Genomic DNA, 72089 nt, shown 5'->3' with positions numbered 1-72089 from the left:
ATTAGCTTTCTCTGATTTTAGGGGAGCATAGTATTGAATTGGTTAATTCAGAAATCATACATTTATCAAAATAAAATGCAACATATTTTGTTTGTAACACAGTAGCAAATCTGTCTACAGAAAAATGTGCCTTTCCTAGGAGGATGCCGGCATGTTTTTGGGCCTCAGCACCTAGAAAATGTCTTGAAAAAAGAAGTAGAATGTACCCTGACTGATCAGGACAAAGGGCTGGAAGAAAAGTGATTTTTGTAACGAACAGATACTGCACTATCCAGAGTATATAAGCAATCACATTGTATCAAGGGACATAGGCATGAAAATAGAGGTCATTACGATAGCCATCTTCTGGGGGCTGTCTGCTTTTGGTTAACTTTCTCAGACTGAGAGAGACGGCTACACAACTTGTGCAATGTCAAGGGAATTATCCTCTGCAAAGGAATTTAACCAAAGGAATTATCAGTGCACTAGCAAGCAAGACATCTTGGCTCCACCTTTTCTCAGTTCCAAATTTCTTACTGTACATTACTGCCTGCTATCACCTCCAGCTGGGTTCCATGTTTCTTCAGTCCTCTTCCCAGCTTACATGCTTACATCACCCTTCACGAGAAAGATGACTGGAGGGACTGCCGTTCCCTTTCTGTAGTGAATAATGATCCGAAACAATATTATTCTGGGAAGAGGTGACTGTGATAGTTCCAGGGATTGCTTGAGCATCTGTTCGACAGTTTTCAGAACCTGAAGCAGATTCTTGCCAAACAATGGCTAATTTCAGGGCTGTAGGGGATACACATTTTTGCCTTGCAGCAGTAAGACACCTAGGTGTATCTCTGCCTCTGTCTTTAGATGCACAGGATCCATCATATAGTACACTGTTTCGAGACAGGGCTTCCCTGTTGTCCTCTTCAGGAATTACATCGTACCTAGCCTTGTAATCAAGTCCTTTAGGATGTGCTTTATAGACTTTTCATCTTCAAAAATATGACTTAACCGAGTGCTTCATTTTTCAAGATTTCATTTATTAAATCAGAGGCAACAATACTGAGGTGGGTAAATGCAGAATACACAAAAATAAGAGGAACCTCTCCTGGTATACGTGTTTAGTTTTTGTAGCAGTTGCCTATAAATAGTATTTCAGTATCTTGCTCAATTTAATTCATGTAGTTTACAGGGAAAAGTTGATGGGGTAGTATAAGACTATGTGGAGATTTATTTTAGTAAATATTGATTCATCTAAAAGTAGAATTGCAACATAACCTGATTTATAAGTGGAAATAACCTTAAATATAAAAGAAAAGTATATTCATAGACTTGACTTCAATATGACAGCTATATTTGTACTGTGACCTCCCTTTTCCCTATCTGCTTTGGAGCTCCTTTTTCAGCTCCTTTGAAGTTTATGGAAATATTCCCACTGGGGTAAAACAATTTTTACTATTTAAAGAATGCTCTGTACCAAATTTAACATTTACTTGACTAGATCTCTGCTTAAAATTGCAGAGGAGTCACTTCTGTGAAATGAATACATGTGAAATGCCATGAGATCATCGATCTAGAGAGCTCTGTAGAGTTCCCTTGTTTTCCTTCAGGGAAAAAGTGATAAAACTACAAATTCTATGTAAATATGTCCATTTCAGAATTTCACTAAACTCCACAACCTGCTTGCAGAAAGTGCAATGGGACTGTAGCTGTTGTTTTGATGCTTGTGTATACTACTGCCACCAATACTGCTTTGAGTTACTTCCTCTCTGAGATATTAAATTCTTGCCTTGCACGTGCACTGTGATATAGGACTATGTTGCCTTTCTTCCACTGTTGCACAGACAGAGAAGGAATCTGCTAATGTCTTGTATCTAACAGTGTATTTTCCTGATCTAGTGTGTTGGCTTCAATCTGCTGGTTGGTAAGCTGGTGGACCAGCTGCATCATTCTTACCTGTCTGTGTAGGAAGGAAAATTTAAAACAGCCTCCATCTCCTGTCTGTGTTTGGACTGCACATTAATACAGTTCTAATCTACACTTACTAGTTTTACAAAGCCTGGCCGAAGATTCTGAAATTAATCAAAGGACTCCTATTAACTGCTATAGGCTTTCACTGAGAACTATTGCAGTGAGAGGGATTTTATTAAAAACAAAAGTCAACGAATTAAAGTGCAAGCAGAATTATCTGTTTTCAATATGATGCACAGGAATGTCATTAGTGCCATACAGTATTTTTATTCTACAGCAATGTTGTTGAAGCTGATTTCACCTAGTAGCATAGCAGTAATAGTAATCCTACGCTATGGCTGTAGTTTCTTTCCCTTGCTTGTCAGTGAGCACCCTCACCACTCATCTTGGTATATGCAGATATATTTATATGTAAATATATTTTTAAACTTCTTCACCCACCTCATCTGCTAAAATACTCCAAGGCTGTGGGTAGGCATTATTTGCAGCAGTCTGCCCAGAACTCCTTTTACTAACAAAAGTGGAGCAAATCTCATTAATGGCCTTTTCATCATATTCATTCTACAAATAGTAGAGCCCCTTATAGGATTGGAACAAAATGCACAACAGGATCCAAAATCTCAGCTATCATCACTGGACATTAAGAATTAGCATTAGATGCTGTGATTTTGACAGTCCAATTTTAACAATTAATAAATACAGCTACTATTGACGTTGGAGTGAGAGTGGGGTGGGGGTGGTTTTCTTTTTAACATGACATACTGAAATGAAGATATTCCTTAGTTCTAGCTTCTCCATGTAAATTAAAGGAAATATTGAAATATTTCAGGACAGTGGACAGTTTTCATTCTACTACCATTAGTATTATTTATATTACTTCTGAACATAGAAGCGAAATCAGGATGGAGTACTCTGTTATCTTACACCTGGACTAAAGCCATAACCACAGGACAGGCACACAGAAATTGCACTTGAATGTAAATCAGTATTATTTTCTTTCCCAGCAAAGTTATACAGTTTACAGTAAGACGATTATTGTCAGTATAGTAAACGCTAGCCATAGCTTATTATTTGCATGATCATGCTCAGAAGAAACTGTGAAATGTTGTTTATTTTTCCCCTTTTGGTTCTCCATGTTTGCCGGCATGGATCTAGGAAGAGGAGTGAGTGCTGATAAAACCTCTCAATTTCTACACTATGACATCACAACCAACATACATTTTGCTTTGGGAGCGGTCATGTGTTGCCAGTTATAGAGACATTTGCAATAGGAAATTCTGCTGCTGAATCTGAAAAACAGAAACACCTGGAGCATAATCAAACCCAGCCTTCAGCATTCATATGTAAATCATCATTTTCGTTTTTGTATTGGTTTAAAGCACACATAAGCTAGCTTTCTTGTTACACTGTCTTACCTCTTCTTGCCTACAGTGTCTTAACATTCTTTTCTTCATTTAGACATAGTTTGACAATCACTAATCTTTTTAATTAGCTTTTTCCTGCATCCCAGTAGATGCATAAGGTTAGAGCTTACATAGAAGCCTATTGTGTGGAACTTACGGTCATGCTGCGATTTCATATAAATTACTTCATGTTGTTTACTGTACCCTCTCTAGCATTATACCAAACATAATCCTCTGTAAAAAACAATAGCACGAAGTGCTTCAAATGCCTCTTTCTCCATACATTCATGTCTCACTTGGAAATATCTGTGTTGTGCAGATACCATGCATATAAAACCTGATCTTGCACTCACTGAATTCAAGGGGAATCTTATAACGTTCTCATTCCAAACAGCATTCTCCAGTAGGATATGGTGTAGACAAAAGTCCCTGCTTTTATTGCTGGTATCATATCTAAATCAATTTAGACTAAATTATTTAAATATGAAATAGTATGGGAACTGTGAATTCTGAATACATTTTCATTAGTCATATCACTCTACATGTTGAAGGTCCTACAGAAATTAATGGACATACCTAGCATAGGGGTGCAGTACATGATACAGAGATCCCTGAATCTGTGTGCTTATAACCCCCAAAATACAGAAGTATTTGTATTACAAACAAAAATATATTTGTACAAGTATAGTTGAATTAGCCTAGTGAGACACCTTGGCTAGTTAAGACTCTGGTAATGCATTTGTATGGCTAATTTGCTTCCAGTTCAATGGAATTATATAGACAGGCCTGCTGAATTTCTCAGTGGAAACAAGAAATCTAGACTGATCTTGCATCCTAGCTATGGCATTTGAAAGCTTCACCACTGTTAATTATCTATTATCCCTTTATTCTAAGAGATAAGGAAGTGCTATTTCCATTTCAGACATGTGATTAAGTAAGATATACAAAATAACATAATTCTTGTATTATCATGTCATTGATCAGTGACAGGACAGAAAATTGAAAATGGGTTTCAAATTTATTATCAAACCATCTGTTCTTTCTAAAAATATTTTCACTGTAACAGCTAATCTGAAAAGACTCTGCCCTGAAATGTAGCTTGCTTTTGAATTTACAGACAGATCTAATTTGAACTTTTATTAATTACAACAATACGGCTGGAAGGCAGAGAAACACAAATCTTAAATGTAATGTGCTGGTTAAAAAGGATATACAAAGAGCCATCAAATTCAGATGATTACAAAGATGTGGAAAGAACTGACTCTGAGAGAAACATACACAACATCAGATCCTATTAAATCATAGGTCAATGAAAAGCTGACTTCATCGTAAAGTCAGTGCTGACTTAAGTTTTTTTTGGTGTTCAGAAAGAACTGTTGTCTATGTATTTACCAGAAGCATGAAAACAAACATGTCTCTTTCAGAATAGGAAGTAGGGAGGGCGGGCTGTATGATCCCATTCCCTCTGTTACACCAACTAACAAATTAATAGCCTTAGCCAGACTCAGGGAGCAGGAAAATAATATAAACGATAGTCTTAAAAACCATACTTCTCCCTGACTGACACACTAGATATGCACATGTATGGATATACTTTAGTCTTCATCTACAGATTCACGTTAATGTTGCCCTGAAGATACACTGTCCTGTAGTAATCAGAATTCCTGGGAAAATACAGTAATGCCTATATGAAAATCACATCATTTTAATGCCTATCTAGAAGTCTTTCTCATTTTGTTCTTTTTAAGATAAGAATATCAGCATTGTACTTAAATAACATATATTCCTTTGAACAATATTCTTGTGTTGAAAGTCCCATATAAATCATTGCTCTAGAATTCATGGCTTCTTAATGAGAATAGTTTGCAGGCAGAAAGTGGAGCTTGTACAAATTAGCATTTGGGAGAAAGACCCTAATTTGGGGTAAAATTCCCTTCTAGTTGTTCTCAAGTTTTCACTGGAGTCCAACGACAAATAGGAGTTGTTCAGTGTTAGGAAAAACATGAAGCGTTGGACAGTAACATCAGTATTCTTATCTCTGTAAAGAATTAATATCTTTTTATTTGGTCTGCATGAAGAAATGTCTGCTAGTTTATGTATTTTAATTAAAGACAAAAGATGCCATTTATAATTACTATTGTACATAATTTTCAGTTAAATTTCTCTTTTATTTTCATAGGCTTGTATTGTGACTGATTTAATATCAATTTAATATTAAGATTGTACTATACCTAGTTCAGATGAATCTATACACAAACATGTTATTTTTCTGAATTTGATAATGGAAGAGCTTATTATAAGTGAAATTCTGGCCTTAGTTTTAGTTAGTGGGACACTTGTTACTACTTTCAGGAGGTCTAGAAAGTTACTATCTATGTTTAAGGTTAAAATTACTATATGTTCTTCCACTATGGAAGTTTATATTTACAAGGTTTTTACAGCACAGTTAGTGCCTCTTCTACCATTTTATAGATTAGGAAACAGAAAGAAACATTTCAAGGTCCAGCCAGTAGAGACAAAAATTAGTACTAAGTTCCATATCATCAAATCATCACTGGCTAGGTTAGTGTGCTAAACGGTGCCGCACCTTGTTTCACAAAACCAGGAAAAATATTTCGCAAAAATAAACATTTAAGTCTTTCTCAGCTTGAGTTATTGTGAAACACTCTTCCAGACATTTAGAAAACAGTAGGTATTTTCTAAGTACTTAAACATCTACAGTTACCAACTAAATAAGTGATTTATGGCACTAGTGTGTTTAAGTACATTTTAATTAAAGTATCACAGTTAATAGGTTTTTAAGATGTAGTCATAATGCTTTAATGGGGATGCAAGTAATGATTTCACATTGTTATTCACTGAAGATTTAGTAGGATTATTTTTTCTTGATAACTATAAGGTAAGTTTTCATTTTAAACCGTGAACATAATTTCTCTTAACAGAAGTTATTTTGTCAGAAGCAGAGATATTCTCCATTCTTGTTAAAAGCAAACGAGAAAAAATTAAATACAAAAGTGTATTTACAGGTGAAACTGGTTTTAGCCCTTAAATCAATAAGTCAGGGTGCTGAGGTTACTAATTGGCCTTAATTGCCTTGAAGAACCTCACCAGGACCCTGTCCTCTACCAGGAGCTCCACTGAAGTTTGTGCTTGGGTACTTGAGTCTCCTCTGGAGCTACAGTGTAGGTAGGTTTGATTTCATCCTTGTTTCTAGCTACTGTGTTCTGGGGGGAATTCAGACTCGTGTCATAATCTCAACTTCTGTTGCTTGAACTGGTCTGTGTCCTTGTTGTGCTCAGGGCTGTTGGCCAACAGTTTGTGGCTCCTTGCAATGCTCGTCCTGCTCAGGCCCCTTGGGTTGTCTGCAGATCTTGGCTCTGTTCCCTGTTATGGAGCAGCTCTGCCCTTTCTGCTTCCCAATGTGGTCATTCTTTTCACGTGCGTTTAAAATACATGAAAGAAAATATTTGGTCATGTTATTAAATTTTCATCTAGCATTTTGTTTGTGTTAGGGCAGCCAGAAGTAACCAGTAAATCAAAAGAATTAAGAATATTGTTACTTTGGCAGAGAGACTATCACCTGGAAGATGCAAAGCTTGTGAGTGTTTCCAAATGGCTGTGGTTAAAAAGTGGCTTCTGAATTGGTGATTTATGTGATATAGCCATCTGTGTCCAAACCAGCATTTTTTAGTTCTGGATGTCTGCATTTAAAGAAAGGGAAATAATAGATTTGGAGTGTAACCAAGTAGAAGTTGCTGAGCATTTACATGTATTGTATTAAAAAAAAAAATATCTGTTAAGGAGGTGTTACAAAGGAGCCATGTTTTTCAGTATTCTGCTGAATACTAAGGACCAGGGATTATGCAATCTGAGATTCTGAGCCTGGCATAAAATACAGCACAGTTGTGTTCTAGGAAGAGACTGAGAAGATCCAGGGCAGGATTCTGGTAGCTGGAAAAAAATCCCCAACACGGTAACAGCAACAAAAGCCCCCTAAACTAGATACTTTTATTATTTTTTTTTTTTTCTTAAAAGGAATGCAGGCTTTAGTCGGTTTTGGTGTTTTGTGTTTCTTCCCCTCCTCCTTTTAAAGACTTAAGAAATACAGGTTTTAGTATCTCGCAGGTACAGGATAAATATGACTACAGGAAAGGAATGCAAGAGAAACTCTGAAAATGAAAGCTCAGCTGTATATGTTTTTATTGGTTTTCCATATCTTTTCTGTATCATTACTATTAAGATCAAAAATAGTTTAATGGTTGTTATTTCCTTGGTTCTACACAAGCTAAAATATTTTTATTTGTATTTTACTTGCCAAGTAAAATGCTTGTTATGAACTTGCACGATGCATTTCTGAACAGCGTTATCTTCTGTCTCTCACTTGAATGACTAAAATCAAGAAAGTACTTGGCTTGTTTTCTTTTTAAGTCACAGATGGGTCTACGTACTCTCTTGCTGAAAAAAGTTAATGTTCTCAAATGTTGTGATTTTTCTTACCAGCGAGCTGCAGATATTGTAAAAGTGGTTTGTTTTTTTTAAAAATTACAGTTGTAACAGATACGTTAATTTCTTCCTACTTGGCCATTAATAGTATTTTTATTTCATGTGTATACAGCATCAATATAAAAATGTGTAAATATAGATGTCTTGCAGTATGGCTTTGTCAGCTTTTTATAAAGCCTGAAAACCTTTAACAGAAAGTACCAGCACGGGTAACTATGTAAACCACTTGACATCTGTCCATATTTATAAACACCGTTTTCATTTGCTCCAGTATATTTACTCTTGGCACATACAAATGAAGTCTGACAGACACCCTGTGGCTTCTATTGATGAGAAGATTAATAAAGCTTGTACTTTCATTATGACATCCTAAGCCATCAAGCATGAAGACTTCAACAGTCATTATTGAACATTGACACATATTGCATCGGTAATCAGAAATGACAGAAAACAAGAAGCTGGCACAAATATGACTTTCAGCTGTCTCTCAAGAATAATCTGTGATTTAATATGTCCTTAACAATATACAGCTGTGGAATTTGTACAAAATTTCAGACTCACTTTTAGCTATATTAGGTGTCCTTTAAAGGTATGTCAAAATCTTCTCTGTATACCTGTTTGACTGAGATGAAAGTAATACCTAGCACCAACATGTTGTTATTTGGTAATGCATGTCATTGTGTTGGATGCTAGAGCATCTTTTCTGGCTTTATTTCAATATGTAGTCTTCATCAAATACCCCTTGGTAGGCCTATGTTTTTTCCCACATATTAGCAAGGAACAATATGGGAACTTCAGGCAAATCCCTGAGTAACTCCTGGAATGACGCAACAGTCACTTTAGAAAAGAGTTCCCTATTTGCAGCCATGTAGGAGAGTGATTTAATGCTGACATATCTCATCTGTGGACTCTTGAATCATATGAATGATTCATATGACCTGTGTAGGTTGTGTGGAGACAAGCAGCATACCAAAGCTAAGTGTTTCGGCATCTAGGCTAGGTACTCTGATTCTTTTTTCTGCTACAGGCATCAAAGGTTTGGGTAGTGCATACAGGGCTAAAATCTAGTTCCTTCTCCAGAGTGCTAATCCTGCTAGTGTCAATAGGCCTTCACTGTGGTTTTGGTGATAGATATTAAATCTCTTTGCAAGGAAAATGTTAAACATGTTTTAAATGTGGAAACAGGAATAGTACTGAAAACTTCTATGTCTGCTTTGTATTTCTAATGTGCTGCTGGGTTGCTAGGTAGTCTTGACCAAACTAGCCCCCCTCTCCGAGTAGTTAATGCATTCAGTTTTGTACGGCCCTCTAAACTTTAGAAGCAAGTAGGTGAACAAACTAAAGAAACCAAATTTTCAAAGGTCAGCTTCATTTTTTTTTTATTAAAAAAAAAAAAAAAAAAAAAAGAGCACCCTGTCTCAATTTAACTCTGTGGAACTTTTGCTGCTTTATTTTAAGCTTTATCTAAAAAGTCTTTGACAAATGCAGTTTGTTGTAAGACTGTACAAATCTCTTCTTTCACTTCTTTCTGGGAGTGTTATACCAAGGCTTCCTGGTGTTTGTACAGGGTAATATTTTTTTTTTCATATAACTTTTAAGGAAGCAGCAGAAAAGATGAATACTTAAACTTTTAATTAATTTCTTCCTCTACACAAATTGACACAGCTGTTCTGAGATACTGCCTTTTCATCTAGCGGCTATTTTTCAGTTTGAATTGGTCTGTTCTTGAGCAGCTTCTATTGCCAACCAGTTTTCCTTCTAAAACTTACATTCCTCTTTCTTTTTTACGTGTCATCTTGCTGTAAAGAAACAGCCACTGGGACAAACAGGTTCTGACTGTCTTTGGTTTGGCGCTTCTGTTCTTGTGCTTTTCCTTTGGTAAAGATATTTTCCCTGTAATATTAAGTTCTGCATCTGAGAACAATTTCCATTCAGTTTGTCCTTTCTTGTTGACATGGCAAGTTTTTCCATAGAAGCAGGTAATAAAGCGGCCAAAGTAATCTGTCTTTGGTAGACACAGTTTAGAAGAGGAAGTGTTGGAAAGACATTGCCTACCAATGCCGGTTGCAATTTAACCTGGATGGAGAGCAGGAAAGAGGATGGGAACCGGAGAAAGTTTACAGTTCTTTTCTGCCCTGTAAAGCTGAAAACAGATTATAAAACCCCAGACAGAGGTATACACCTTCAAGAGATGGCTGAAATCAATGGCAATTAAGTGTTTTGCTGAAGGGTTGAGGATGCTGGCTTGGAAGTGTTTGCTGAGAGATGAGCTGCCAAATTATAGCTGGGTGAAATAGCCTAAGTCCTTTGCTTAGTAGTGCTGTAATTGCACATTAAATGTTTTTCTCTTTCCCAAATATAATGACTCTTTGTTTATAAAATAGGTTCCGTCTCTAAGGTTCTGAAACAAATCCTCAAGCGCTTATCTTAAATTAAGAATAAATGTATTTGTGTTGTGTAGAGGGAATTAAGATCCCCTTCCCCGGGAAGGTATGGAAAAAATAAGATCAGAAAGCTTGTGGGTCAGAATAAAGACAGGGAGACGGTTACTGATTGCTGTTGTGGGCAAAAAAAGCATCAAGTGGAAAGACATTTATGTATTCCCAATTAAAACAGATTCAGGTAGTGAGAAACAAAGACAACAATTAAAATACCTTTCCTCCCTTATTTCCCAGGCCTAACTTTACTCTTTCACTCCAGGCTCCTCTACCCCACTGAGCCACATGGTGAGTGGTGGAATTAGTGGGTATGGTCTCTACATAGGGAAAGAGGAGCAGAGAGAAACTGCTATCTTGTTCTTCTGTTCCAGCATGGGCTCTTCCCATGTGCTGCTGTCCTACAGGAGAAGAAAAATCTGCTCTGATGTGGGCTCGCCACGGGGTGCAGTCCACATCATGAAAATCTGCTCCAGCATGGGGTTTTCAATGGGCTGCAGTCCTGTCAGGAGAACTCTGCTCTACTGTGGGCTCTCCTCAGGCTGCTGTTCCTTCCATCTGCTCTGATGTGGGGTCCTTTATGGGTTGCATTGAATATTTTTCCATGGGTTCTTCCGTAGGTTGCAGGACATACCAGCTCTGGCACCATGGAGCTGCTCCTCGTCTTTCTAACCTTGGTGAGCCTTCTCCTGATTCTTGCTCTTATTGTTCTCTTCTCCTCCCTCTGTGTGGTGATATTTTTTTCTAAGTTTTATTTTATTTCCTCTCATGTTTTCCGGGGCACCTGTGTTTTGGTGATTGACTGGATACCAAGCAAAAATGAATTCCAAATCAAATATAAGAATGAATGCAGTTTCTTATATTACAATATTAAAATAACACACAACACGATAAAAAGAAACAGTAGTAGTTATTGTACATGATATGATAAAAGAGTAATAGGAGCGAAGCATCAAATTGTTACTGCAAAGCATTAATGAGAGTAAGGAAAGGAGACATCACCAATTTCCACCCCAACATCACGCAGGCTCACCCTTCGGCCTGGAGCTCTGTGGGAGCCAGCACCAGGAGTCTCTTGGGAACTGGGAAATTCCTATGTGGTGTGCCCACCCATAGGTGGGGCTTGCTGAAAAAAAAAAAAAATGCTGTTTAAGCAATTTCTTGCCTGCAAGCAATGAAGTAGAGAAAAAACCAAAAGTCATGTCTGGGACACAAACAAAGTCAATTCAGCTAAAAGTAATTTGAATGGTGTTACTGAAAGGGTGCACCAGAAAAATGGGTAGTTACCCCTTCAAAAAGGAAATGAGACTCAAGTGGTGATGGGAGAAGTTAAATATGAGGTCTGTATGTCTGAAGTAAAAAAATTGGCCTCGCAGTAAATACTCCTCAACACTTTTATAGGATCAAAGTCCTTGCTCAACATTCTTCCATGAAATTTCAGCATTTAAGGTTTGTAAATATAATATTTTTCTTCAGTACTGTATTGTGGAAAGGTTGGTTTTGATTAAACTTCTATTTCAGCAGAAACTACTTCCTAGCATGATCTTGAAAGACAGCTTCATTCTAAACAACTGGAAAGCTGACCTTGTTTCCCAGTATCCTTTTTTAAAGTTTTATTATCTATAAGTAGATAGAATCTTGAAAACTGAAGCTACCCAGAAGGGTCTCTTAAATGGAAAAAAAAAATTGACTTTTTCTTCATAAAGTTAGGGAAGCATATATTATTTCTTCCTATTTCTTTTTACACTGGTACTAAAGCTTTCAGCTACTAGTAGAAAAATATCAAGTAATTATCAACCATACTGTTATTTTCGGAAAAAAAGAGATTCTACTGAAACTAAAATTGGCACATCTACATGTAATAAGAGCCTCTCCAGAGTTTTATAGGTGTGGCAGAATTCCAGGTTTAGCACCATCAGTCATTATTAATTGGTCCCATTCTCTCAGAAACCATGAATGAGTGTGCAGAGCCTTCCAGGCAACTCAGCGGTAGTCTCCAAACCTGAACAGTTAATCAAAAAATCTGCTAAGATTTTTTAGACAGTATTACAACAGAGAAGCTTTTGCTCTAGAGCTAGTACTGGACTTTGTATTGGACAGATGTCATCTACTAATTTATTGCAAATGTAAAAATGAACAGACAATGAAAATAAAAGATCAAAATGTTGTTATATAGCCCTGTTACTGAGTCTATAAAATACATCCCGTTGAAGATTTAAACTGTACAAAAAAAAAAAAAAAGATGGGTGAGAGACTCTTGGGCACTGCTGGATAGTAAAAATGAAGTAATTCTATCTTCATTAGTGTTAACTACAAATAATAACAGTACTATTGGTAACAAATTGGATACTAGTCGAGGTACTGACCCTTGTAACATTCAGCAAAATTTTGCTGATATCCAGACTGTGAATAACAGATACATAGTCATGGCAACAAAATAATCATTCTCACTTTTCTGTTCTTTATATTTAATCAAGTATAAAACATTCCTATATAAGAAAGTTGGTTGTGTCATCTTTCAGTTACACAAATAGGAATGGGCTTTGGTTTCTCTAGCTTCTGACAGTAAGTCACTCAGGAACTAACCTCCTTTATCAGGCATATTATCTTCATCCCTGCTTAATAGCTATAGGTGTAATTTTTTTTTCTTTTTATATGTACTCACATGAATATCCAGTCAAAATGAGTTAGAGATAAATTGTGCGTGAAGTAATTTTTCCCCTTATTTTAAATTTGCTGCAAAAAAAGGTGGTCTCTTTTTCCGAGTGAGACAGAGAGAGTTTAGACCACTGTAGAGACTCTTTTGTGCCTTCAGTTTAAATTTATGCTTTTTCTGGGTTTGACTTTGTGGCTGTGGGAGACAGACTGCACAATATATTCAAGGTACAAACTTGCAGAACAGCATAAGAATATGGCATGTTCATAAAACTCTACCTGTTTGCTTATTCTCATGATTATTTATTCAATATGTTCTGCTGGGTTCTGTCTGACAAGCACTGAACTTGAAAGATGGACAGGACTTTCATGGAGATCAGAGAGGTTATGCCAGCATTCAAAACTGAATTATTAAGAGCAAAATTCATATGAAAGGATAGTACAGGGTGCCATCACATGCACTTCCCTTTATCTCATTCTTCTTAATTAAGGCTGAATCAACTGAAAACAGGCAGATCTGTTTGCTCTTACCCTGGCTAAATTCTTACTGAAGTTAGTGGAATAAATGCTTAGTTGATATAAATCACTGCCATTCTTGTTGAGTTCATTGAAATCATCTGGGACTCATGTTGGTAATTTTGCCTTGTCTGCCTGAGCTGGGACTGCAAAAATCCAGCAATAGATAAAGTGACATTATAGCTTGCACATTTTTGTTCTCTTTTGAATGTTGATTGGGCAATAATGTTTCTATTACCAAGCTTTTCCTCATTTGGGGAGGCCTGTCATTCATTTATGTGGTTTTCTTTAAATATCACATCCTGCTGTAGTTTTTTCTTTCTTGACTTTTGTCGATCATGCATATCAATTAATTCTGCTGTTTCAGGTAAGCTAATAACTTGCTTGGTTAATGGGCTTTGTATGTGTATGTATACATCTGTATGTCTATATAGTATGTAAGAAAAACTGTACCATCTTTACCTCATAGATCCTTGCCTGTCTCCCTTGCTGTTCAGATCCCACTAGTGCATTGTTCCTACTGTATGTTCTTTGCAGATGTATATTTGTCACTCCTCAAATACAAATAACTTTTTACTGAGCATTGAATTATTAAATAGAGTATTTATAATAATTTGAGCACAACTTTTCACTGGAGATTTTCAAACATTTCTAAGCATTAAGTAATAAATTCTTCCAGCTTTATATGTAAAAAGATAATTTTTTTAATTTTTCTAGTAAGTTTTCATTTTTTTCTCATCCAGGGTGTGTACAAATTCATAGGCAAAATCAAACACCTTCAGTTCTGTCTTGTAAGTAGTGAGAAATCAGACATAATCCTTACATACTTGCTTTAGAAAACAGAAATGTTGGCTCTGGACATAAACCTAGAAGTTAGTCCATGTATCTTTTCTTTGAATATAGATGAAAGCTTAGAGAAATTACATAGTCTAAAGAAAGATTCTTATACTGAAAATGCACGTTAAACTACAATCATGTCAACCATTCAAAAAGACTGCTTACAAGGCTATTCAAAACTGTTTGCAAGATTTATTGAGTTGGAGGTACATTGCTGAATATAATTAATCATATTTTATATGTCTGCAATTATTGATGGTTGACTGTTGAACCTTTACAATGGACTAAATAAGAAAGGCATTTTGGTTAGGCACTTCCTTCCTGATAAAGGCCTAATGAAAGGTTTCAATGAAGCATAGATATTTTCAAAAAGCCCACAAAACCCCATCTGTGTATTTCAAAGGATAACCATATTACCGTGATAATGTTCTTCCTTGCCAAGATTCCAGGCATTAATGTGTGTGGGTTTAATTTGCCTCATAAAGTGAGGAACTAGGGAGAGCTTGGGGAGAGGGCAGTAAGTGAGTTCTAAGCTTTCAACAGTGCGGTTCAGATGGCACAACTAAATGTTAACTACTATTTGTGATAGTTGCATCTGGTCCCACCCAAGTCAGAACACCTTTGAAACAGTGAAAATGATGCAGCTTAAACAGCAAACTTCTTGCCATCTGAATCTGTATATTGAGGAGCCTTGTGTGAAATTTCTTTTAAGTCTTCAAAGGTGGCCTTTGATCACAATGATGAAAGAAATTGTGTCTGAATGCAAATTGTTCTCAAACAAAGATTCTCCTAAGCAACCTGACAATGCTCATTCTTTAGTTATGGAGAATATTTTTCCCTAGATATGATAGAAATCACTTTACAGAACAAATGCAAGCATTCTCCAGTAATTAAATTCATTGATATATTGGGATCTGTCTTCACTACCACCGTGCACAAGTACTATCTGCTAGAGCACGGAGACAAGACCTGAATAGTGTAAAATAAGCTGAAAACCAAAGAAAGTCAAATGTGATACAAGGATTATGCCAGAAGCAACAATGTAAACCAGGTAAAATGCACCTGGTAGATGGGATGAATAATGTCTGGGAACAAATGAAATGGAAGGCAACCGACAGAAGGCATAGATAGTTGCTCAGCCGACCATTATAATGTTGAACAGGATTTTTCTGGCATATCAGGTGTTACATTTGCAAATAGATTGACATAAAAGTCATCAGTTTCATCCTCTACGTGTGCATTTACAGTAGTCCTTCTTGCATATTTTGCTTTCAAGGGATAGATTTTATATACAAAAACCAGTGCACAACAAGAAGAATCAAACTAGTTTTCATCAGTCTTCGTTTTACAAAGTCCTTAAAAACTGTGTATTCGGTGTATTTGTTCAGTTCTAGTATAGAGTGCCAAAACACATTTTAACACCTATGTTTTATGTTTCTACTGAAGCCAGTCAGCAAAATGTGTAAATGTTTAAAATTTGGTATCCAGAATCTCTGCTTTAGCTTATGGGTTCAATATAAAAAAGTTATTATTTATGCAGTGCTGGGTTAAAGAGTATGAAAGAGAAGGGTTCTGGTTTATCTGGCTCACGTAGTCGATAGGGAATGCTACTGGCCTGTTTCCCTAGAGTTTATAAGGAGTGTGGATGGAGGCAAGGGGTGTGCATTGGGACACAGCCAGGGCATAGGAGATGGAGCTTAACTTCTCTGCCTCTCTCTCTTTTCCTTTTGTGTGGTCTCCAAGTCACTTTGGTTTTGGGGCTGGGTTTCACAAAATACCTGCTTTGTCTCAGAGGTTGCGGGAAGAGTTTACCTAGTCTTTTTACTACAGAAGTTAACATCTTGCTAGGACTTGAAGAAGTGACTAGATAGCATATATAGTCATATAGACGAAGGTGTAATTGTCCAGAGTATGGTAGGTGGAACCGTTTTGCAGAAAATAGTATTTTCTATGTCACAAAGGATTAAAGGGCTGGATTCAAAGCAGGCAGGTGAAATGATGTGTGTGTCTGAGCAGCAGCAGTCATACCAAAGCCACAGATCAGTGAGGATGAATATTCTCAAAAGAATTGTAGTGGAGCACAATTTGCTGTGGGACAAGGAGAACAAAACTGTCTCTGTGAATCAGGGCTTCTCCTCCATCACAGTCCAACAAAACATTGGAGAGACAGGCTTTGTCTTTTCCAGGGTCGTGCACAGCACATGTCAGATGGACACAGGAATTACGTGTAGAAGTACAGAAAGTAAAATAATTATGATGGTCTGAGGCTTTGTTGTTATTGTCCCACTTCAGTTCCTCTATCATTATTTGCTAGTTCATTGGTGGCTACTTTTAACTTCCTTGTAGTGTGGAATGGGATTCAAATTTGAATGCTGTCTTATTTTATTTATCTTTGTCTTCAAAAAAGGGAGGCAGACATTGTCTCTAATAGAAACTGGCCATGGTGATAGTGTCTAAAGAAAGTGGAATATGGTGGTTTAAGCAGGAAAAAAAGATGATGCAGAGGATGACTACATGTACAGGAAGATGCAGGAAACAAGTGTGGTGGTGTTCACCTTGACTGTGCCTTCTCCAGTGTAATAGCTACTGAGCATTCCGACATTGCTCTTGCTCAGCTCAATACAGTTAAAACTGTATTGCAGGGATGTGCGTACATTTACTGCAAGATATATGATAACAAGCGTCCTTTCGCCTGTTGTGTCATGCAAGAAGCTCTGGCCCTGGTGAAGATGTTTTACTTCTACTCCCTAGATGTGGCATATTCAGGAACATTATTTTGAATACAATTAAAGCAACCTGCTGTATGTGACAAGACTGCAAACTCTAGTGACTGACCCCAGCCCCTCTGGGGGGGGGTTGTCATTCATTCAGAAGTCTCCTTAGGAGCCCGCTATTATCCTTTAGAAGTAGTAAGAACAGTCAGCTTGAAATCAGCCATTTGTGTCACCAAGTCTCCAGAAACAAAATTCAAAACGTTCTGGGAAGGGAAACGGCACAGGAGATATTACAGAATACTGTTCCGGAAGTCATCATAGCAATTTGCATAGGGCCTCGCAAGTGTACTTTAAATCCTTGTTTTGTCTAGATCTTACCTTTCTGGTACTTACGCATAGCCTGAGTGTTCATAGAGAGGAAAACATCAAATCAAAACAGATGATATATATTTGTGGCTGCTTGCCTTGCACACTGATGCAAGGGAGAGAGAGAAAAATGTGTTTTCTATTGGTGCATGCTGTTATTGTAGAGAAAATATTACACGGAAAGATTTTAACATGGGATAAGCAAAGGCATTTCTCATATAAGAGAATCTGGTTTTAAAGATCTTGCCTGTTCCTATCTGCATCTCATATTAGTTGTAAATTCCAGAAGTAGATGCAGACTGGGATTTTCTTATTTGTGATGCTTTTTACAAAAAATATAATAGTTTGGAAGTGAAACAAGGGAAATACAATGAAAATTGGAAGCTAATATGTGTGTTATAGCATATAGAAGCCAGGTGTCTTTGAACAGAGCAAATCTATTTACCATCATGGGTATTTTATTCACAAAAATGGTTCTGTAGACTTGAAAAAGTGGTAAGTGATGTTGTTTGCTGGACAAAGCATCACTGACAATGATTGGGGCAAGGAGTGGGATTAATTACCAGTATCCAGAGGCTGTTTATTAAAAAAGTTTTAAGAGGTAAACTTAGGCTTCTGGATTCAATCAAAGCTTAGTTGGCAATCCTGGTTTTACTGTATATGAAGGACAGATGTGTCCAATCACTTAATCTTTTAGTAATTGCAGTTTTTAAGAGAGTAATTTAGCCCATCTGTGATGGAGCTTGTGTAGGAGAGTTGTGTGTGAAATAAGCCGTTATGACTTGCGGTAATGTACTTTACTTCCATACCTTGACTAGTCCTGCCAGGTACAAGAGCTTTCTGTTTGAAAGAATTATCTCTTTCAGACAGAATCGACAAACCCAGGTAAGTTTTTTTTTGCCAGAGACTGGTAATGCATTGTAGGGAGATAAAGAGAGAAGTTGCAGGGGGGTGGGGGTGGGGGAGTGGGGAGCAGGGGGTGGCAGGCAGGCAGGGGAATCCAAGTGCTGTTATACTGTGGTGTCACTAATTGTAATTCCTGAAGGGATCAAAGAAGTTCTCAGCCGGCCCTTGACATCATTTGTGGTTTTTGTCTTCTGTGTTGATTTTGTGATATATTTATCAAATGATTTGGGTGGATATAGACCTTAGCTCAGAGCACCGCTAGAGCTTTCAGGCTGCTTGTTTCATAAGCCCTCATGACACCGCTGAACTAACCTCCTTTTGTTCCAAAATATAGTTAGAAATAGAAAGAATCAACAGTAAATCATATGTAACAACAGTAACTTTTCTTTATAGCGCAGGTAGCTAAAGCTTTATTTTATGCTCCGGAGAAAAAGTTTGGGAGGTGGCAATTGCCATAGTTAACCTTGCAGGGTATACTTTTATCTTACTTGAAATCAAGCGCATGAAGAAAAATCTGAGTTGCTGGTTGTACATTATACTTTAGAGCCACTAAATATTTATTATTATTTCATGCCAAAAAGAACACTTTATAACCTGTGACATCTGTGGCTCACTTCTACTTTTCTAAGACCTTCTTTAATCTGTTGCTCTTGGTGCTTGTGTATCCTTCAGCCTTCACTTTTTTGCCAAGTTACAGATTTGTGAAGCACAGATGTGACATCTGAGTTAAATCTGTTGTCCCCTAACGTAGTTCTGTTTTGAACATAAGCTCAGTATACAGTGATGATAACAACAGTTAACAAGATTTGATAAATGTTTTCATTTTTATAAACACTCATTAAATGATCCTAAGAATAACCTTCAGGCTTGGATGACTGAACTTGACTTTATGCTACTGCAATACCATCCTACTAGGATGTTCTTAGGCATTTAGTGGTGGACTTGGCTGTTCCAGGTTAACCATCGGAATGGATGATCTTAAAGGTGTTTTCCAACCTAAATGATTCCATGATTATCCTGTGTTCTCTGACACTAGTTTGTTTGGGTTTGATCATTTAGATAATTTTGATCGTAGTCTTTGGTTTTGTATGTTAACAGTGCTCAGACTTTCAGTTGAATATTTGAGTATGTAGCAGGAGCTGAAATCATAAGTCTGCAGAACAAACACCCTGTTAACCAATGTCTAATTTGAGAAGTACTTTTTCAGTTAATGGCAAGTGAAATAAATTTGAATGGTGCTGTTTCATTTCACCAGAAGTCCGAGTTGTCCCTTTTCTCTGTAGCTTTACATTAAGCGACAGAAGTACCATTGTCAGCCCTGAATTAATAATGCAGTGTTGCAGCAGCTCTTTGCAAGCCTTAATAAAGATTAGGCAAGTTCACAACAGTCCAGCCAAGGTCCCAAGACTGCATTTACAGTACATACACAATACAGATTGTTAGAGGAAGATTTTGCTTCGGTTTGTTTCCAATCCTTTTGTTGCAAGGGGACTGCATTGCAGTAGGGCCTTCTTGCTGGCAGTGGAGGAAATTCACTATTTCAAATATGCTCTGTGGGTGTTTTATACAATCCATAGGGTGTTTAAAAACAAACTTTACCATAATGAGGTGATAAAATATGACAGTTCTATAGCTGATATAGTGCTATTGCTGAATGTTAGCTCAGACCTGTAGCATTTATGTCACCAGAGAATACATCACTAATATGCTAAGACCCTGAGTTGCAGTGAACGTTAAACGTGTGATAATTCAACACTCTATGTTCTCTACAGTTAGACAGTAGGAAACAGAATTTGGGCCACCTTTTCCTGTCAATTACACCAGTGTTTCTGGGCTGACTTTATTGTCTTACCTGTGCCTTAAGCCAGGGTACCTGTTACCATGGCCAGGTCTGAGTTCTAAGCGGTTACAATATTCATGTGCCTAATCTGCTCCTTTGTTGGGGTTACTGCTGTGATAACAGGGCCAGCTGAAAGCATGTCTCTATCTCAGCTTCTCTGATTCCATGTAGCGTATTAACTCACACTGTCATTGAAAGCGCCTACCTCTGTAGAAGATGAAAAAGCGTGTTCTAATTTGCTGCATTGCGTAATGCAACAATAAAGAGCTAGGATCAGTAATACCTTACATAACTACAGATATTAACTCTGTGAATGTGAGTCAGCTTTGAGAACAGAACTTGTCCTCTATTGTACAAGCTGCACAAATTTTGTTGCTATACAAAGCAATTTTGCAGAAAAATGGGATTTGATAGACATCTAAACAACATTGCAAAAAAGACATGAAAAGATGAATACTGGAGAACAGTACAAACAGGTGAAAAAGATTGAGATTGGGAGCAAAAAGGTACATTAGATGACTGAGGAAAATAGCATTTGGAATAATATTGCAAATGAAAGGGGAAGAGGGTTGATGAACACTTACATGTGAATACTGTTGAGCTGGGCAGTTATAATTTCTCAGCACACAGATACAAAATGATACAGGAGTACAGATTTTGTATTTTCTGTTTACAAAGCACTAAACATTGAAATGATATACATACCTTCTAGGCAAATGTTCCAAAATGGCAGTAGTGCGATCGAATAGCATCATGATGTGCTCTAGTAAGGATCACAGAGATATTAAACCCATGTATGAATTGCAATAAGGAAATAATTTGCCTGAACTAGAGATTGTCAATTAAAAGAACAAAATATATTGCAGAACTTGCTGTATAAATTGTTCCGGGTTTCCACTGAAAAGAAGCAAATTTCTCCTCCCTACTCTTAATTGCTAAATAATGCTTAGTTTTCTCTTAAGTAACAGAATAGAGGAAAAGTACTCCTATTTTGTAATGGGTTTCAGTTACAAGGATTTCCATATTATAAACTTTAAGTATTTCTTTCTTATCCTTGTGTTACCTAAATTTATGATTAAATGGGTGTAGATACTGGTTATTACTATTTTTCTACTTTCTAGATACAGCTGAGTTTAGTTTTCACATTTTGGTGAATATTGCTGTGCAATTCTGGTTAGTGACACGTGAGGGACTTAGGCTCCCCCTAACCTCGATTGAATGTTGAATGGTTTATGCATGCAAATAGTGGTTTTCTTGCTTTTATAGTCTTTGTTTGACTTGAAGTTTCCCCCAAAGCTTACTCACATCCCCCTCCCCCCCCCCCCCCCTTTTTTTTGTGTGGTTGGTTTTAATAGGATTTGTTTGTGAGCTTATTCTGCAAGAGCTTCACTGTATTTTGTGTCCTTAGCTTACCTAATGTTATGTATAGTGAATTCATACCATTTTGTCTCCCATTTCTGACTTAATGATTTTTTTTTCCTTTTCTGCTAATGAAAAAGGGGGCTTTGACTTGATTCCTGCCCTCCCCCACCCCACAGTCTTAAAGAGCAAGACTGGTATTTCAAGCCGTCTCCTTTCTTTAGCACTTAGCACTGCCTGTGTTGGTTGCCTTCAAGCCTGCAGCAACACCAGGGTTTCTGCATGAGGTTAAGTTGTGCTGTCTTGAGACTTGCTTCTCTTTTGCTGTAGTCCCATAAAGGTTTGTGTGTTGAAATTGAATTTTCCTTGTACAGTCTGACCTATGTTGCAGAATGAATATACATATTACCATGCACAGTGTGTTTCTGTACACTTGCTGGAGTTGCAGTTTTAATACTATTTTGCAAACTTTGTAGGCAGGAGATCAATCCTTTATAAAAGTCTTACTATAAAATGGTGATACATTATGAATTTACTTTGAGAAAGTGGATTTAGGAGTACCTATGTAGTGGGCAAGTTACTCTTCAGAAATTTGTTTTATCTATGCAAAGTTTGAAAAACTGTGAGTGGGGATTGGTATCTGCCTTAAGCCAAGATAGAGTAGATGCCATTAAAGCTATCTAATAGTTTCGGATTCTCTTTTGTTGATAATTTCCTCATTAAGTTGAATTGGTTTTAATATAATACAGATTCAAAAGATAAACACACTAGCCAAAAAAAAAAAAAAAAAGTAACTTAAAATACTCAAAGTTGGGGACGAAAGGATGTACTCTTGACTCAGCTCCACCTGGGCTGCTTGATTTCCTGAAATCTAGGATTAATAGCAGTGTTGACAGATTTTATTTTTATAGTGGGCTTGATGCAATCAAGATAAATTCTTTTGTGTCTTTTGTTTTTACATCCATAAAATGTGGCCGCCTTGAACATAACCTCACGATTTATATAGTGATTAATCTGGGCTAATGTAGCTTCATGACATAGATGGTTGAAAATACCAGTTTCTACAGTTGTGAAAATAGATATATGGAAGCTTTAAAATCATGTGGCTCCTTCGTCTTAAGGCTGTATCTGTTGTAAATCAGGCTTTGTCTATAGCGGTTTTGGTTATTGAAGACCTCATTCCTTGAAATGTTATAGCAGCATACAAAGCAACCACCTGTTGGACATTCTCATTCAATTAATATATCGGCCATCATTAGTGTTTCCTCTATCTTGTGTTCAGAAGCAGAACCCAGTCAGAATATGCCACACACCCTTTTTTAAAAGTAACCGTGCATAACTCATTCTTCATAAATATAGTTTGCATTAGACCACAAACGAACTTCAAAAGCTTGCAAGGAGTAAACATCTCAAAGGAGCAAATTTCGCATAACTTTAACTTTTTATGTTCATCATCAAAACAGATTCCTAAAGATTTTGTAATATTTTATAATGCACAGTAGAAAACCAGCATCTTGATTATCAAAGCAATGATTATTTGCCCCTTTTCTTCCAGACCTGACCTCAAAATTCAAGTTGTTATCTATTCTAGAATGCAACCCCAAAAAAAGTCTGAAGGTTGGGAGGTGATACCATTTTGGGGAGGGCTTCTAAGGAATGAAAACACGTAAGTTGTGAACCCCTGATGGCTTAGCAAAATGCCCTACAGCATTTTTTTGTTCAGCCAGTAGTGTGCTTAATAAAGAATTTAATTATATCTTTGGCAGTCACAGTCACTTCATTTGAAATACCAACCTCCCCAAAGGCTTTGAGGAATGGTATTTCTTTGGGCTTGCATTTTTGTTGTTGTTGTTCACTCAGGGTAGAGGCGGTACTGTATACATGACTTCCTTTTTGCCTGGTTAATGTTTTCATTCAGTATAAATGTATGTTAACTTGAACTGTTTAAACAAAAAAGTAATACAAATATAAATAATAGCATTTGTCTTTTGAAAGGTATAATTTCAGCATCTGTAGGACTGACAGAATTGTGCTTACGTTGTGCTGACAATGAGGTGCATAAATGAAAACTGAATGAATGAGAAGACAGATAAATGGAGGACTAAGAGGAAAACCTGATGTGCAGTATTAGAAATTACCAGTCAAAAAAGACAGTTAAAAAAATCTGTACTGTTTAGTGTATGTTTTACAAATACATAGTACAGGGAACATTATGGTGATACAGGAAAGAAATGAACACATCTGTTCATTTATATGCCGAAAATGCATAAAAAGAAAAAGGCAGTTGTAATTTTACAGGATTTCTTTCAAACTCTGCTATAAAAGTCTATAATCTGAACTACTTTGATTGCTTTTTGGAGTGGTAAAACTTGTAAAAACTTTATGAAAAAGCAGAACATGTTGTGGTTTTCCACTTAACTGACTTTTTCCCCCTAACTTACCTGCCTTTTTATGTCGACATAATGCAGAATACTGTATTTTTGTCTCTTAATTTATTCTAACCTTCCCATCATCTAGGCTGTCCTTGCAACACTTCTGCAAAATTACTAAAACCTGTGAAGCACAGGCTAGACTCCCAGATCAGGTTATTTTTATGTCAACTATCCTTATTAGACAATCCCATTAGAACCTTGCCAGTCGCAAAGGAGGGAACTATAATGCCATCAACACCCTTATAATGCTATGCTCGCCAAAAGTTACTGGCATCAGTAAACTCATCTTACTGCCAAAACCTTTGAAAGTGGTCTACAAGCTAATTTCATTGACTTACAAAACTATTTGTACTAAGCAATTCATTTTGCTTTATGACTGAGGATCAAATTCTACCTTACGTTTAAGTCTACTGCATTGCTGAGCTACTGCCCTGTGCTCCCCATTTATCTATTTTTGTGTCCCTTAAGGTTCTCATTAACGTAATGGAGCGGTTTGTATCAAATAGTCAAAACCTGTAGTAATCTGAAGTAATATCCTCCTATCCATTGCAGTTTAACACAGGCACATGTTCATAGCTGGCATGATTTGCAGAGATCCACAAATTCAATTTTTACCGTTTGGAGCTCTGCTTCATAAGATTTTAGGTATTGCTTCTATTTTCTAATTTTTTGACAGATGCAAAGATTCTGCTTTATAAAAATTAGCATCTTCTAAAATGGCAGTATCTGATTACGTATATTCATATATATTTTCTGTACTTTCTCTTTCTTAACTAGTTTTTGTTCCTGCTCTGTGGAAATGCAATGTATTATTTCATCTATAACTTGGGCTTATTCATAGGGAAACCTACCATCTTCTGAGAGGTCCAGTGACGTGCAAACAAAGCGGTTATAAGAGCTAACACAAAATAATCATGCCTGGGACTTGAGTATAAGGCAGTACTTATCTCATGCTTCATACGGATGGTAAAAGTGTATGCAATTCAGTTATGTACTTTACTATGTTTCAGACAATTTCAGAGGCAGGTTCTTTGAAGTAGATGCATCTGATTCTTGCGTTTTTTATAAAAAAGTGCTATAATGCAAATAAGTCGTGCTGTCCTACTTATATGTTTGAAGTTAGGAATGCGTTCCTGTATCTCGCTGAATAAGATCCTGACTCGGCAGTTCACTGACTTCAAAGCCCTTCTTCTGAATCACTCTGTGGTTTTCAACTTTTGTACTGTGTTCAGCCTCAGCCGTTAGGCATTCTTTTTTGGCTGACCAACAACTGTGAATAACAACAGGCTTCTCCCATCCACCCTGTCCCCTCTTTCTCTTATGTGTTAGAGTGATTGTGATGTTACATAATTAACTTGGCATAAAATAATTGCAAAAGGTATCAGAACAGGTAGCAGAACAGGAGTAGCATAGCCTAGATTAATATGAATCATTGCTTCTACAGGACTCTTTCTGTAGGGCACTGTAAGTGGACTCTGAAAAACAGGAAAAAACTACTTGTGGTAAATTTATCTATCAGTTGTGTAATGCCTTTGTGCCTTGACTATAATGGCAATGAATGAATTCACAGGTTGTGCCCTCACATAAATAATAAAGTCATAAAAATTCTTCCACCAAAAAGTCGTTAGTGCTGTTGGATGAGAATATCATCTCTCTAGTGTCCCTAGTTTGGGGACAGTATAGTCAGACACAGGCTGTAGGATGCTTTGGGGGCTTCTACATGATGTGATGATTGTGGTTGTCAAAATGGATTTTAAGGCTGTTAGTGAACTCCTGGTGCAGAAGAAAATGTTTTCTTGGAAAGAAAGAAAACATTTATTTATTGTAAATGCTGATTGAACATAATTTTTAAAACCCCATAAACTCTTCTAGGTGATATTTTGTATGCTGAAAAATAAGATTTTAGTCTTATTATGTTCTTTCAGCTACTAAAGAGAATACCATAGTTTAAGCAATCAACCTTGCTGTACAGTTTTCAGTTTGAGGAGCGGTCACTTCTGAATAAGTTCCATTTCTGAAGTGCTCCTCTTTATTTAATCTGGTCCTATTGGTTAAGTTTTATACCATTAAAATTGAAACCTTTGAGACAGAATTATTTATTTCTGTTACAACAAATGCACAAGGCAGGGCTGGAGCTGACATTTTGCCTTCATTTTACATGAGTAAAGTGGCTGTGGACTGGAGGTGTGCTCTTCCAGGAGAGTATCACGACAGTATAGGGCTCAGCACCTTCTGAAGGGGGCAGGAACTGGCATGTATGTGAGGAGAGGTAGTGCTGCCCCCAATGTGTTATCTGTTGTCTCTTCTATCCTTTTGGGTGCAACACACACTGCTATTCTGGAATTCTTCCGGGGTGATTCACAGATGTTACACGAAAGATTTCTGCAGACAGGTGTCTTTTTGTTGGTGGGATATTTTTTTTGTTTTGTTTGCTTGCTTGTTTGTGCTAAAGTGGTAAAACCCCAGTTCATGGCAAACTTTGAGTTTAATGTGGAAAGTTCAAACTCTTTTACGTGAGGTGGAAGAGAACTTTCTACAAAGTTGGGCTTCTTTGCTATTGCATGGTTACAGTGATTCCCTGGAAACATTGAAAGGAATGGCTGAAAACAGCCTGAAATGAAAAAAATAGTGTAACATTGCTTCCTCACGCGTAAGAAATTTACTGGATTATGCTCTATGGATTGGTGGATAAGGCAAGAGAAGAAATACTCAAGAAATACCCATTTTGGAAAAAGCAATTGTGAGAGGATATAGACTTTCAAAATACATTGTTTGCGATATGGTAGCATTGAAAAAATAATACTGAACATGTTAAGCTTTGTTTACCTGTATGTATCAACGTAAATTATCAAGCAACAAAACTATTCTACACCATGATATATCTTACTGCAATGTCACCTGGAAGGTAACTCTTTAATTCTAGACTAGTGTTCCCTGTGAAGTAAAATATGGAAATTTATATGCAATTCATATGTCTGTGTCCATACAAAATGGAAAACAAACAAAAAGATGAAAAAGCAGTAGTAGTCAGTCATACTTCATGAAGTCCCCTTTCTTACTGTGCTGTTTCATAAATAACTTAATGTACCTCATGAGATTTCATGAAAAGTCTCACCCTTTTTCATTCAAACCTTCACTTCACAAAATTAGCCATTACAGGTCATTCAAAGCCCTTATTCACATTCATGGCCCTGTTTTTCAATTCTTTCCCTTCTCCTGAGTTTTACCTGCTTATATGCACCAACAAAAAGAGACAAAAAAAACCTCACCAAAAAACAAAACCCAGTACCAAAATATTTCTTTGAGTTATATGGGGGGGGGGGTGTTTTCTAGGTGCATGGGGGACCATGGTGATGTGACTCTTGACCACATGTGACTACAGACCATGGACCTACTTATTCAACCTGCCACCGAGGCATGGTTACTTCTCTTTGCCTGTACCTGTGATGCTGTCTTTTATTCCAGACTCCCAGGACCGATTCCAAGTGTGCAGGCCTGTTGGCTGCACTGTATTGGCTGCTCCTTAGGCAATAATACAAAATCTGTTGTTTGTCATGAAGGTCTTGAGAATGACTTAGAAATTTATGGATTGCAGCAGCAGGCAGGGAAGAGAAAATCCCATTGATCTGGGAACTAAGAGCAATTGTGTGATGTGAGACCCCAGTCTCAGAATTAGGAGACTTCTGCTCTGAAGGTAATCTTTCCAAGGCCTTGTAGTCACAAGGCAGAACTGGTGAAAGGAAAAATTTTTTGATTGGACTAGGCTGCCCCTCCAGAGCTGTTGGATTCTCACATTTGAAGAGGTTAAAATGGCCCACAACCACACTCAGTGTTAGAGGGGCATTTATCACAGAAAGCTTTGCAACTAAGAGCTAACACCTACCCCATGGGAGAATTTCTAGCAAGGGGTAGGCGGGATACTCAAATGAAGAACTGCTGGCACTGACAAAGAGAGCAAGGCTTGCTTACATGTTAATGGGTACTGCCCTGAGATTCAAGATGCTAGGACGAAGAGACATAACCAACTATGTGAACTGTTGGCTGAGGAAGCTTGCAAGGAGAAGTAGTTGATGAACAGTGATTCCAACAGTCCCAAAGGACCATCAAAACAAGCTGTACAAACCTGACTTGATATTAAGGAAGGGAGATCAGGCCTCAGGGACCTCTGGGGAATATAAAAAAACATCATCACCCAAAGGAGCCTATCTGAAAGGTGACAACTGCCAACAACTTAGGAGCCTGTAGCTGCCATCACACCACTGTCTGACCTGGGACTCTCAAGGTGCCTGTGGCAGGGGGGCTTCTAGGTGCATGGTGGGGTGGGGGGCAGGTATCTAGGTATGTGGGGTTCTAGAATTTCTGGGTGTTAGTTATATTAACTAAATTTACGTGTTAGTTTCATAGTTTCTCAGTTTATCTTTGCGATACTTTCCAGATTCTGACTTCTGGCTATTAGATGGTATTTCAGTTAATTGTTGTTAATTATTAATGTTAACATAAACCATTGAGACAGTTGCAGAATCTCCTGCTATTTCCTGAAGACTTCCAGTGAAGTCTTAAGAAGTCTTAACCGCAGCACGGTGGACCCACAGTTGTATAAAGACATCTATCTTGGCACAGTGTAGCTTCGGCAATTATGAAAACAGTCCCAAACATCTTTCAGAGAAATAAGTCATAAGGCCCTTGTTGAAGTCGAGATACCAAACTCATCTGCAGGGGCTATGTTAAAAGCACATTAGTACAAATGAGGTGCTGATATCCCTTATGTAAGAATATCCCTTATATAAAGAGTGCAAGGGCAATGGTAAATGGGTAGATGTGAGCCTTTAGTGTTATATGCATGTTGCACATTCCAATTAACTTCTTCCTTACCAAGTTTTTTTCTTTTAAAAAAGCCTTGGTTTCCACAGATGTCTTCCTTGTGCACTTTACCCAACCATAAGTTGAGTGTGATGTTTCTTCAGCCCATCTTCAGTCTAGCTGTAAATTGTTTAAAATTTGAGTTTGCTGTGTCAAGAATTAATACACTTTTTCTCTTGCGCTTTGAATGCATGTGATGTTGCCAGATATGATCTGAGTTGTCAAATTCTATCAGGTTTATGTTGTAACTTGCCTGAACTTTAAAATATAACACAGAACTCGAATAAGAATGATGAGTAAGGGCTGTATATTGTGTAAATGGCTGTTTTGAAAATTGTTAGAATGTATTACACATTACATTGTTATTACAAATAGGTTAAATAGATGCATTGTAATCCCTTGGCTGTTATCTTCATCCATGTTTTACTCGGGCGGGGGGTGGGGGTGGGGGGGTGGGGGGGGAGTGGGGCGTGGGGGTGTAATACCAGAAACTGATCTTATTGCATAAAATAAGCAAACTAAATATGATTATGGCTATTGTCCTCTTCTAATTTCAAACCAGGAGAGCTGCTAAATTATCTCAGTTAAAGGTGAGCATAGGAAAAAAGGGCTCAACCATCACAGGAACAGTATGGATACCTTATCTCTGAAAATAAACAGGAAGTTGCAGGACCAGACCTCTTCTGAGCTACAGAAAATTTTTGTTTCATTTTGGAAAAGGCAGGAAGGAAAGATGGATAGGTCTGACATTATTTTAAAGCACTAGCAATTACTTCTAAATGTGTGACCAGCTGAACAAGCAACTGATGTATTTGAAAAACAGATGCAGATTTTGATTTCAGTTACTGTGATGTGAACTCACAGAAATTGCAGTGTTAGAATTGCTCTGGGTTGAAAGCTGAATACAAAAACAATGATCTGGCTTGCTGTGCATTTGTGGGGCATGCTTTTTAAATGTAAATGTTATTTTGAAAACTTCTGGGGAAAATATTTATCGGCTGGATGTTTTACATGTGATATGATGTTATATACATACCTTACTTCATGGCTAATAGTTTTATTCTAGTTAATTTTGAATAAGCAGTTCTTGGTTTATACGTGGAAAATATTTATGGAATCCCTGGAGGGGAAGGTGAATCCAGGTAACCTACCAACAAGTAAAGAATAATGTAGTTTATTTCATAATTAATAAGAATACAAAATGTTATTCTGTTCATGTGGTTAGTAAATGCAGTCAGAAAGTCTTTTGAAAATTGACAGTACTGCAAATGTTGCTGACCGTATGTTGCCAGCTTCCTAATTCTGAGTTTGCTGTGTCAGGAATTAATACATGTTTTCTTTTCTGCTTTGAATGCAGGTGATATTTGCCAGATATAATCTAAGGTGTCATATTCCATCGGGTTTACATTGTGACTTGCCTGAACTCTAAAATATGATAACACAGAACTTGAATAAGAATGATGAGTAAGGGCCATATAGTGTGTAAATGGCGATGTTGAAAATTGTCAGAATGTGTTATATATTACAGCATGTGTATCTTGCAGAAATTTATGATGCTGTAGTTAAGAAAACTCAGTGCATATGATTTCACTTTCAGGCTTTTCAAATTAAGAGTTATGACTTGTTAAATGAGAGCGATGTTGCACCTCAGGCTGGAACCTCAGTCAGCTCGGTTTTGTTTGAGCTTTACATACGTGAATGGTAGGGTAACCAGCATCAAGAGAATTTGGATCTTTCCAAAGGATTAATGAAGTAATTTACACCTGTTGTTATAGTATTTAATTCTATCACCTATTTACACTGCACAGCATGCTAGATCTGTTCAAACCCTTGAGTTGAAATGTAACCTGTGGAAACTGTCCGGTTACCTCCTCTGGGTTACCCAGGAGACTAACTGTAAAAGTGAAAATTAACGTAGGAAGAAAGGTTCCATGTGTCATAAATCATAACAAACACTGTAGTATCCATAAAAACTAACTGCTTTCTAATAAACAGGTACTTTTAGGCTGTGCTTGTCTTGACTTAAGACCAAATTGACAGTGTGGAGACTAAATGGAGTTGATGTCAGAACATTTTAATCCCAGGTATATACACAGTATAATAAATTAAGTAACTTTCCTGTTCTGCAAAGGAGATGGTGCAGCTAGGAAGGGAGGTCAAGTAGGTCGGCACAGTTTCCAGCCATGCTGTACAGAGATGAGGTGCCGTGGGGTTCCCTGTTTCTACTCAGATACTCGAGACCTCTCTAAGGATCTCTTTTGGGTCTCTCCCAGAGTTACTCCCGACCACGTCAGTTACAGGACTAGGTAGAAAATACTAAATCCTGACTTGTTTGTTCTATTACTCCTTACATCTGAGTCTACACCTTTTTGGATTGCAGGCCTTGAGACCCAACTTATGGCGATGGTTGTAATGTTGATTGGTTAGGTAACACATCTGTACTAAAAAAAAATTCCTAATCAACCAACCACAAAAGCCCCAAACTGAGACAGCAAAAATAAATTCCTGTATTTGGCTAGTTTCTTGCTGATTCAGTGTCCATTTCCTTATTTCCTGCATTGTTCTACACATGGGTAAATCCAAAACACTTTTAAATGGCACAGAATTCGTATTTCTGAATAAACAGTGAAGACATTTTCAGAATGCAGTTTTCTGTTTTATGCTGCATTATGAGGTGCCTACCTGAGAAAATGCCGCCTTTGTCACAAATCAATGTTTGTGTAAATATACAGAGGATAATGCTTTGACCTGTTAGAAAGTATAGCTGAAGAGAGGTCAGGTACTCAGAGCTGGTGTAATTCTGGTGTAGGTTCTGTCTGTTCCTTAGCAAGTAGAACTCTGTTATTTCACCAAGAGTCCTTTTCATAAACTGTAAAATAGTGAAATGTTTTCGGGGTTTTTTTCCTACCAGCTGTCATGTGTTTCAAGACTTTTTTTTTTTTTTTTTTTTTTTTTTTTTTTTTTTTTTGCTATCGTTAAAATCTTTTTCCTCTTTTCAGCCTTAATTTAATCCTATCTGATTTACACAATCTGGTCTTGATTTGATGCACTTTATCTTACACAGCTCCCTCTCTGCTCCACAGATTTTCTTCTATGTATTTTTATATTATCACTTCACTTCTCCAGGCCAAGTATAATCTTTTTGCTTTTTCACTTAAGACCATTTCTCTTTCTTCTGATTACCCTTGTTGTCCTCTGCAGCCCATCTGTCTTTATTATTTTTTTTGAGAAGCAGTCACAGTTCATGTTGCTGAAATACTTTTAAATACCCTGAAATTAATTTCTTTTTTTTTTCAAGATCTACAAAGAAATATGTTTGCAAGAGGGATTTTTGCTAACACAAAATATAAATATGCTATTATGGGTCAGAAAGCTTCTTCTCTTGAGGAAGAGTATCCTAATTCCAAGTGGTCTTGATGTCTTTGCTGGTACAAAAATGTATAGTTCTTAAAGCCAGAAAACAGGATTAGTATGGTCATCTTAGTCTGAAGACTGTAGAAGCTTGTTAGGGGATTTCAACATCAGGTCCATATGTTATACTTAAGATCTAGCATACAATTTCCTAAAGCTTCCTCATGATAGAAACTTCTTTCCAACAAAAGTTCTTACTATTTTCAGTCTGTATTGTTACTTAACAATATTTCTTCCTATAACCATGTAGTAATATGGTAAGTGCTGTATTATTACAGTTTTCTTCTTCAAGTTTCCTTATGCTTAAGAGTATTCTTTTGCCAAATACTTTTTACAGAATAATTGCAGTTCTACTGTAGTGCTTTCAAATGAAAAGAGTTGGCTGGTTCTGTAACACTTTAAAACACACATATTTAATTACTTTTAAGGCACTGCTAAATGCATTAATGAATTGTAGTACCGATTGGTGTGCAGCAGGAATGGCAGTCTTAAAAAAAATAATAATAATTTACAGTTGAAATTTTTTTATTAATAAAAAGTTAGATGAGGAAAAGCTTAACTTTCCATGTTTTGCCGTATTTTTAAGGTGAAAAGATTAATAAAGCAATTATTTTTCATGTCCAGTATACACTTTACTGCACTGCGGTGTATGAAGCTCCAAATTTAGCTCTTAATAAACTTATTGGAAAAAAGTGTGTAAATAAACAAAATATCACTGCTATGAATTATAAAATTCCAATAGGACATAATATCAAGTATTGTCAAGGCATTTGCATTTATAGTATTTCTTGGCTACATCTATGACATTAATATTTACAAATAAGAGAATTTTATTAATTACAGTCCTGTGGAAAAAAATCTAAGTAAGAAAATTTTGCCTTTAAAAAGGGAAATTACTAAATATCCAAGCAGAAAGATTTAAATACCAGAAAGCAATCGTTGCTCAATTTATTATTATTTATTATAGTTTTATGCATTTGTTAAATACAGCCATTCTAGTCAATATAACACTCTTAGGTTTGCAGCCGTACGGAATGCTGAGCGTTTGTGGCTGTTGGCTCAGAGCTTGCTGGGCCGGGCAGCAGCTGGCAGCACCCACCGCCACATGCGGATTGCCGCGGCCTGTGCTCCGGCAGTCTTGTGGGAATCCGCTGACTTCTGGAAATGGTAAAGATCAAACATCCAAGCTGGAAGGTATAAAACACCAGCTTACCCAACAAGCTTTTGAAGCTGATCCAACAGGCACCAGGCTGCTGAGGCCTTCATGCTGCCGGGCCTGACACAGGGCACGCTGCGCCCTGACGGGGACCAGGTGCCTCTTTCTTCCACCTCCCCCAGACGCACGAGTTATGTGTTATAAATCAAGAAACTTTATGACTTGAATGGCAAATCAGTGAATTCATGTTATAAACTAGTCTGGACAAAACAGGATAGAGCCCTCGTTTGTCATGTTTGTTGTATTTCTTAATGAGCTCATGAAACAAAGTTTAAGTCCCAGAGCACATTGTCCTGTATATTTGAGTGATCCAAATGAACTGTGACAGCTTTTCCTGAAAAACAGCAAGAGTTGCATGTATTTTTTATGTGTTGTCCTTATTGTCAAATTTATAATACGACAGGATAATTAAACTCAGAAGTATTCCCGTTCTAATTAAAATAGGGCAAGAATTCATTCTGTTATCCCATGACACTTTCATGAGATGCCTTTTATTTTCGTCTAATTTTCCATCGGCAGGGGGGAGGGCCTAAAACAATCCACTGAAGGTAACTCAGAAACCCCATAGTTTGAGAGGTTCAAATGAAATAGGACACATTCTGCACCCTCCCCCAACAATGGGATTGTAGAACAAGTTCATCTAACCCACCATGTTTTTAATTTTATACTGAATGCATGCCAGCTAGGAGGGTTAGTAAAACAGGTAGTTTGTAATGGAAGAATGGACACAGGCGTGAGTACCAGCTGTGAAGAACTCTTACTATGTCATATCTTGGTACCGGACAAATTTGGATAGATTATCGCCAGCCTTATGGTTTGAAAATGAAACTGGTCTTACAGAACAAATGAGGTAAAAGGTGTTGCAGAAAATAGAGAGCAGAGGTTAAATCTTGGGCACACTTGTTAATTGTATGCTTTGCCTGAATTTTATAGGTTTGAACTTAATGTTTATCAGACACTCCTGTATATATGTGACATGCAAGGCACTGCAACTTCATGTCAGTCAAGCTGTGTGAAGGGAATAAAAATGAACTCTTCTTGCTATGCTAAAAATAATCCAGGTGTTGGTTGAGGATTATAGTTGTGTGCAGTGCTGCTCACAAACCTTCCCTCCACCCCAAGCTTAGTATGCATGGAGTGATTCAGAAGGAATAGAGCTCAGACTTTGTGCATCTACTTTTGATAGCTGGGTTAAGTAAACCAGGCTGGAGTGTGCTCTGATCTGCTGTGGGGATAAAGCAGTAGTTTCTAGCTTCCTGTATGAAAGAGGAAAGCTGAGAAGGAATCATACAGCACAGGAGTGCTGCTCTGCTCTTCTGCCAGCACGTCTCGCACAGCAGCCTTTCCTAAGGTTATGCTTAAAGCAACATGCTACTGAGAGAGAGACTTGTGGGCAGTGAAAAAGAAATGAGGTGTAAGGAAAGCCTTTTATTTTGTTTTGGGGTTTTTTGTTTGTTTGTTTTTGTTTTGGTGGGTTTTTTGGGGTTTGGGTTTGGTTTTTTTGGAACATTCCATCACAGGTTTGGGAACACCAGGGGAGAGGAATGAATAATGTTTCAGGTTTTTCTAGGAAAGCAGCTGATATAAAGGCTGACATTGTTAGCACGTGGGAGAAGATATTTACGATTGCCTGGAAGAACTGTTTAATTATTTTGTCTGAGTTTTTCTTGCTCAGCTAAGATGACAATAACACTTTCTTCCACCTGCCTTACCTACCTAAACCAATATATATATATATATATATATATATATATATATATATAAAATATGTTTCTGCAAGATGAGGAAAAAAGTGAATGCTTTCCTTAATCTTTGTTTCTTAACTAATTGTTGTTCACTGAGCTCTAAGATTCCACACAGCGACTGAAATGCAGTGGAAGAAGTCCAGCTTTTGAATGACAGCAAGCACAGAACTATATAGAATAGGTGTACGCTATGTACCCATGCAAGTGGAGTACCTCAGGAACACAACACTTAAGAAAGATATTGACTGGTCCGTGTACCAGTAGCATCACCAGTGACATAGATGTGACTTGAATAGGGCTGATGCATTTTCTAGTTTTTCTACTGGATAGCTATCAGAAATAACAACTGAGCCTGCCTTTTGAAACAAAGGCAATAAAAAAAGTCTGCCTACATTTCAGGAACAATGTATTTCATTTAGGACAATACAGCAGTGCAATATTAATACTTTTAGTTAATACTTTAACTCTTTGGGGTTTCAGCATATGAAATATGCTCGTTCGCTTATGCAGAGAGTCTCTAAAGCAGTACTAGTGGGAGAAGATAGGGTAGTTTCATCAGTGCATCTTCGATGTTACTTTTACTATCTTCCATTTAAACTTTTCCATGGTATCTTATATGTTTGTTCCTGTAGCACCACTCCCTCAAATGACGTCAAGACTATGGTTACTGTTAAAACCATCTAAGAAATTATGACTGTGACTTCATAAAAGCAGGGGTCACTACTGCAGAAAAATTTCTCCTAGGTTAGTTTCCAAGAGCTGTGTTTGGAGCAACTTGACAGTTCTGGGTCCCAAACTAGAACTGAGCTTGCCACACACTTTGCCCTATCCTCCCTGCCATACCTCCCAGTGCCTGGAAACAGTTGAGTTCTTTAGGAAGGTGGCAGTTGGAGTTCTGCCTTTCTGTTTCCAGTGCAGACTATTATTACTGCCTCAATTTCACTAAAACTAACTGTAGCAACAGCCAGCCCTTCCTCCTTACCACCTGCATCCTCCTGTGCAGAAACAAGACAAAATGGGAAGAGCGGCAGCAGCGCGAGAGCATCTCAGTTGTGCCTAACAAGTGCTGCTTGTGAAAGCCACCAGCTGTGAGGGTATTTATGGTCTGTGGTGCATTTCTCACCATGTTTTATCAGCAGTTTTTCATTCATAATTACAAGTTATCCTAAATGTTGTTTCAAAGTGAAATTGCTGGTTATTTAGACTGAGTATGAGCATTTGGGTTTAAAATACTAAAAATCTTTTTCCATTCAGATCTGTGTACTAGGAATTTCAGAATTATCCAGGACTGCCACAGTAAATTCCTCTTCTTCAGTAGATTTGCCTCAATGCAGTCCTACAGAACCTCCAGAATCGCTGGCTTGCCTGAAATCTTCTTTTCCATCTGTGGTGCTCAGGTTTTTAACCTAAGAACTGACATGTTTTATTCAGCTGTTGTTTTGTTAGTAAACCTGCTGTCCTGTAACTTCAGAAATAACATCCTCTAATCACATAAAATCCTATGCAACCTAATGAAAGAACGCATCAAAACTGACAGTGATGCAGCACATGTAATTCCTTTAGTCTTCCCCCTCCTCCAAGAAAGTAAAAGTAGTTTTGCTGCTTATGAGGACAAGGGGAAGAAAAGCATATAGTTAATACGCTATAGTGCCATCTAGAGACCCCAGTAGACTGGAAAGCATGTAGACACCTAATTTACTGTTTCTACCTCTGGAAGGTTAAAATCTATCATTTGATAATTCCCGTTCTACAGCGCACACTATTCCCTTCAGGAGTAATCACGAGCATATAGCTTCCTGTATATTAATGAAAAAAAAGAGCACAAAAATAAAATTTTCATCCTCTGACTAGGTGCTCTGCACTTAATTTAGTAAATCATTCTTCCTGGACAGGCAAGGCTCCCCATACTATCATAAACACTAATTATTGTCATCTATTATTCCTATATTTTCATTGAGATTTTATCTTCTACGGTTGTTATAGTTGTGCTGTACATACAGCTGCAAGATTATGGTGCTTATCTCTCTCTATGGACCATGTAATTACCACTTACAGCACTTACTTTCCAGGAGACATCTGTGAGCGATACAGCCACCTATGTCCAGAGTCCTCATACTTTGTCATTAAGAGTTTCAGGGCTGATTTGTAATGTAATAGTAGTGAAGTCGTTCTGTGTAATACACCTCGTTATTACACTCGTGTTTTTATCCCTATGAAATAGCCCAATGTTATTTTTTAGTGTACCAGTCTAAGAATACCAGAGTGTATTAAAATGATGGAAAGGAGATCATACTAATAACAATAATCCCTTCGATTACAGTATTCTGTCAGCCATTAGGATTTTTCTAGGGGAAGGACTATCCTTTAGAAAAGACTAGCCAAGTACTTAACTTCTGTGTACACAGAAACATCATAGAAGACCCAGAAATCACTTGAACAATACTTAGTTTTCCTCTAGCTCTTGTAAATTTTCCTCTGGTATAACTCCTAGGATTTTAATGTAGTTTTTCCAATTTTGTTTGAAGAACTGAAAAAGGAACAAAGTTCTTTCACGTATATAAAGCATGGGAGTGTATAATATAGTAATGAACCTATATTATGGGAAAGTGGTGATATTCTCTTTACTGTTGCCTGATTATCTTTGCATAACGACATAGTCTATTACAAAATTATTTTCCTGGGAGAGCTTTTAGAGACAAAAAAATGCAATGGAAGACCAGAAGCTCAGCTGTTACACCCTGAGCAACTTTAGCATAAACTATAGCTGCTGAAGATTATTTCAATTTGTACACATTGGTGAAAAATGCTAACCTCTCTCCCTTTAACTGATGTCACATGAAACTTTTAGCCGCAGTGACTTTCAGTCCACTGAGAAACTGTTGCCCAGTTGAACTGAACGGTTTTACCACCAACCACAGTAGATTCTCCACCGTCACCCCATATATTCCTACGCAGTCAGCGTGATCCTTACCTGTAGTACTTGTTGAGATGTATTCACATTTATTTTGTTATTTAATGTTTGTAAAAGTCTGTAGATGAAAGATGTAGATGTATAACTGCAACATACAGTTGTATCCGCTGTTATTACATACCACTGTCTATTGTGTGTTATACACTTAAAGTCAAAACCAAATAATCCCTTTTATTCTTAATATTGAAGTATTTTGCAATAATCAGTCCTATGTCCTGTTTCAAAATAAATTTGGTGTCATTATTGTAATTACTTAAAAAGATCACCTATATAATCTGTACAGACTTGTTCACTTAAGCTATCTGTGGTGTTCAGCCTTTTCTCAGGTAAGACATCTCTGCAGGGAAGATAAATATCACTGATTTTTAAAAAGAAAAAATTCAGGAAAGAAACTTATGCATACTGATTTCAGTAGCATGGCATGGAAGATATTTTTACTTTAAAATAGGATTGTAGTAGTTCTGTTTCTGCAGTAATTGCTTTAATAATACCAAGCTGTTCTTAGAACAATTCAAGTTTAAAGTTGAATGTAAACAAGTTACCAATAAAATGAAATGTCTATTTGTTCAGGTAATTGTAGTATGTATTATAAATAAACTGACTTCTTCTGAAGTCTATTGTAAATACACTGGATTCATTTACTTTCCTTAGAGGAAAAGGGCTGTCTAAATAACCCTTAAAAATGCTCACCATTTAGACTTTATCGTAGTAGTCATGCTAATACTTTATTTTAAATAGTGCTAATTATGTCACTTCATTTAATCCATTGAAAAACAGATTTCCCTAGATGCTTCATGACTCCTTTAGTGTTAATTGCATCTTTGTCACTAGAGCTTTGAAAATAAAGACTATATTGCAGCAGGTGTCACAGAAAACATTTTAAAGCAACTAATTCTTCAATAAATATTGTAATATTTAAATGGTTTGGACATTATCAGGAATAAATTTTAACTGAGATCCTAAAAGCATAACTTACTAATAACAAAGGTCAAGTTGTATCTTGCATTACCTGTATGGCTTCATTGTATACATATTATCTCTGTTTTTCTCAGTTCTATTAGTTTTATGATAACATTTATATTATTTATAGGAATTACCTTTGACTTGTGTTAAGATAGCTAGTCTTTTGTATTCAGTAAACTGCATAGAATCATTTTTTAGTACAGACTTAAGGCTTGACTATTACCAGATGCTTTAATGTATGCAGTTATGCATAGGAAGCAGTTTGCGGGGTCCTCAGCTCTTGCTTCCTGCTGGTAACGGAGAAGCAAAGAGAGCATCACAGTACCTCTGTGCTTCGACTGTCCCAGGCCATGAGGGTTTCCTCGGGCTGTCCCAGCAGGTGGGCTTGCACAATCCATGAACAATAGTATCTACTTTTGAAACTGAGTGATATTCATGCCCAAGGAGGAACTGTGAGCTGTGCACAAAGAATGAACAGATGCACAATAGAGGGTTCTTGTGCTCAGTGTCACTCCCTGCGCACAAACACCCACTGCATCTTGGTAGTTTTGTGCTTGGGTCAGTGTGAAGTGACTCTAACCAATGACAGCCTGACACTGACTTTGCAATCATATGAACTTTATAAAAAACTTTCTATATCAAGAAGGTTTAGGAATTTTGTTTTAAAGCAAAAACAAACAAAACAGATGTAAGTTATAACTCGGAGATCTCAATCTAGGGTAGCATGCCTGGGACATTCCTAAATTAAGGCTGCATGCACTTCCAAGTCAGATCGGTAGAGTACCAATGGATTAACTAGTCTTATTAATAGACACAGATATGCTGCTGTTGTAGGTGATTTGGTCAGCCTTGCATCTAATCCTCTGGGGTTTTCTGCCTTGTTTAATCAAGTTCACTTCTACTAAGTGGTACAAAAGATAACAGTGTGATTTGGCAGCTTTTATACTCACTAAGCTCTGATGCTAATGGCTTGGAAAATATATAGAAACAGAGAAGGAGACTTGGTTTTTCTCCTAATCTTTGCTCTCTACTCTGTTCTTTGTAGTGCCCTTCTCTTGTTTTTATTTCTTTCAATCATTATGTGCGTACAAAGAAAATTGCACTCCAGCATCATATGAAATGACATGAAACACGAAAAAGTTTATAGAGAATAATTTCATGCCCTTGACAGGGTCAGTAAATATGACAAACAGCAATACTGTATTATAATGGATGTAAAAGCAAAACAAACAAATGAAACCTACCACCATAAACCCTATTTCTTTGCTGGTGATCTCACTGACTATAGGGTCAAATCCAAAGATCATTAGACATAGGGAATCTTCTGATAAAACATGATTTTACAATAAACTACTGACAAATAGAGCTGGTAGTAATGCAATACACATTGATCCAGATTTCACCATTTGGAACCACTTCTTTTGTTTCCCAATTTATTTGTCAGCAAATTTTATTCTATTCTGACTCTCCAAACCAAAAGCTCCTAATCAACACTAATTGAGCTTCAGAAAATTTAAATAATGTTATTTTTTGAATGGCCAGGAATGCCTTGTTGGGCGAAATGTCAGAGAAGTTCAGTCAACTCAGATTTGACTTGGCTGTTTTAAAATTAAATACACAATTTTTTATCAAATTATGGTTTTTCAGGCAACCTGTTTGAGCCTTTCTCAATAGCTTCTAATTTTTTTTTTTCTCCTACTGTGAAATAAAATTTTATAGCTATTTACGTGCCGTTTTCAGTGGAACACTTGAATACTTCCAATAGATCTCTTAGCAAATTTGTAGAATAAATGTCATTAAATGCACACCTTTTTGCCTGACGCATCCAAAATGTTCTATTTTCATGTACTAGAAATATATGAACTTTAAAATATATCATTTTTATAAAATCAAACTTAGTTTACAATCCCACAAATGTTTTTCTTCAAACCACAGGCAGAGTCATTGGATATATTCTTCAAACAAATCTTCCATGGGTTAGAGAAGTAAAGCTCCATTCTCTTTGTTCTGCTTAAGAATCTAAATGTAAAGTAGTTCAATGCTTGACATGCTCAAAAGCACCTTAGAATTAAGTGTCATGTATGGAATATACACATACAGGAGATGGCTGAAACTGCAAGTATGTTCAGAGATAAATACAATGCAAGCTTTAATTGTGGGTAAGTGTTTCTTAAAGAAGACTGCTGGGAAATGTGCACATATGGCTAAAACAAGTTAGAGGCATGTAGATCGCTTATCATATGGCTATCCATATTCTAGTCATGCAACACTATTTAAGTCACACAGCAGTTTGTGCTTTTTCTTTCAGGTCAGTCTTAGGAAAAAAAACCAAACCAACAAACAAACAAAAAAACCCACCACCAAACCCCCAACAAACAAATAGTCAAAATGTGCCAATCAATTTCTCTATCGGTTCTGTTATTTTGTGCCTGGTCTTCAGGTGTGAAGAGACTAGAGAGAGAAAGGACAAAGATTTCGAGATTTAGCTCAGTTTACATAGTTTTTTTAATGTGCTTGGCCTGAATTACTTGGCTTTTCCTCCACCTATAGCTCCCCTATCTTAATCTGTGCTCTCTTTGCTGGTGTGTATGCATGCTATATGTTTCAAAAGTAACATAAAAAGCCTATAATAAATCTGGCAAACAAATATATTGATGAACATGAGATCTTTTCTCATTGTCCGTGTAACTAAAAATGGGAAAATATTTATATGGTTATGAGTGGTAATTTGCTAATACTTATTGAAATAACCAAGTGCTCAATATATGTTTCTAACTTTTATTAATGAGAGAAATAGGAATAACTGGGTGACCTGTTACATTGCTGGTCACAGTCTCATTCTTGGGTTTTGGCAGATTTTTTTTTATTATTATTTCTGGACAGAATTATATGTTTGATGTATTAAGTATTGTGCCTTTATCCTAACTTTTACAGCCAGGCTTCTGGTTTAGTTGCCATATTCATTGTAGGTGATCATCATAACATATACAGTCATGCCTATATATTTTAAAATGGTTTGTTGTGTATATTTTCAAAAATACACTCCCAACAGTTTAAATAGGGTGCTTCCATTTCCTCTTCTCAGTCTGATTTTGCTTTCACTGTTTGACAAATTTCAACGGATATTTTCTACTGCAGTATACAGATTTTTCCTATGACGAACATGAAACTAAAATAACCCAAAGAAGTAAGACAGACACACTTGCAATGTTTTGTAGGTATTTTCTGAACGCTTCCTGCTTATTTAATCACTTAGACATCTGCAAACCTCAACACAATTATTTCTTTTTTCTGATCTAACTTTCCTCCTTTTTGAGAGAGCCAGGAGGCACAGAAGCTGTGCTCTTTAGCACGTCACAACATTATCCAACAGTACAGAAACAATCTGTCACACAGACTGTCAATATTCCTAGCTCTGAAGGAATGTCTTATATATTCTCCATATTTGTGACTTTATTGATCCTTTGTCATTCCTACAGAGTGAAACTGATATTTTCTAACAAAATGTAATTTGCTGGAAAAAACAAACAGTCAAGTGCTGATGAAAAGAATTCTAGGAAATGGCCACTCTGTCTGCAAATGAGTTATGCAGACTGATTCTGCTTAGTTGATGTCTATTTTGTATGCACTTTCTGATGCTCACAATCCTTATTAGCACTGTGCCTTTAATTAAAAATAACTGTGTTTTCACTTATTAGCCTCAATGTTCCAAAGCTCATTAATTGGAATTTTCCAAAGTTCTGATAGGAATTAGTCATCTAACTTCCACTGAATTTTAATGATATTTTGACACATGCTTGCAGCCATAAAATATTTCCTAAAAGAGACTGTGAACTGTTGCAGCTGTTTGCATGCATGTCAAGTGTGCAAGTTCTTTGTGCTGCTCAGGGATGAAATGTATTAAGGAAACTGCACTTTCAGAATTGATGGTGAGCTGTTAGTCCAAGGAATCTGTATATTACTGGCCTGTAGGAAAACTGAGGTATTTATATTAATAACTGACACTGCATGCCCTAGCCCTGTGCCTAACAGCTCTGTGAGAAACATGGAAAACCCACACTGGTGGTTTTATATTAACAGGCTGGCACAGATCATACAAAATGTTTTCTTTGTATCAGTCTTTGCAGTACTACACTGTCCTGTGTGCTTTTTTGATATTAACTTATATGCATGCTCAAAAGAGATGGAAGGCACAGTATGTAGCATCCTGTTTGAGCTTCTACAAGGAGCTCTGAGAACGGGAGGGAGTGGCCAGGCAGAGTTCTAGACTGTGTGTTTTTTACCACAATTCTTATGTAATTTTAATTTTCTTTCTGAAATAGATCTAATACAAACTACCCTGAAAGAATACCTATTCTGATGGTGCCTAACTGTATATTACTGTGCTCTTTTGGAGTGATTAATAGGAGTATTGCAGATACAGCACAAACGTTTTGCCTGACACATGAAAAAGGGAGTTAGTTATGTTTGTTCCTGGCAAGCTTGTTCTGCTGATGAGATGTCATGGGAATGAGAAATAAGAAAACATTAATGAGAGTGTTACCTCTTTCTTGCCTTGAAAGAAGTAAAAATGGAAGATGGCTGGTATGTCTTATCTTGGTACTGATAAGATAGTACTATAAAGCTGAAAAGAAGTACGAGTAATGAAAACATTTGCTCATTTTACTGCTGTAGTCTGAAGTCCCAAATATTAAGGACTACTTTAAAAAAAAAAAGAGAAAAAGTAAAATATTCTGATGCCCATGTTCATTAAGGCTTTTGAGAATTTAAGTCAAATGAAAAAAATGTTTTCATGGAAATAATTCCATTGGTTTCTGTAAAGCAGTACAGTTTAACTCCTTTTGATTTATTTATGTAAAGAATATTGTGCAAGTTTTCCATTTGCCCTGAACACAAAACATAAATATGAGAAGAACATTAACAACTTTATTTTTGTCCTTTGGGGCCTTTTTATTAACTGTATTACTGTATTTTGTTTCAGTCCTTTTCAGGCTTCTTTAGTATTACCAGTTTTATTTGTAGTGGCTCGTTTTACATTGTATTTGTGTTGCCTTTTGTCATTTAGCATGAAGCACCTTGAATTTTTAGAAATGGCAGCTAACTGGTTTCTCTGCTAGGTTTCTTTTTTGTTGGTTCTTCTCTACATCTAATAATATTCTTCTATCTCTTAAAGATATGAAATGTCTGGCAGCAGAAATAAGACCATTAAGCCCCATCTGTTTAAGTGCTACAAAGCCCACTATAATTGATTATAAGGTTTGACTTCATGTTAGTTACTCATTAATCTAACATTAAAGAAACCCCAATTTTGCACAGGCAAATTCAAGACAATCTGCTCAATGAATGCAGAAGCCCACTGTTGTTTTCATTTATCACTGTTAGAAGTATCTGCAGTGCTAGAAGAAATTTTAACATCTTATTTTCTTTCCACAAAATTGCCAAGGATAGAGGGGACCTCGGGAGGTCATATGGCTCCTCTATGTCACTTGTTCAAGCCTAGCATCTAGCCATCTCTTCTTTTTTGCATCCTCTAGCCATTGCTCTTACCTCTGTAAGGTGTCTGTGAAGACATTTAAATCTAGGACCCATTTATATCTGATGCCTTTGACACAACTCTCTTGTGAACACAAAGGATTACAGTGGAGAAGAATGCAAAACAGTGGGCTGTCTGAAACTTCATGAGACTATGTTCTGCCACAGAAAATAAAAAATAAGTTGGAATTTCTATTTTTTTATCATCTTTATTTTTCAGTTAATATTTATGAAAAATCCAGCCTTAGTGCAAAGTACACTTGCAAATTAGGGATACAGTGTGTTTTCTCAGAAAAAATGGTGTTTGGGAGGGGCAATGAAACAAGCTTGTGTTCATTTCTTACAGACAAGTGCACTGACTTGGAAGCAGGAGACAAAACCCTGACTGAAAAGTAATTATTTTGTGGGGACAAGTGCTATGAAACATTTTTTAATTAAACTTAAATGTTTAGATGCTGTCTTACTTTACTGTATATACCCATTAAGCTTGATTTCATACAGTAGGGCAAACAGATATTCCTTTAGGCTTCTCTGGGACTGCATTTATCAATGGGAACATAAAGCAAAACTGAATGGGCACTGATTATTTGTATTGTCTCCTGTTCCCACATTTCCTTAGTTAATATTTACTTACTGTTCCAAAGCAGATTGTGAGTTTTGCTGGTGTATTTCTGCAGATTTCTTTATTTCATATATGTGTTAAGCAATATAACTTTCAATAAACAAGCATATTTACTTCAAGCAAACTGCAGCAAGAAGATAAAAATCAGCTATGATTCGATTAGATTTTGTTTTAACCTAAAAGCTGAAATTTGATTGAGTCACAGCAGGGCCAAATTGAAGAGAATCACAGCATACAAGGAAAATGTAAGGATTTGGTCTGATTTTTAAAATAGTGTTATTCATACAGAAGTAGTTTAAACATCCTCCTTTCCAGAGGTTAAAAAAAGCCTTCATGAGAACCAAAACACACACACACCAGCCACCCCAGAACCCCAGAAATCATCTGTGGGTATTTACTGTCAAGCCTACCATCATCCTCTGTTCCAAGTGTTGCAGGTTGTCCAGTTATAAAAATTTTCTTCAGTGAGTTCTGACTGAAATGTGTAATGGTGCTGTCATGGTGTCGCCCCTTTCTGCATTTTCAATCTTGTCTTTGCTTCTTAGTGGTGTATTTTTACAGTCCAGTCCTATCACAGGTTGAACCAATGTACAGTACTGATGTATTTACTCAGATTTGTAGTTAAAAACAAAACAACAAAAAAACCACCCTTCAAAAATTAAACTCTAAAGCCAATTTAAAATTATTGTGGATCTTGTAAATAATAAGAATTCTGGGAAAGGTGACAACCACTTCAGGGTGTGGAAGTATTCAAGATGAAGTGCCTGATAGGAAATACTTGAGAATGAAGAGAGATGGAATTTTCTGTCTCTACCTAGGCCAGTAAGGGGCAGATCTCTGTAAAACCTATCTGATCCTTAGATTGTTGCAACTTGTCTTGACAAGAGAGATACAGCAAAGGATTTTTTGATAGTATCGTACAAGCTTATTAAATGCTTTGCAAGAATTACATACATCAGTACATTAGAGTTCTGTAAATTTTTTTGGTGATAACTACAGATCCTAGTGTATATTTTTTGTTGCTTTGTACCAAATCTCTCAATTAGATTCTCCAGCCATCTGCTGTAGGACAACAATGTATGAAAATTTCAACATATAAAGCAGGGTGTTGATTTTGTAATGTGTATGAGTTACAAACACATGCTTGACTTCAAAGTGGTCAGAAGTCATCTTTTGCAAATTTAATTTAAAAAAAAAAAACAAAACAAAAACAAAACAGCATGTTCCCTAATGAATGAGGTGCAAAACATTAAAGCATTAAATTAAATTTGCATACTTTGTCACAGTTGGCCTTCTCCATGCAAGAAGGTGATCAGGAGCGTGTAGCTGGGAAGATTCTGAATGATCTGTCAGTCTGAGGAAGACAAGCCTCTGTTTTGTCACTTTTGCTGTTCCTGTGCGCAACACCACTAAACATAGGTAAATGAAGTAATTTGCATTCACAGTCATTGGAGTTCAGTCCAAGGTAGCCAACTAAACTCTGTCTTCCTGTGGGAAGACAGAGGGTACCCTTAGAGCACAACCCATACTAGAGTCGTGATAGCATTGCTGAAGCATAGGGGCGTAACTGGAAATTTCATCAAAAGAGGCGTTTTCCCTTTTGACCTGAGAGGAGTACCCTTGCCAAAAGTCTACTCAGCTAATGTGAACTGGGAAAAAAAAAAAAAAAGGGGGGGTGGTGGGGTGGTGGTGTATTCAAATGTATTCAGTAGCAATGTCAAAAAAAGACTTCTGTGGACAAAAACTCTCTCTGCAGTACTTTATCCTAAGCCTCCAGTTGGGATCTGATTGGTTTCATAATAATGCAACTTCACATGTAGTAGCTCCTGATTTCAACAAAAGTCTCAAAGTCTGTTGACCCTTTACGTAATCCTGGATATTATTTTTTTTATTGACGGTCCTTTTTGAGGTCAATATTATATGTAATATTTTTGGTAGAGTACTTTTTTAAGCAGTTCTGTGCTTTTCTGTATGAGCCGTTATCTGTTCAGAGCTTAATCTGTTTCTCTTTGAATGCAGAAAAAAAAATAGACCGCAAATTCATGCTTGTCTTATCAGTACAGTTTTACAGCCACAGGAAGGACTAAGTCTCCTTAATAAAACTTCTGTTAGTTAATGCTTGAAATGCCAGCTGCTAAAAAGGCTGCAGATAATTTGATTGTATAAGAATGGCTGCTATCTGTATAAGCACACTGTGTGATATTAAAAAAAAAAAAATAAAGATGGAAAAGAAAAAAGAGAAAATGAGGCAAAGAGAGTAAACAGAAGAAATTTGTGACCAGATGTGTCTTAATATGCATCAAGTTTGCCCCCTGTGGCAATCTGGAATACAAGTGGATAGAAAAGGTTTTAAATATTGGAGATTCTAAGACAATACACGTTTCTGTACTTTACATTAGAATAAGCAGTATTGGCATTAGCACAAGGATTTCTTTAATAAGTGTCTGAACAGTTTTAAATCCTGCATGCAATATAGGCAACAAAAACTGTATACATTTGACATATCCATATTACAGGAATTATGGTAGTTTAAGCAGTATTAGTCAGAAAAATGGCAACAGTACATTGGTGAATCAGAGCTGTTTGTGCTCTTCGTATACATACACAGATTTGTGTCCAGGCAGCTGAGGCACCAGTCTAGACATAATTCATTTATGCATAGATTCCTGTCCAGGAAATCTTGTATATATATCACCAGTCTTGCTGCAGCATGTGTTTTGTTTTTTTTAACCATAAACTGATTGCTGCTCAATGTAGTGACTTCAGTATGGTTGTTGTTTATAGTTTGTAATTTTTCAATTTGGAGCATGAAGTAGCCCATGTACTAGAGGGGTTGACTGTTTTGTCTGAGTAATTTGCCTATTGTTTATTTTTTTGCCTAAGTCAGTTATATTTAATTTTTTAAAATGTTCTTTTTTAGCTTTCCTAACACCGATTTCTAGGATATTATTTTTAATGGAGCCTAGATTTCAAAGCATTCACAAGTGTATGCTTAATGGCTGATCTTTCTAAATTCTTTGCGTATGTGTGGGACATTGAATATCCTTTTCAGAATTTCCATTATAATCATGATACTAGAAATCCAAGTCTAGGCTTTTTAATTACCAAGTAAGGCACATAATATGTTCTTTGTGTTTGAGTGGAAAAAACTCCACTCAAAAAGCTTGCATGATAGTGTGAAGAAAATCATAGAAACAGCTTCTAATCTATGATTGTGCACCTTACAATGAGAAAGATTTAATTATGAACATATGAAGAAATGCACTTTTATTACAGATTTTTATAAAGGAATGTCATAAAAAAATTTTGAATAGGAAAGATTTAGGTAAATCATTTCATCATTTATTATCAAGCATTTAATATTCCCTTTTGTTATCTGACTTAAAGAAATTTTCCATTCTGATTTTTTCTTTGTGAGCTTCATGAGCCTTACCAAAAGTCGGGTCACCAGAGACCTTTAATCCTTTTTCATGCACTTTGAAATAAGAATGGGAATGCTTTTTTTGACTTGTAATATAAGTAATGATAAAAAAAAGATATATGAATCCCAAAGTATGCAACCTTACTTTCATAAATGAAATATACATCCTTGTGTACTGATATAGTGCCTTTAGAGGTGTGAATTTCAGCAAGATGTACTGCTATCATTTGAAGTAGTTCCTGAGTTGAAACTCTATCAAAATGTTGTGCTACTGTTTTGGGGACTTTTTTCAATTGTGCTGTACCATAAAAGATTTATGTCTATGACATTAATACAGAGAGTATCATAATGATATACAGTGTTACTTTCTGGAAAAAAAAATCTGGGCTGTAGCTCATCAGTATTTACATTTTACCTTCAAAATAAGAAAAAGATTCTGAGGTGTTCTTAAGAAATGCTTGTTGCCTTCTGCATGACTGAGTTGTGTTCTGGTGCATTGTATGAATGAACATGAAATCACATTTGGGAAGAGTGGGTGATTGAACTGTGAAAGATACTAGAGAAAATCTATAGCAGTTGCATCTGACTCTCATTTTGTGTTAGTAGGTCAAAATATTAGTGTTTGGTTTCATTTGTAACTTAAGCATGAATTGCTTTCATCCTAAAAAGATAAAAATATTGTGACTTTGACATTATTTTGACAAATGAAAATGCAATTTTAGTATTGAAATACTATTTTGAAAAGTTAGCACTAGGAATTGTTCAGTAACATTAAAACAGTATTCTTAATTCACAGGTGAAAATACACAAAGACGTCTAGTTTCTATGAACAGAAATAAACAGAAAACCATAATTTTAAAATTATTATTTCCTGATTAGGTCCAACACAAATTATTAAAAAGTCCCAGTTTCATGTTTGTTTAGCATTTCATCAACCACAATAACTTGTGATGATCTGCTGCAGAGCCAGAAGCCTATCCTTTAGTCAACTGGTGATACCGCCTTTTGAGCAGGAGAGGTAAAATCTTGGTTGTTCTACATTGAAAATACATTACTTCTATTTTCTCAGATCTTTTCAAAGTAAACAAAGCAGCTTTCCAGCAACGTTTTAGATGCATGGGTGGTTCTTATGTGACTAGTTCAGCTGACTGCATTAATAGTATGTATGTGAAAAAGTGTTATTTAAAGAATCTTAATAACTGAAACAGTAAAGCCTTACTCCATTAAACTAAAAGCATGAATTCTTTTCTGCTTTTTAAAATTGTTAGCTGTTGTATAATTTTATTATTGTTCAATGTGATTCAGTCTCCTCAAAAACCAGTGTTAATCAGTTTTTCCATTGGTGGTTTGGGTTTTGAATCAGTACTTGAATGAACATATCCGTTGGGTCCAGCTGAGCATCACATCAGCTTGATGTAAATTCACCAGAGTTGCTGGAAATTTGGTTATCTAGGCCTAGAAAAATGAGTCCCCCAGAACGACTTGGCTGATGTCTGAACAGCAAGTGTAAGTAGGGATATTTGTCATAGCAAATATGTTTAGCAAAATTACAAGTAGATAATATGTGGAGACTTCTCTGCACAGAGCTCTAATATTTTTTTAAGGGCAAAAATATACAGATCATCATTTATCTGTATTTGTATACAAGGAAACTGGAAATAGAAAAAACCCTCTATTTTTATAACTCATAAAATACTTTTCATAATTTTATCCTTAATTTTGTAGGTAGACAATCCAGTGTAGATCTATTTATTTCTGTTAATACAATAAAGCTGTTACTTTCTCCAATAATTAAAGTGAAGACTATGGAAAACTAGAATAATTTTACATTGGGGTATAGATGAGATGTGGTTAAGGTGCCAAGATGTGAAATAATTTTAAAAGTTTTGAGCTGAAACCATCTTGTTTTGTTCTAAATATACAAGGTGACCTTTTTGGTCTGGCAAAATCGGCAAATACCATTTAGTACCCAACTCTGTGCCAAAGGTCAAGATAACACTTGATGAGTACAACCCAATTTTGAGACCAGGAATGTTGAGCAGGAAATAGCAGCTTATATCATCTTCTCTCATGTCCACAGTCCTGGTTCCCAACAAATAAGATGCCCTGCAGATTAGACATAGTTACTCTCAGCTGTACCTGATTGTGACAGCCCCCAGCAAACAGCTGGAGATGCCTATGGCAGAGCAGTGCTCTCAGACTCTGTTCAGTCTCTGACCTGAAGTTAGGGCTGGGAACCATACGCTGTCTCTATGCAAACTGGGCATTTCTTTGTGCCAATAGTATTGTAACCAGCAGTTTGCAATGGCTTGACATGCAGCTTACGTTGTAGGAACAATGCAGAGAAGGCCGACTGTGTCAGCAGGTCTGGCCTTTTATAGTGATAAGAGCTGCCTTCGTTATGTGAATTTCAGGTGTATGTGAGTTCTTAAGCACCTCCTTGCATTGCAGAGGACCCTAGGTGTGAATGACTTGAAAAAGGATTGCATGTGACTCTGCTTTTTGCAGGATTGCACGCTTGCTTTGAGTCCTCTAACCCACATGTGTCTAGTTTTATTATCTACAATTTTTAAATTACAGAAAGGTTTAAAAAAAAACAAACCCTCTACCTAAAGGAAGCCAGGAAATCATTTTTTAGACAGTTTGATACCATGAGCTTTGTCCTTGAGAGCAGCTGAGGCTTTTTGGACAGTAAAGACAAAATTACCTGTAACAGAAAGTATTTTTAAACATGTTATTCCAAGGTAGGCAGCTGCTCGCTGCTTGAGTCCTTCACTCACTGCTGTGCTCAGCAGTTAACTTTCATTACTTAAAGGCAGTAGGGCATGGAAGATAACTTCAACACATTGTTTTTCTATTATTCTTTATTCTCTGCTTAGTATTATCAAAGTGACTGTATTTTGATAGCAATAAAATGATGGAAACGGGATGTTGCTGAGTCGATTAAGTTTAATCTGCAAGAAAACACTTCATTCGTAGATTAACATTACTACAAGCCATCCAGAAACAAAACTTGACGGGTGTTATTTGGCACAAGAATGACCATATATATGGGGTATAAAACAGTTTCCTTTAAATAGAGTATTAACTTCTCTCCTTTAACATGCTCTTTCAGTTCTATGGCATGCCAGTGTATTGTTGTAATAATAACCAGTGCATATTATCCTTAGTAACATCCTAGTTTTAGAATTCTAGTCTGGGAGTTTACTTGAATTTTCTTAATTGAACAAAATAAGAACAAGTTAGAATGCCATCAAAATAGGAGTTAGTGAGGGAAATTTGGAATACTAAGACTGAAGTAACAGCTAAGAATATCTCTGAGATAACAAGAAAAATAGTAGAAAACTAAATATACTTTGTAAACACATATTTATATAAGCTACTATACACTTCTATTAAATATTGTGAAACTGCAGGGGTCAGCAGTCTTTTACTTTTTCGTTTCCAAAATTAGAGGATAGAAGTGATTGTAAAAATAATAATAATAATAATAAGCTCAAGGCAGTATTGTTTTGAGCTGGTAACCTTGCAACACCATTCCTGATATCACTCAAAATTTGTTCTTGTGTCATCTTCAGAACCCACTATAGATTTGCTGAGTAGCACAGAAGTCAGCAGCCTTACATTTGGTCATCCAGTTACCAGATTTACCAAAAATATTTTTTTATTATTATTTTTTGTAATGCAAATCTATTCCTTTAAGGAAATTAAAAAGGTTTTTCAATGTATAAAATAATTGTGTAATCAACATGATATCCTAAGATTTTACATAAACACTCATATAACATTCAAATGAAGAAGCATGAAAAAATATAAAGTAATACATTTGTCAAAATGTTGATATCACAACTTGGTTTCAGATAAATGTTTCATCTATTTAGACGATCTAGTATAGAAATGCATCATCACTCATAAATAAGATTTGCAGCAATTTTTATTTAGAAAGTTGAATGATCTTTTCAGGAAGTTTTTTATGTTTATTTTAGAAAGCAAACTCTTACTATATATACTTTTTAGTAAACTGGGACCTCTCTTTTTATATACCTCTTTTTACATCTCTTAAAGACCAGCAATATGCTCTTGAATAAATCAATGTCTTTAAATTTTTTATTATGCCATCAGCCTGGTTTCTTAGATCCTTTCAAACACTTATGAGGAAATACTATCTCATTTCTCTTCCAGTTTTAAAAGTAATTTTTTTTTTTTGATAGAACAGTATAGAGTGTTCATAACTAGTGTGTGTCTGCACAGTTTCTCAGGGGAAAGTTAAATTGAATAAGTAACTTATTTGCATTCCACAGTTCCTGTAGTCATTCCTAGCTCTTGCATAACTGGGTGTTTTGTCCAGTTTTCATCTCTGTCTCTCGTATGGATATTCCATTAGAAATTAAGTCTTATAAGTTGTGTGGAGTATACCTCCTAGAAGCTCATGCTCATACAAAGAGCTAACACTTAATCCTGTGTAACCTGCTCCATGTGACCTTGTTTAAGCAAGATGTTTGGATGGGATGGCCTGCCAAGGTCCCTTCCAACCTCAACTGTTCTCTGATTCTGTGACTGTTTACAATCACAGAATTTATTTGGGTTGGAAGGTACCTTTAAAGGTCAACTAGTCCGACTTCCTTGTGATAAGCAGGGACATCTTCAACTAGAACAGCTTGCTCAAGGTTTTGTCCAACCACACCTTGAATGTTTCCCGGGAAGGGGAATTTATTACCTCTCTGTGCAGCCTGCTCCAGTGCCTCACCACCCTCACAGTAAAGAGTTTCTGCCTTACACCTAGTCTGAATCTACCCACTTTTAGTTTAAAACCATTGTCCCTTGTTCTTCACTACACGCCCCACTTAAGTCTGTCCATGTCTTCTTATAAGCCCCTTTAGGTATTGGAAGGCTGTGATAAAGTCTCCCCAGTTTCTCTTCTTCCAGGCTGAACAACCCCAGCCCTCTCAGCCTGTCCTTATAGGAGAGATGTTCCATCCGTCTGACCGTTTTTGTGGTCCTCCTCTGGATGAGCTCCAACAGGTGCACATCCTCCTTGTGTTAGTGGCTCCAGAGCTGAATGCAGTACTCGAGATGGGGTCTCGGGAGAGCAGAGCAGAGCCGGCAGTTAAGGAGGCTTTAGGACAATTTCTGTGGGTTGCCTCTGTTGGGCAGCAGCCCATGCTGGAGAAAGCAGCAGCCATGTGATAATGATTCACCTGGCTGCTTGGTAACGTGATACATCCTGTTGTAGCAAGTGGTTTCAGCTAAGAAGCTAAAATAATTAGTTCTGTGCACACGTGACCACAAAGGCTATATCCTTTTTAGTAAGTGGACATGCAAATTTATTATGATGATAACTCTCTTTAACCTATCTTCTCATGGTACAAAATTCTCAGTCCCCACAATATATTCCTCTGCTTCATCAACTTGGTTATCTCAGTAAGACTCGGAAGCTTTGAGAGTGTGAGCGGTCTGTTCTGGGCTGTGGATCGTGTTGGTATGCCTGCTGAAGACAGTATGGAGATATTATTCCTCCCCAAATGATAGCTAGTTCCTCTGAGACACATTGTTGACTTCCTCGCCTTTCCTACTTCTCCTTCTGTAAATTATAGGATAAGCTGTAAAGATTTACAGCATATACCTTCTTAGTAATGATTCACTAGTTTCTCTGTAAGTGACCCTTGATGTCTAAACAGAAAGACAGTAAAATACTTGTTTGCTAGTATGTTTTCTATACTATCTACAGCTTTGTCAGCTGAATCTACTTTACTTCTCTATGGTCAATTTGTCTTCAGAAAAAATTTAGCTGTGTCCCAGTCAAAAGATTTTTCTTTTTTTTTTCTTTTATGAAATACAACTTTCATTGATAAAGTCAGAAAGCATGTTATCAGATATCAAAGAACAGATTTAAAATGACAAAAAATACCAAGAGTGTAGATAAGTGATGCTTATTGAGTGCATGAATTTATAGTCTTGTTTATCTATGGCAGTAATAGGGCTTTTCAAAATCATAGTCACCATGCGGTTTTGTTGTTGTTTTTTTTTTTCCAGAACTCTGGAGGGTGGAGAGGAGTTCTTTCACTGCTGTTGAACGTATAATGCTATTACCAAACCTGGGGTTTGACATTTGGTTTTGTACTGTGTCTTGTAACACACTGAAGTTACACAGTCCAAGTTTTGGTTTATGTTTTTGTTCAGCTCTCCCTTTTCCTGAATTTACAAAGCCTTTATACCTTAAAGGCTTTGTTTTCTTCTCTGACTATTCAGACTGTTCCCACCATATTAACTCACTCTGGTTTACATCTTTGCGAGGAAGTTCACCCAAATGAGCTGTTTTTCTTTTTTATAGACACTATAGTCTCTCATTCATTATTAAGTATGCTCAAATCTGATTCACTTTACGAAAGTTAGACTCTTTTTTTCCCCCACATTTGTCTCTTTCATGAGGCAGGGAAACAGCCATTTGAAGAAGAAAGTGAAATTTGAATATTTTTTAAATTTTCTTTTCAGTTATTCATTAATTGTTTACTTGAAGATCTGTTAAATCAGCAATTTATTTTTATTTTTAAATTAACTTGAACAGACAATCAGTCTTTTAGAAGTGTGTTCTTGATTTGCGGGGCAATATTGTGTATTTACAAGGGAACTTGCTCTACCTGGCTGTGCTGTAAGTTCGGATAATTATTTTGTGCCCTTTTGCTAGCCTGCAATACTTACAAACTCAAGTTCAGAGCAGTTATAATGCATGTGCCATTGCATTTCTTTGTTTCTTTGATACTTATAAGAACATAAGTTAAATAGTATTTGTGTGTTCTTAGGTTTTTATGCCTGGAGTACAAAAGGTGAATGGGTGTCTGCAAACAGCTGAGGTGGTTAAGAATGAAGTAAGCTCAGGAAGTCAATGCACAGAAAAATGCTAAAAAATTACTTTTTCTTTTATATCTGTTGAGTTCCAAGAGACTGTGAAAAAATTTCTTTACAGAAATAATAGAAACATTACAGCTTTACCATCTCTAAAGCAGAGTACCCGAATTGACAGTCAGGCCATCTGGATTTTGGAGGGGACAGACTAAACCCTCAGCTGAACAAGTGCTTTGTCCAGCGTCCACAACTTTCTCACTAAATAACTGTAGATTTTTAGGTTTTGAATGAATATATTTTCTATATTTCTGAGTATAAAAGATAACATTAAAAACGTACCTCGCCTGAAATCACTATTTCTCTTGTCCTTCCTGATAAGCACTGCTTTTCTTAATGTAAACAGTGAAAAGGAACAGATAGCTACTAAGCCAGGAAAGCTTCAAACAGGCAACTTGTAATGTAAATGCATTTGGGGTTTGCTAGTAGGGAAATGTTTGTTGTGTTTCTTGATAAAACATGATTCTTTTTGTGAACAAATATTATCTGAAGGAAATTGATTAATTCTCAAGTGTAGTAAAGAATTCTGTAGGAATTATTCATGAGAAGCTAAATTTGTGGTATGTCCGAAGCAAAGGTAAACACTTCATGTAAAGCCTCAGTATACTTAGGACAAGAAGCTTCCACCTATTTACAGGCAAAAGAAGGATAAAAAGTAATGAACGGTGAGATGAAGGTGTTCCTAATGTGATGCCATAGAGTGCAAAAGAGGAGATACGTTTCTCAATGCAAGTTCTTTGTAAAACAACAGTAAAAAAATAAATGCTACACACCTTTTGAGCTATGAGTGTGGGATTTTCAGGTAGTCTGAAAATTGTAGACCTCTCTGTAAGCCTCTCCCCCATTACACTCAACAATTTTAATTGGTACCACTAAGGGAGTGGTCCAAGAGATATTTTAACAATGCAGTAGCCTCCCAACTTCTGATCTTCGAAGTTGGCTGTTGAACTGCTTGTGAAGTATGTATCATAGTCCCATCAATTATTTTTTGCTTACCAAGTACTCTGCATGTTTTGAAAGAAATTAAATGGAAGTTATCGCTAGATTTAAGGATAAAACAATCCAACTTGAACAACCTAAATGATATTCCTCAAAACATCAACATTTTGATGTTAGAAAAACCCAGCACTTGATATGAGAAACTAACATAAACATCTGAAATAATCAGGAAAATTAAACAGTGCAAACTGTTTGCTGCAGACCAAACTCTAGCAAATAATATATTTCTGAAGGTCATGCCCATGGAAGTGGAAACTAGAGACTTTGACCTTTATGATGGCTTCGTAGTGGATGAACATAGACTAAAACTTGTTTAGATTTTAAAATTCTGCATAATTTAAAGCTTCAGGTTCTATCTGTATGTTGATATTAACGTTTATCCTATTCTGAAAAACATATGACTAAGAAGTAGTGAAAAACATGAGTCAAAATAATGAATTTTGATCAATGAAAGTTGTTGCGTTAAAGGGGGTTGAGTAATTTAGCAGGAAATACCCTCCCCTCCCTGCCTTCCAACTCTCCTCACTGAGGTGGGAGGTTAGGTGTGGCTAGGGTTACATTCTAGGTGATGTCCAATTTACCACCATCAGTTCCTGCCAGACTCTCACAGATAATGAGGCTCTTGCTTGGTCTTCGCCGCAGTTGTTGGCCCGGCAACAGACATCTCATATATTTTGCAGCCACTATGCAGCTTATCAGCTGTACGGTACCATCAAGTTCCCAATACTGCAAAGAGTAGAGCAGATCCTGGCTGCGGTGTCTCCACTCTGCTCCACCCTCCACTTCTCCTCTAGGATAGCAGGTGGTGTGGCTTTAGGGAACTGTGGTGATGGAGATGCTGTGCGTGGCAACCATTTGAAAGTGGAAATTGTATTTTTCCTTAAAGGGTTGTTATAATATTAGATCTATAATTTCCCCCCTCCAAGCAATTTCACAAAAAAAAGTTAAAAAAAAAACAAAACAGTTTTTGTCTTTTTTGGTATTCAGAGTCTTTACACACTTTTTCTTTAGGCTTTATTAATACCAATTTGTCTTGATTAATTCATATTTTTGGTAAAGGACACCACTGATGGATATTTGCTTACATAATTTCAACTGAAGAACCAAAACCCCCAAAATAAACTGATACTGTTAAAACAAATCTTTGAAGTCTAAATATTTCTGAAGTGAAAAACAAGATTTAAACAGTCCCCCTTCCCCTAAACCAGTATAACGTAAAACTTGTACCATGTAAAATACTTCCAGGCTTCTTTCAAACATCACAGAAAATAACACATTGAAAAGAGAACCCTCCTCTCACCTTGATCTATAATATAGTTTCTGGTTTTGCAATTTACCTTGAAAAAAATGTCTTTGTGTGTGTGTGTTTTCCTTTTTTTTTTAAATCTGTCACTGTCTTTTTTTTAGGCTCATGTCCATATCGTATTGTATCACAATTGAACTTACCGTTTAAGGTATTCAAGTTACATGAGAAAGGTTAGTGTAGACTTTGAGCTAGAAACCAACCACACTCTGTCTCTTAAGAATTTATTGTGGTGACATGGTGTAACACTTGTGCACTGCACTTTTCTCAGCTCCAGCCTTCTGTCCTCCAGTTTTCAAGAACATCAGCTTTAAAGAACTCTCTCTTTTTAGCAAAACTTGTATCAAATAGTATTCTGTAGTTGTTCTATAAATTCATGTTTATCAACTCAATTTTGTTGCACTGTGAATAATTTCATTAGTTTTCAGACACCTACATACATTGACATATCTAGATGTTTTGCACATAATAATCTATGTTGTTATCCAAGCCTCCATCAATGAATTTAATTATTTAGTAAGGGATAAGTTATGTGATGTTTACAACAGCTTTTGATAGCCAAAACAGTACAGGAGAGTTTGAAGATACCCAGGAGAAATCAAAACCATTCAAGGAATTATTTTATTGAACTCACAGACAGAGTGAATGCTTGTTAAAATAAACAGCTCATTTAGATAATCTTTTCTTGCGGTTCTGGTTTGGTGTCTTGAGCAGGATTAAGATTCCCTGAACTGGTTGTTGTTTTGCTGAATTCTTATGTTGAGCTGGCCTGTGGTTCTGCACGATGACTTCAATATATGTATAATGTTTCTATTGATTGGCTTAAATTCTGTGCAAACATGTAACTATTTTAACAAGAGAGCACCCATTTCTCCATCTGCAGGAAGCTCCTTCTGACAAAGTGTCATCTCTGCTACAAAGCGGAGAAATTCTTTTGACACTAAGAACTACAGGGAAAAGCTACTGGGCCACCCAGGTCTTCATCTCACTGTTATCAACACATTTAAGGATCCAGGGAGTGCCTGTCAGTTGGTTTGTGCTTGGCATAGGCTGCCCGGGGGAATCTCTGGGACTGGCCTAAGTTCCTACCTGGACAAATCCCGTAACAGTCGCATGCTTTACCCTGATGTCAGTGAGGGTTTCAGTCAATCATCTCCTCTCAAGCTGATCCATTGCCTAGCATAAAGACTAGCTGCACAGTTCCTTGGATCACATGGGGAATCCAGTGTGCTGGATCTACACATAGACACAGCCCTGATACCCAGCCATCCTGCAATAGGACACAGTTGAATTTCATCTTTATTTTACAGTTACAACTTAAATTCCATAGATTGTGCCACAACTCTAATGTTAGCACAGCAAAACACTTCTTCCTTACCATAAAGCATGTTAATTAGTACCTTTCACATAACTTGGCAGAGAAGTGGGAATTTCAGTTTATAGTTTAGTGCAATTTTATCAAATACTGTATAATCAAAGTACCCTCTTTTGATCATAGAATCATACATCGTTTAGGTTGGAAAAGACCTTTAAGATCGAGTCCAACCTTAAACACTGTCAATCTGTTTGACTAAACAATGTCCCTAAGGGCCATATTTACATGTCTTTTAAACACCTCCAGGAATGGTGGCTCAACCACTTCCCTGGGCAGCCTGTTCCAGTGTTTGGCAACCTTTTCATACAAGAATTTTTTCCTGATATCCAATCTAAACTTCCCTTGGCACAACTTGAGGCCGTTTTCTCTTGTCCTGTCGCTTGTTCCCTGGGAGAAGAAACTGACCCCCCTGCCTACAGCCCCTGTCAGGCAGCTGTAGGGAGCGATCACACCCCCTCCGAGCCCCCCTCCTCTCCAGGCTGGACCCAGCCAGCTTCCCCCCAGCCTGGTCCCCCAGCCCCTGCCCCATCCCCCTGCCCGTCCCTGGACATGCTCCAGCCCCTCCATGTCCCTCCTGCAGTGAGAGGCCCAAAGCTGAACCCGGGGTTTGAGGGGCAGCTACACCTATGCCAAATACAAAGGGAAAATCACTGCCCCGGCCCTGCTGGCCACGCTGTTTCTGACACAAGCCAGGGTGCTGTCAGCCTCCTTGGCCACCCGGGCACACCGCTGGCCCGTGCCCAGCCGGGGGCAGGTGTGACCCGCAGGCAGGGCCTGGCACCCAGCCTTGTTGAACATACAATTACCCTTGGCCTATTGATCCAGGCTGTCCATCAACATATCTAGTAGTCTTTTTGAAATTAATTTAGTGGTCATCAAAGTTTCTGAATTGATAGCTCTTGAAACACTGCTGCTCCCTTATTATTCGTTACAGTTTTTTCTACAGCTTCTTTTAGTGTTTTTGCTCCTGGCTTCAGCTCAGTCTAGTGAGATTAGCCCCGAGACACGGAAGCACAGTGCATTTAAGAGCTGAGACAGATTTGACTCACAAAGGTGTTATACAGTACCTCTATGACAGCCTAAATGGAATGAATCAGGGATCCATCTTGATACCAAGGAAAAAAGGTTTATGTGCAGTCACAGCTTTATGAAGTCTAGACTCTTTTTACAAGTGATTAAACAAAAGAGCATATTTTTTCCTTTAGTTTTTTTATGACCCCAACATTTATTTCATATACACTATTGTCAGTTTGCTAAGATGCAATGAGTTCTATTTTAACTTTTAACAAAAAGTGAAAGCGTCTGTAACCCTTCACTAATGCTTTGTCCATTTATTATTTTTAAATTTCTTTTTCATTGCTTTGATGCTAAGTAGTTGAAATTAATTATATTTTTCATCTTTTCTTAGTTTTATGTTAATATTAGGGTATTCTTATTTGATTGAATGTCTGTTCTGTAAACTGTTACATTTCTGATTTTTGTATCAGTAGTCTTAGATTGTGAAATACATAACTTTTAGGTGCTTACTGGGAATTTTGTAAGTAGTTAATTCTCATTCAAATTACAGTAATTGAATAAAGAACACAGACCATCCTGAAATTAGTCAAATGTATTTTCTCCAGAAAATATAAAATATTTCCTGGAAATGTTTACTGTCGTTTTTTCTTAAACAGTTTATCATATAGTCCAACCAGATAACTTTTGTTGGCTTTGAAAAGCCAAGAGTTTAAGTACTAGTATCATATATACTTGAAAATAGAACTGTGGACAGTGATACTATACTAAAATCTAAGCTGATAGCTGTCTTTTCAGTATTCATTAAGGACAATATTAATATTCTGAAAAATTTATCAGTTTTCCTTTGTTCTTGTGCTGTTGTTGCAGTTTCTATTTCAATATTGTAGTGGGAAACTCTAAATAAACCTATAAAATATTCTTTCTGCAGTGATGGTTTTTTTTGTGCTCATGAAAGAAATTTGAAATATTTGCACTTCGTGTGACCTCCACACTCAGTAGAATCAGCCTGTGACTTGTTCCCAACCATTTCCAAAGTTATGGAGTTACAATTGCACCACTATATTCTTTTTTTTCCTGGAAAATTGTAGTATGACTTGGCTTTTGTAGAATTAGAGAAATGCATATCTTCTGACCCATCTTTGACATGTATTCCTCCTTTTCACCCCTTTCAGAGGCAGGGGTACACTGGAGCCCTTGAAACAGTTATTTGTACTGTAACGCCACACGTTGCCATATGAGATTTTCTGCTGGAAACTTAGAAGCTCGTATACATGCTTCTTGAGCACGTAAGAGGGTTTGTTTATACTAAGGATTTGGTTACTGATTTTTATTGTCAGTATCAATGGCCATGACAATTTTGGTTTGTGGCAGTATATAAAGTTTCAACAGAAGTTGATTCCCTCAAGAGACAGAATACTCTTAAGTTGCTTCCTGGAGTGTTATGGTTGATAAATGTCCTGGGAAGTTTCTGAATGATGGCAAGGACAAGAATTTGTCTTCATGTAGGTTCCAGTGTTACTGTACAGATAATTGTCTTATATAATTTTGTTTCCGGTTTTGTAATCAAGAGCCCCAACCATTTTGTGAGAGTATGGTGGTATATTTGTGCAAGATTAAGATGTTGCACATGATTTGCTACAATTATGCATCTAATTCCCTAAACTGGCATTAAAGAAAACTTCCTGGGCAGTTTAAAGCCCATGGCAATTTTGGAAATCTCATGTATGGAAAAGGGGGCATGGAGGATAATGTTTATCTGCAAATATCACTTTGGAAGCAGTGGCATGAAATGCCTGGACATAGAAGTCTCCCTGTTTTTATTTATCGGTTTTAGATTGGACTGAAAGGGTGGTCCAGCTCTCGAACAGGCTGCTCAGGGAAGTGTCTGGGTCATCATCCCTGCAGGTATTTTAAAGACATGTAGACATGGTGCTTAGGAACATACTTTAGTGGTTCCTTGGTAGTATTAGATTTACAATTGCACTCAATGATCTTAAGGGTCTTTCCCAAGTTAAATGATTCTACGTGATTCTCTTATGCAGGGCCAGAGCCATTGAGCCAGCACAGGATTTTCATTACTTGTTGCAAAGGCAACAGCACTTGCCTTCCAGAAAATGTCCTGCCCTTAGCTTGTGTTCTGTATGAATATGGTATTTGCAGTGGTAAATTCTAGAAATAGGTCAGGGTTTTTTCCCAGTGCAATTGGATAAAGAGGGTTATACTTGATCTTTTTTATCTTTTAAATGTAGAAGAATTTCTGTCATGAGTTTTATTTTTTGGGAGTGGGAGAAGACAAAGAAGAAAATTCCATAGAGCTCAACTCATCAGTAAGCTGGAGAGGCAGAAGGCTGACTTCTTTATTATATAGAGTATTAGATTAACAACATTGTTTAAATTTCTCAAAAATTATAAGTTTTAAATGATCTATCAAGTAATTAATTTTCAGAAACAGTATTTTATATGTCTGGTTGGTACCTCTTTTAATCTCACTAAAATCCAAGGAGGTCTTTTTTTTATGGCCAAGGGAATAGTTAGTGAAGGACAAAGTAGTCCCTGTCATTTCAATAAAGGAATGCAAAAGAATCCTGCAAATAATTTCTACTGAGAAATCTAATTGGTATATGGTAGGTCTCATGAGTTACTATCATTATGAGAATTAAAGGACATTAGGATTTACACAAAAGCTCTTTCTGACAGAATAACCCCCAAAATTAATTGGAAAAATCTCTATTTGATAATGTTATACTAGCATATTCACAAGACTTCTACTTACGTCCTTTGCTTTTTTAATCTTTTTTTTTTTTTCCTCAACTGAACAGTCTTCAATTGCCATTTATTCACACTGTTTCTAAATGGTGCTGATGACCTATTACTGAAGGCATGCGTGTTGTATTTTGGGATGGGCATATTTTACTGTTACATTTTTAAAATGTTAATTTCTTTTATTCTGACATTATATCCATCATTAGATGTGGATTATCATTACAATACTTAAAGTTCCTTTGTCTAAATGTTTTTGTGAATTAAAAATAAATATAAATATGCAAAGGTACTGTACATTATTTGGTTTCAATTTTGTATCTTATTACACCATTTAAATTAAATGTATAAAGTTCTTCTACAGATTTCAAAATTTTTATATGTCTTCTATTTATTTTGAAAGGAACCTGCTATTGATAAAAATAAAAAAAAAAACCAGTTAAAGTTGCTGAGAACAATACACTTATCTGTTGCATAAGCATGAGCACTTAAAAGCAAGAAAACAAAGTTAAAGTCAAATCCTACTATGCCACATGATAATGAGACATTTTTCTTATCAAGTATCTTGATGAATACTTTGTCAAAGCACAGTAATCTAAATTGCATGCTGCAATCTGAATTTATTATTTATGTAATTTTAATACAAATATATGGCATTTGATTTTTTTATGTGTACTGAATAGGATAAGCCAAAAACTCAATGTGGTGGTTTGAGGAGGAATAAAAAAGTATAGCTGTTACAAGAATTTATATAAGCAGTAATCAGAGTGTATAGTTTTATTAAGTTGGGGAGAAATCATATAAAGTTCTATTTCATGCTTAGTGATATGTCACTGATGTGTACTTATATAATTTTTTACATTACTCTTTCAGATGGCTTTTGTGCTGTCAGTATAGTCTGTGATGACTAGTGGAAGAGCAGCACTGTTTCATATGACTGAATTGGAATAAAAACACTGGTACCGTGAGAAATATGCATTGAACTGTTTGATCAGAGTATTAGGTTTGTTTTTGTCATGTGCACAGTGAACGATTTAATGTCAGTAACTTCTTATCTCTTTGCATTTAAGTATACGTATTGCCTAAATGATGCATTATCATTTTAAAGAAATATTTTTTTCATTTAGATTTTCCTTTTCTTTCAAAATTCCATGGTATTGTATTGGATTTTGTGGTTTGGGTTGTAGGTTGGGGGAGTGGGGGGGGGGGGGGGGGGGATTAGTTTGGGTTTTTTTTGGTTTGACTTTTTGTGTGTGTGCTTTGGATTGGTAAAAGAAATTTGTTTGGGAACATATAAAAAGTATGGTAGAGTAGAAAGAAACATCTGCTATTGATTACACTTGTAAGGAATGATCAGAAAAAGAATATCTGAATCAACATCTTTAAATTGGTACAGAAGAGAAAGAATAAGAGAAGATTTTATTTAACCATCTATAAGAAATACATAGCCACTGTTTTGGTCACAAAGATCATTGTTGGTAGGAAGGGGATAGACTTTCAGGGGTTCCTTTTGTAAATCCATTTGATTTGACATTATGACAGATTCTTGCCATCTTAAAACCATCTAGAGACAAAGCTGGTGCAGAACTTGGTGGCTTTCTGGTCACTAGATAAGATTAGGGTTTTCAAAAGACCTTAGGAAACAGGGAGCAGCGCTCATAATTTCCTAAGATTCCTTTGAAAACTTGTTGCTGAGTGTATAGTAGTAATACCTTGGGGTTTTTCCTAAGCTTTTGATGTTGGTCTGTCTTTCTCCAATGGTACTTACCTGTCCTCAGTCTCTTCTCTGCATCGTTTTGCTGTTGTCCACATAAGGTATCACTGCTACACAGCTGTCAGTAGTGTGTACTCTAAGCTTGAAGAAATCTGTGAGCAGGCTAAACTCAGGTATTTTACTGTCACCAGGAAAAGCTTTTGGATAAGGCAAATACACAGGATTGATGAGGGCAGCAATTGTTGACATTACATGACAAGAGATGGGAACTCTTGAAACAAATGGGAGAAGCTAATGGGATACATAAAATGAGAGCAGATACAGTGTGCTCTGCACTTTTGCAGTTGGCATCACTACCCTCCTTAAACCAGCTTTAGCCTATTAACTTTTATGTCAACTGTAAAGATAACACTTGGTTTTATGTGTTTACAGGGATTTTTATGCTGTGCTGTTTGAAGGCCTACGGCTGGCTGGCCAACAGGGTAGGAGCTGCCCCTGCGTTGCTCTGGGTGTCTTCCCGGGAGAGGCTGGCCCCATGCAGGGTGTGAAGCCGCCGGTGCAGGTGGGGTGCCGGGGCAGTAAGCTGGGGGGCAGTGGGAGGCAGGGAGCTGTTCCTGTGAGCTGCAGCAGCACGCTAAGGACAGAGGTACATGGGCACTCACACCCAGACGTGGCTAAACCAAGGACTTTCCTAGGTTCTTGGGCAGACTGCACTGTTCTGCCATTCCAGTGTTAAATGCAGAAATCAGAAATGAAAGGCGCTTCTAGGGTCACAGCGCTTTGAGGATGTCTCCCTCTTCCCAGTTCTTTTGTTTCATTCCAAGGGTTTTTTTTTTCTCTAAGTTCAAGTTCATGCCTCTAGCCTGTCATTGTGGAACTAAGTTTCAGATTTTCAGCTTTGGTGTGTCTGATGTCTGTAAGGAAAAAAGTGTAGGCACAGGTATATCAAAGCTAGGGTTGCATCATAGAGACTTTCTCCCATACCTGAAGAAGACAGTGTGACTATTGGGCAGATAGGGTGGACTGGAAGCTCACTCTGCATAGCTCTGCATACCTGTAAACTAAAAAAAAAAAAAAAAAAAAAAAAAAAAAAAAAAAAAAAAAAAAATAGAGTTTGAAAATTGATTATGTCCACATGTGAAATATTTGGATTCACTTAAAACTTCCAGTAGTTTTATTCAGTGATTGAGTTTTAGTCCTTCTGGAATTTTTCATTAGTATCAAGCCCAGACTCCAGTCCTTTATAGACTTGTGACTGGAGAGAAAAGTCTTGAGCCCTGAGCAGGAACTGAACTGGAGCCATATTTTGTCCATATAAAATTCAGAAAAGTAAATGACTTCTGCCATTTCTTTTGTCATAGGTAGCAGATCAAACTAGCTGCAAAATTAATTTTTTCCATCTGTAAGAACAATAGGTCTACACCTATTTTTAAAAGTTTGTGTAAGTAGCACAAAGTTACATTGACTAAATTAGGTTTAGGATATGAATAAATTCTAAGCATTTGCACAACAGATTATAATATACCCTTTCTATCAAACATTCCGGTGATAACAGAACAGCAAATGAATGTCAGTATGATAGTGATTCAGAATAAGCTGTTTGCAAGACAATAGAGACAAGATTTGCTTTTAAAAAGCGGTTTCTTACCTTCCTGCTATATTATTATCAAGTTAGTGCCAAAAAGGCAAAGTTAATAATTATTGCCACAAACTGTATTTTATCTTGTGAAACTGTTTAAGTTAGATCACCTTGTAAAACCAACTATTATATTATCAGTTCTGTCTGCCTACTCCAAAATTAATCATCTTTCAGTTATTTTAACAGTGTCGTCAACATTTTTTCTTCTGTCACCAGGCAGGTTCTGTGTTACACCATGCTAATACAGTCTGTGGAGACTAGTTGTGGTTCAGATTAAGGACTCTTTTTCTCCCCTTTTCAAATCCTACAATTTAATTGGAAAATATCCAGTCTTTCCAGAGTGGCATTTTCGTAATGTCAGAGAAGCTGGAGACTTCACTCTTCAGCTGTAACTGGAAGCAAGGGGCATACATATATCACCATTTTAACCTCTGCTTTTGCCAAGAACTTCTGTTTTCCTGGAATACTCATGAGACATGTTGTTAGGGTGAGTTCCACCATTGAGGAGGAACCCATGTTCTTGATTATACAATAAGTATGAGTTTCAGTTGTCTTTAATGCATATAAAATGTCTTATCAACTACTGTAATATAAAAATTATCTTACTGGGTTGACATAGTCCCAACAGCCTTTATTATAGACTCCAGTATAGCCATTGTAACTTCAAAATTGCAGTACCAAGATGATAAAACTAATATTTTCAAGACATTATGTTTGATGCATCATCTTAGTTAACCATCTACTTGCTGATAAAATTATTATTTTATAAATGGATTCATCAGTTTTCAAAGTTATCTATAATCATTGCTTTTTTAAAAAGGTCAAGAAGTTTAGCTTGCAACAGCTGCCTTCACTTGAAGAAGGGTTTTAATTAGTACTGTTTTGTGCGCATATATGTACAGAATCAATCCTAGACTGCTAAACTGTGACCTCAGTTAAAATGTATAGCTGTGCACTTGCTTAATTTAAACTGTGTAAATACTTTTTCAGACTTCAGTGGCAGTATATAGTTGTTTAAAGCACACAGTTAAGAATAACTGATTTAGAGTGGTATAGTGATTGAGTCAGAAGCTTACAAATCTTGTCTTTAATACAAGTCTTTATTAAAGAATTAAAAAAATATATTTAACAAAGAAAAATCCTAGTAGGGAGACTTGCAGGAGCGGGCTGCAAACTAGGACCATGCGTGGCAATCAGTTAGCTGAGGGGGATGAGCTCGAGCTTGTCTAGACAACAATTAACATGATGAGGCATGTTTGCAGAGCACAGGGGAGTGGGAGACGGATGGCGCCAAGGAAAGATAACACCTTGTTGTTAATTGCTGGCAGTTAACCACCAATCAGGGATTGCCTAGTATGCAAGGCTTAGCTTCAAGAACCAATCTGTTTAAAACGCGCAGCTTCTGAAAGTCTATAAAACCTCGTGCTTCTGTACAATAAATTGACATTTGCTTGCATCAAGCTGCGTCCCGTCTCTTCATTCGCCGCAGAGACTGATTTCTACATGTGCATTGTTTTATATGTTAAAGCTGATACTACGGAACCAAACAAATTAGAAGTCTAATATAGTCCAAAACCAGCATGTGAATTAGTTTGATAACACATGGGGAAAGAAAAAGGGGGGGGGCAGGGAATGACACTCGCCCTCTGCCCACTGGAGACAGTGGATTTAGGCTGGGCCAGGTTCCACATTTTTTTTTCAAAGTCTGATCTGCTGCCCACAGCTTTCTCTGTGTTATTTTATTCCAGCTCACAACCTGTGCTGTGGGATTAGTGTCTCTTTCAAATGAAGGGTCACAGCCCAGTCTCTGCACTTTCTGTTTGGACATTTTGCAATTGGATCTTTCTTTCTAAGCCATTGACTTTGTATCCCATTGGGCATTCAGTCCCTTTTACACAGAGTTTGCTTTGGTCTTCCTTTCTTAAGGTTGGTCTCCCACTTCTTGGTCCTTTGCCAGGTCTTGCTGAAGCTGTAGCATCCAGCTCCTGATGTGACAGTGCAGCCTGGTCACCAAGCCTGAAACAGACCCTGAGTCAAGTTGTAGGCATGTCATTCTCCCAGCACTTAGTTCTAATGAACATTGCTGACATCCCAAATTTTCTTTGCGTGTTATTTCTCAGCACAAAGCACTTACTAGGCCATTTAGCCTAACATTCAGTTCCTTTCTATTTTTTCTAAAAGTAAAAAACCATTGAAGGCATTTCTTGTAGTCTAACATTCTTCCTCTTCCTTTGGGAAATAATTATTTGCTAAGAATCATCCATGGATTTGATTTTGCCCAAGACAAAGAAGTCTATTATCATCTGGTTCAATGACTGAGAAAACACATGGCAGCCTCAGAGACCTAAGAAAAGCCCTGTGTCAGAGAAGTGTACTGTTTTTCTGTTGTTGAGTAGTAGCCATAAACCTCCCCCTCCACCCCCACCCCCTCGCCCCTGTTTTTGACATTACCATATATATTTGGACATTGCTGAAGAAGCTGTTTGGCTAGTTCTGAAATGTCTAGTGGATTATGCAGGGCACTATGATACAGTGGATTGTTTTCCAACACTTAATTTCTGCCATCTCACTCATTTATAATGGCAGCCTGTATGTTTTGTTTGTAGTGCATGCAAGCTATTTACATTTACTGAATGCTCTTGAGAAATTTGAATATTTACTCTCTTGGAAGTGCTCTGATCTGTCACTTGGTGTCAGCTCAGGGAGCCATTTTGTGAACTTGTGACAATTTTATCTGTAATACTTCAGCTGGCAAGAAGTCCTGCTGGGCTACGTTATGATTCCCTTGTGTGCCACCTTGTCATCTTAGAGTATCACATAATAATGCAGCTCTCCATGTCCTTTTCCCATGACAACCAGCTGAAGACTCCTTTCATCTGAAACGTGACTTCTGCAGTACGAACGGTCAGCTTAGTAAGCAGAATGTCTTGCATTTCCTTCAGCAACTGTTTTGGTTTCTAGTAATTTAAAAACTGTTTTGTGATCTGACTAGCAAAATTCCTGAGTAACACTCACAGGTGCAATACTGAAACCATTTAAACTATGGAACCATACTTTAAGCAAATTCACCAATTTACATTTGACTGTACTAAAACAGCTTTGTCCAGCAATACAAGCTGATATGCACCACTTACAAAAAAAATGCAAATTTCTCTAAACTTTCCAAGTATCTCCAGGTGTCTATGTACTTGTGCATCTCTGTACGGGGTATGGACTGTGCTTCTACGCTCCTCATAGGCCACAAGGAAGGGGAAAAGTGACTGATCTACACTCGCATCAGGACTGAACTGAGTTTGCCTGTAAAGCCTGCATATCCCCATGTCCAGTCCGCTAAGGTCTGTCTGTCGAGGCAATTCAGATGGTATGGTGAAGGACCTGAGAGGGAACCAAGACAGCTCCCGTAACTGTCCTACAAGTGCCACGGTGATGTGGTTTGCGGACTGATTGCATTTTCGTACAAACACACAACTTAGAGAAGCATTTATGATTGTGTTGGTGATGCAGGAGCCATACAATTACCGTTCCTGTACTTGCTCCTGCATGTGGAAGGCACCAATTATTCCAAATGACTTAGAGGTACAGAGGAGATGGTGGTGTTATCTTAGTGTAGCATGATACAAAGCAGCAAAGCTTGCCGTGTGTTCAGGAGTAAAGGTTTTTGCAAGTCTACTGAGTAACCTGAGCTACTACCTGCCTGCCTGGGAGCCCTGGGGACGGATGCTGATACGGTACAAGTCATTGTGAAGTATAGTGTGGCCTAATGTGAAATCAGCAGCCTGAAACAGTGCTTCCATATTCACATGCAGAATAAATATTCTCATGAGAAAGGACTTGTGGGATCAGAATTGAAAACTGCAGGTGTAGCTTTGTACCTAGGGAAGACTAATCTGTGTTATTCCCAATCCTAAAGATGTTAATAATGTGATATTTTTTTTCATCAACATATAAAGATGCCAGTGCATAATTTGCAAGTAATACATAACATATGGTCTTGATCTCTTAAATTGCTTGAGGCTGGAACATCATTGTATTTTTATAGAAGGGCTTGGTAGCTAGGGAGAGAGGAGGCTCATTTGGTTGGGAAATACATCTCCAGATAGAACTAAATTGCATTTAACTCAGCTGCTTGAATGCCAGTAACATATGAAACAAAAGGCAACAATAATAAATAGATTATTTATTTATACACATATTTTTGATGGAAAAGAGAGAAATAAACAGTTTTGGAATTCTTTTTCATTTGCCATGCTTGTTTAGCTCAATGGAAAGTAAAATAGGAATCAATTTTAAGGGAAATTTTGTACATTCTATTTTTAAAAGCTCTATTGAAGATGGATAGACAGAAAATACTCATCAAAATACACAGATTTTAAGAGAAACATGCCATAGCATGATTGTATACTGGAGTGCTGTTAAGTAATATTTTTTTTTCCTCATACCCCATAAAAATGAAGTCCCAGGTACCAAAAGCCTTCTCTGTTACCTTACCTGCTCTTTCCTAGCTACAGGTTCTAACAAAAGCAATTCTGGTAATTTCCCAACTAAGAATCAGGATACAAAATGAAGGGGAAAGAACAGTGTCTTCTATTCTCTCCCCTGCTGTGCATTAGAAAGAAGTAACTTTAAATGGTTCCCTGTCACATATGTGAATCTAGTCTATTGAGACACAGGAGGTGTCTAGGAGAGAGGAACGTGTCCTTGACTTCAGGTCCCAATCTACAGTCGGGGACCACCAGGTATCAGTCCAGTATGAAATAGCCACTGGATAGAGAACAAAAGTTTGCTAACGTCATCTTGAAGTTTCAGCTTCTTAAATGATTTGAGCACTTCTCAGGAACTCCGAAAGACTTTCTTCTAACTCTATTGCTAGAGAGAGAGAGAGAGAGGAAAACAATGAGTTTTGTTTCAAGATGTTCATATTTCTGTATTCCAGCTCAAATTCTGTACTGTTATCAGTGATACTTTGGTTATATGGTGGGTTTTGAACACTGCAAAATAGTCATTAAGTTATACACATACTTTCACACTCTTTTAAGATCAAGAAGTTACATAGATATTTTTCCATCAAGTATAGTATTATATAAATAATGAATGACACACTGAGCCTAGAATTTCAAAGATAATGATTTAAAATCTCATAGAAATTCATGGAGTTGATCACTGAACTCTCTTACATATGTTTTTATATATTACAGCCTGACAGACCAAACAGACCATAATAAACTGGGACTGTTATGATGAATTGTTCCAGTCAGGCAAATCTTAAAAAGTCCCTGAATACTCATTAGAGCTGATACAGTTTGCACAAAGATTTATTATTAAATGCTTAAATAAAGTTGCAGATTTACATGATAGGTTGTAATAGAGCTAGAGGAGACATTATAGCTTATTTATTTATTTAAGATTGGTAAATAATACTTGCTTCTATAATTGAATGATTGTCTGTGGTACAGAAAAAGCCAATTAGACCTGTATTTAAAGCTCGAAATAAACTCTATAGAAATCAAAGAGAAAGACCCTTCATTAACTTCTGTGACCTTCAGGTTCCTTTTCACTCTCAAACAGTATGCAGAACTTTCTGAAGTTCCATAAATTTATTATTATTTCTAATTTGATGCCTCCAGAGTTAACTTGGGAGAAGGAAAATCACTTAATTCCTTCACATCATGACTGTACTCGAAGATACAGTTATAGTAATGTATTAATTGTTTTGGAGCTGTAACTCCTG

This window comes from Falco punctatus (assembly GCF_963210335.1).
Source record: "Falco punctatus genome assembly, chromosome: 11".
Lineage (NCBI taxonomy): Eukaryota > Metazoa > Chordata > Aves > Falconiformes > Falconidae > Falco > Falco punctatus.
This window is presented reverse-complemented; position numbering follows the sequence as displayed.